Source organism: Pagrus pagrus (assembly GCF_965226575.1).
Source record: "Pagrus pagrus genome assembly, chromosome: 10".
In the NCBI taxonomy this organism is placed as follows: Eukaryota; Metazoa; Chordata; class Actinopteri; order Spariformes; family Sparidae; genus Pagrus; species Pagrus pagrus.
The window spans coordinates 34,339,397-34,399,792 of NC_140194.1; the positions used below are offsets into that span (position 1 = coordinate 34,339,397).

Below are 60,396 nucleotides of genomic sequence, written 5' to 3' on the forward strand. Positions count from 1 at the left end.
AGCTTTGTTCCTAGGGCTGTTCAACTCCTCAACTCCCAACCATCCCTGCCCTGCTGCCTCCCTGCCCTGGACCCTGGACCCCCCCATCCCCCCATCCCCCCTTCCCCATCCTGCTAACGGACAATAATCTACACACATCCCCACTTAATCTGTACATACTTATAGTATTTATACGGACATTCAATCTACCTCAGTACCAACTTGCACCTTATGTAGATACTGCTTATATTCCTTATTCTATTTATAACCTTTTATATTTTATACCTTTTTACATTTTATATATATTTTTTTATTTTTATTTTTTTCTCATTTTAACTAGCTTACTGTTCTGTGTTGTGCTGTAAATCTGTTAAATGTTGTTTTGTGTACAAATGCTCCACGTGCCTACCTTGAATTGCCCCCCGGGGACAAATAAAGTTTTTTGAATTGAATTGAAAATATATGATGACAAAATTAATTATACAAATGTTCTTTAGAAAAAAAAAGTGAGGATAAAACACGGATAGGTGCACATTAAGGAAGCCTTGTCGGGGGCTAAAGAGGAAAGACAAGAAGAGGAGAGGCAACGATGAGGCAGCAGGCAACAGTGACCACTGCCAGATTAAAATTAAGCCGAACATGAGCTGGAATACAAGGCTCCAAAATGCAAATATAAACAAAGACTGACTATCATGGGATAATATCACACTCATGTCCAACTGTATACTACACAGTCACTTTCGGCGACGCAGGGAAATATGCTGCAGTCTCCTGGCTTTTCCCCGAGCAGCCACATCTCATTGACCTTTGACCTGACTAGCAGGTAGGAGCTGGCACAGTAGCTAGGTCTCTTGTAGTAATGGATCAGAGGGCAATCAGGCTGAGGGTCTGCAAACACACCAAAATTTGTTAGCATGAAATCACATTCTATTCTTTAAACTTTGAGCTGTGTGTGTGTTTGTGTATGTGTGTCCCATCCGGTCGTTTTTTCACTGTGACAACTTCTTGCAACTTGTAAAAAAAAAAAATTGAAAATAGTGAATATAGTGCATATATAGAATAAAATAGGCACATCAGTGGCAAATCACATTTTGACTCTTCAAACTACATAAGATTTTTTTTTACATGTTCCTCCAGTTTATCGGTCCTGTTTAGTTATGGGTTTCCTGTATCTCTCACTGATCCTTGTGAATATCGTTCTATGAGGAAGCAACCTTGCAAGGGGCTTTGTAGCTGTAATTGCAGTGGTAGTGAGAAAAGCTCAGAATAAATAACTACCACATCAGCATTGTCATCAAAATATACATATATGTGAAATCTTAATTTGCGTAGTAACTAGAAACTATATCAACTAAATACATTTAGTGACTAAAAAGTACAAGCGACTCTGCAGTGTAGGTGAGCAGTAGAGGAGAGTAAAGTCACATAAATGAAAATGTTTAATTACTGTACCCTAAAATTCTCCTTAGTACATTACTTACGTAAATATATGTAATTTCATTAACACTAATTGTTCCCACAGCAGGTGTTCCCAAGTTGTAGGAGTGCATACCGTTTTGACATTGCCACTGCTGCATCCCTGGATGGCCGTCAGTGAAATTATTGTGTCCTCCCTCCTCTTCAGGCCGTTGGTCCTCCCACTCTCTCCTGTTCTCCTCCTCCTCTTGCCTGTCCACATCTGTTTTCATCTCCTGCCCTGTCTTGCGTCTGTCAACAGTTTTCTCTGGCTCTTTTTCTCTTCTGCCTCAGTTTCTTCCTTGCCACTGTCCTCTTCCTCCTTTTTGGCACTTTCGTTCTGGTCTACCAGCACAAAAAAACAAGAACATACACACACACTTTAATAGACACAAGTACTCTCTAAAATGTTGCTTCATTTGACATCTGGCTAGTTGATGTAGCACACATTCAATAAGCCAAACAGCTACAAGAAGCAGGGCTAACATAACTGGGATGTGCTGAGCCAGAAAGCCAATGTGATATGGTTGCTGCTTTGCCAAGAAATAATACATTGACTCATTTGCTTGTATGCTTGCTGCTGTATGCTGCGACATGGTGGATGAATTTGACACAGGTTCAATCCCACTCTATCTTAATTCTGTTGATTTTTTCTGATAGTGATTTGACTTGGTTGTTGGTAGTTTGGTTATCATTCAGCTGTAGTGAAAAGTTGACATTCACTTGTAAAGCACGTGTATATCGTGTGAAGTTCAACTTAATTTGTTAGCTTCCTGGCACGGAAGGATCATTGTTCTGTTGGAAAGCCCAAGACCCAATCTTCTGGCTGATGATTTTAGGTTCTCCTGAAGAATTTGGAGATAACCCTCCATTATTAGGGCCCGAGCAGGAAACCTGCGAGGTCCCGATTGTTTTTCGAATGATTATTAGGGCCTGAGCACTAACAGTGTGAGGCCCTATTGTATTTCCTCGAGCACGAATCACTGGCCTCATGCATTGCACGACAGCTCAGTAGCGCCCCCTAATGGCTTTTCCCATTTCGTACATACAGACAAACACCTACGCACACCAAATTTTGCACACCCATCACAAGTCACCCACATTGATAATTGATATGGGTCTGGGCCTTTTAAGTTAAAAAAAGGCTCCATAGTGCCCCCTGGAATATTTCAAACTTTAAGCCCCGCCTCCTACATGCACATACATTAACGAAACTCGATACGCTTATGTATCATGACCAGACGCACAAAAAACCCTCTTGGACCCATACCCTCAGTCTAACAGGAAGTTTGCTGTTTTGATTCAAAGTTGAGATTTCGCTCACATTTTCACCCATTTCTATGTTTCGTACATTATTTAACTTGGCCTACAGATTTCACGCCACAGACTTCCCAGTCACTAAGTATCATCCTCATGCCTTGATGATGAAAAGTTGTAAAAAGCTTCACCTACATTATTCCTGGTGGGCGTGGCATTGCGGTTAATTTCGAGACCCCCTTATGGCTTTTCCCATTCTGTACGGACCCAATGTCTATGCCTCATACTTTATTTAACTTGTCCTACAGATTTAAAACAGCAGACTTCCCAGTCACTAAGTCTCATCCTCATACCTTCATTATGAAAAGTTGTCTTTCGCCTATGTTACATCTGATGGGCATGGCAGGGGGTGGTCAATTTAGATCCCTCGCCATAAGCAGGAATTCCTTATAACTTCAACATACAAGTTCCCATCTACACCAAATTGCTCACACATCTAGAGGGGCTCACCCTGAATACGTCCCTGCATCAAAACTGTGTCATATCTATAGCGCCACCCACTGGACACAAGAAGTCACTGATATATAACACATATATTGGAGTCGGGAAAGATGGCGGCTGAGCACACAAAGGGAGGCAGGTACTGCGGCAAGTACTGCGTTTGTGCTAAAAACATCATCTCCGTCTCACAGTTGGATACCAAGTGTCGTTTTTGCAAAATGCCTGCTTCTACTATCAACACGGCAGCGACTAGCAACCGAAAACAACAAAGAAAACACTTTCTCTCCGGCACCTGGGAGTCAGCACCTGCTGTACTCGGTAATCCTACACGACGGACGAGCCAGGACATCCTCCACCCCCACAAAAAATGAGGCAACTACCCCAGCAAATGTAACACGAAGGCTGCTATTCCTGACAATCATGGCACTTCTAGCTGACGATGTGGAGGTAAATCCTGGCCCAAACGCTAGGCCCAATACAGCGCCCACAGGCTAACAATAGCCTGCTACACCCAGCCACCAGCAGCACGGCAGCTGCTTATCCAGCGGAGCTAACAATTAGCCGGGCTAGCGATCTGCTGGCTCTGTTTCGGTTACATGCTGCTATTTCGACATGCCGCTATTTAGACAGTGCCCTGTAATTGTCGGAATAGCGGCATTAAAGTTATTTTTCAAGCGTCCCACCATTTCGACATTGTTTTTTGTCATTGACGGAGACATGTCGCAATAGCGGCATGTCTAAATAGAGACATGTCTGAATAGCCGGGATGTCGGAATAGCGGGCGGACCCCCTCTGTGGGGGGTTGGCTGCTGCTGCTTCACCTACCTCCTCCGATACTTCGGTGGTGTCTCCCTGCTGTCACCGCCGCTGTCCGCCGAGCTGAGTTGGAACATGGTGGTGGGGGCTTGGGGACCAGCGACCAGACCCCGGCTATCATCATGGCGGCTTCCACCTGCACCGCTGGCCCGATGCACACGCTACCGCCGGCACCTCCCGGGGAGCGAACACCACCAACCGCGGACATCAGCAGAGCTGACGGAGGCGTCCACCATCCTGACACCATTGCCTCAGCAGCGGCTGACCCAGCGGGGCCGTGCCGAGGGCAAACGGCCCAGCAGCTGGGAGCGGGTATCATCATGGCGGCTTCCACCTGCACCGCGGAAGCGGACGGCGGCACTCACTATCCCGACACCATCACCTCAGCAGCGGCTGACCCAGCGGGGCCGTGCCGAGGGCAAACGGCCCAACAGCTAGGAACTGACGGCGGCATCCACCATCTCGACACCGTCACTCCAGCGGGGCCGCGCCGAGGGCAAACGGCTCAGCAGCTGGGAGTTGGCGGAGGCGTCCATCATCCTGACACCGTCACCTTAGCAGCGGCTCACCTGGTTCACCCGGGCACCATCAGCGCAGCGGCTCATCCAGCAGGGCCGTGCCAAGGACCACTAGCCCAGCAACTTAGCAAGGTAAAACCCAGAAATCCTATTTTCAAAAAGCATCGAACTACAAAACTCTTTCAGACACTCAACCAGGCAAAAACTGTATGGGATCTACGATGTAAAGTGAAAGGACTGTTCTGTGGCCATCTAAACATCCGCAGCATGATCAATAAGCGTGAACAGCTGGAAGACCTACTCCTGAATTCAAACATTGACTGTCTGGGTCTAACTGAAACTTGGCTTAAGCCACTATCCCCTGAAGCCCTAGTGAGCATGCCGGGCTATAATGTCCTCAGAAATAAAAGTAAAAGGGAAAGGTGGTGGGGCCCTGTTATATGTTAAGAACACGCTGGACTGTGAACAGATCAAATGGCCGAATGAAATTCAAGTTGAGTGTGTCGGAGTAAATATTACCCTGTCCACAGAGATGTCCTTCACTCTGCTTTGTTTATACCGCCAGCCCTCCGCTAAAGTAGAGTACTATGAGCAATTAAAAACAATTTTAAATACCTGCAATTTAAACAAAGAAGTAACCATTATGGGAGATCTGAATGTAAATTGGGATGTTAAAAAGGACAGGAAAAATCTCAAACAAATTACAGACTACTTTAATCTCTCACAATTAATAGAGCAACCCACGAGGGTCACCAGTCACTCCAGAACCAGAATAGATCTCTTGTTTTCCAACAGAGCAGAAAGGATTACTAAAACCTATAATTTTTTAACTGGAATGTCAGATCACAATATAATATTTTTTTCCAGAAAACTATCAAAAAAACGCTTAAACAGACCTCACTGGCCCCAACCTTCTGCCAGTTTCTGTCCAAAGAATCTTCAACAAAATTTTCTGGTAGCCCTAGAGCGTCTTGAGGGGACGAAATCCTTTTGTGTGATAACATTGATTCCGGCTGCTCTGTCTTCCTGTCTAAAATCAGCGAAGTGATGGAAGCTTTCACCAGAAGGGGGAACCATAGAAAAGGGCAAAGGGTAACCCTTTCATGGATAGACGAGCACTGTAGAATCTTAATGAAAAAAAGAGACCAACTTCTCAAACAAGCATTAAAGTCGGGTTTGACCACGGACAGGCAAAAATTCACCCATGCTAGAAACCTAGTAACCCAAACCCTAAGAAAGGCAAAAGCCACATTTTATATTAATATAATAGAGAGTCACAAAGGGAATGGAAAAAAGGTCTGGGACTGTATCAACAAACTCACAGGCAGACTAAATAACAAAACCAATAATACCTTCGAATTGAAAATATGATGCTCTGGTGAAAGATCCCCTCACTCTTGCCAAAACACTAAATGCATACTTCATAAGCTCTGTCACCCAAATTGTGAAACTGTTTAAACCTTCTATGTACACACCATGTCCCATCAAAAATGACCTCCCTATTTTTAGATTGGAGGAAATCACTGAAGCTGAAGTGGGAAAGATAATAAGATCTCTTAAATCCTCCAAAGCCAAAGATGCTTATGGGCTAGATAGTAACTTTCTAAAATCTAATGCAGACTACCTAGTGAAACCACTCACACATCTGGTTAACCTGTCAATCAGGCAATGCACCGTCCCATCACAGTGGAAGGTTGCTTTGGTTACACCTATTTTTAAATCTGGTACTAAAACTGAGATGGCAAACTCCAGGCCCATAAACATTCTCCTATCATTTCCAAGGTGGCTGAGAAGTGGATGGTCAGTCTAATCACCAAACATCTGGATAAAGGTCACACCCCTCAGATCATACCTATCAAACAGAAAACAATGTGTTTATATTAATAATGTTAAATCTCCCTATCTCAGTTGTTCTGTTGGGGTTCCGCAGGGCTCTATTCTTGGGCCTTTGTTGTTCTCCTTGTATATAAATGACCTACCAGATGTGTGTAACAATGTCCATTTCCAGATGTATGCAGATGACGCCGTTGTCCTCACTCACGGTAAAAACTATAGTGAGGTGTCTAAGACACTAACATCTGTCATGTCCAATGTTCAAGAATGGCTCACTGCCTCATGTCTGTATTTAAATACGCAAAAAACGGTTTGTATGGCTTTTTCTAAAAAACCTGTTGTTTAGCTGAAACAGGAAGTCGGCCATCTTGAACGGCGTGAGGAGATTTTCATTTTTCCAACGCTGTTTTCGGGACTTTAGGATGTTCGCAGACTCACCAAATTTGGCCCGTAGCTTCTTACCCATGAGTACGTTAATTCGACACCACAACTGCCCTCGTGGGTGGCACTACAGCTCAGTAGCGCCCCCTAATGCCCCCCTTATGGGTTTTCCCATTCATTTTTTATCATGTTTTCGCTTAATACTTTATGTAACTTGTCCTACATATTTAACGCCACAGACTTCACACTCACTACATATCATCTTCAGACCTTGATGATGACACCTTGTGCAAAGCTTTCGCCTCAGATATACCTGGTGGGCGTGGCAGTGCAATGACCCCTTATGGCTGTTCCCATTCTGTAGGAACCCATTTCTAAGCCTCGTACTTTTAACTAACTCGTCCTACAGATTTTACGCCACAGACTTCACATTCGCTCAGTAGCATCCCCATACCTTGATAATGAAAAGTTGTGCTAAGCTTTTGCCTACGTCATTCCTGGTGGGCGTGGTGATACGGTTTATTTCAATGACCCCCTTATGGCATTTCCGATTCTGTACGGACCCAAGTTCTATGGCTTAGTAGTTTAACTATCTTTTCCTACAGATTTAACACTACAGAGTTCACATTCACTCAGCAGCATCCTCATGCCTTCTACAGCCTGTGTTGTGCCTGGTGGGCGTGGCCGTGCGGTCAATTTCGATCCTTCGCCAACAAACAGGAAGTCCTTTAACTTCAACATACAAGTTCCCATTTACACCAAATTGCTAACATATGTAGAGGGGCTGGCCCTGAATACGTCTCTGCATCAGTACTGTGTCATATCTATAGCGCCACCCACTGGACACAGGAAGTCACTGAAGATGTCACTGTTGTGTTTTCAGTGACAAGGATCCCATTTAGTAAGAACCTTTCCACAGACAATGGACGAACACACATCTGGACACACAGGACTCCGACGGTGCCACAGCCCAATGTACGTGGGGGGGCGAGGGCCCGTTCATCACTGCTTGCGGTTTTAATTTTTTTTCTTTTTCTTTTTCCTTCCATTCGACTGCATACTTGGTGGCCTGAACATACCCCAAAACTCACCAAACTCGGAACATACGTCACATTGGTGTGCTGCTATTAGAATTCAAAATGATTGGGGGTGGGTGTGGCCAGGGGACTCCATAGCGCCACCCAACGTCGAGTCATGTGACCAAAAAAGTTCTTGGATCGTCATGAAATACTCGTACTTTAACTAACTCGTCCTACAGATTTAATGCAACAGACTTCACATTCACTCAGTAGCATCCTCAGACCTTCAACAGCCTGCGTTGTGCTTGGTAGGCGTGGCAGTGCCGTCAATTTCGATCCTTCGCCATCACGCAGGAAGTCCTTATAACTTCAGCATACAATGACCCATCTACACCAAATTAGTCACACATGTAGAGGGGTTGTCCCTGAATAGGTCTATGCATCAATACTGTGTTAAGTGAAAAGATGGCTCCATAGCACCCCCTGGAATATTTCAAGCTTGAAGCCTCACCTCCTACATGCACATACATGAAGGAAATTCAGTATACATATGTATCATTGCCAGACGCACAAAATACCCCTAGGCACCGAAACCCTCAGTCCAACAGGAAGTCGGCCATTTTGTCAAACTTGAAGCCCCACCTCCTACATGCACATACACTAACAAAATTCGGTACGCATAAGTTTAATGACCAGACGCACAACCATCTTGGACACATGATCTCAGTCCAACTGGAAGTCTGCCATTTTGGTTCAAAGTTAAGATTTCGCTGCCATTTTCACCCATTTCTATGCCTCTGTCTTTAACTTCTCCTACAGATTTAACACGACAGATTTCCCGTCACTAAGTCTCATCCTCATACCTTCATGATGAAATGTTGTCAGAAGCATTTGCCTACGTTATTCCTGGTGGGTGTGACGGTCCGATCTTTCAATGCTTGGCCATTGTAAGAGCCATGTCAATGTATGGTGTGTGTTGGACCCAAACTGTCCACTAGGTGGCTATGTTGTGTTTTGGGTCACATGCCTAACGCTAACCTCAGCCTTAAGCCAGCCTCATGAAACATTGTCCCTTTTCACTAAAATATTCACCAAAAATACAAATTCCACCGGAATCCAATGGGGACTTGCTGTGTCTAGTTCAGCCAGTATAGGACCACATTTGGGAGAAATTTCGAGTCAATCGGTCCAAAGACCTGGAAGCTATTGAAAAAAATCGGCCGAAAAAGGCCACTTTTCTTTAAAATATTCAACAAAAATGCAAATTCCACTGGAATCTAATAAACTGCTGTTCTTTCCTTCCGCCGGTATCAGCGACATTCGTGATGAATCTCGAGTCAACCGGTCAAAAGACAACCGTAAACCCGAAACTGCTCCTGGCGTGCACCCTGTGGGGGAGCCTCTGTCGCCAGAAGGGCCCTGCAATGAACTGGCGACTTGTCCAGGGATATACCCTAGCCTCCGCCCATAAAGTAACTGGGATTGGCTCCAGCAACCCCGCAACCCCCCGAAAGTTGGGGATAAAGCGGCAACATCTCCCGTGACCCTCACGGATAAGCGGCAAAAAGAAAATGAGATGAGATGAGAGATGAGAGCGTCGGACCAGCTGTGTCCCAGCTGTCATCTGAGTGGCACTAGACCGCGACACAAACGTGCCCGTAAACCGTAATCTCTTGTTTATGACAGATAATACACACATCGTAACGCGTATATGATAATCCATCATATTGATTTAGCAAAGGCTTCGTTGAAAACAAACGGAGAAGACCTGGAGGAGGGTTAGCAAAACAGTTGAGTAGTAACCGGGCGAGAGGTTGTTATGGAGAAATAAATCCGGACAAATAAAATTAAAATCCGGAAATAAATCCGAAACCCCTCCGCTTTGCGTTGGGGTTTCATTCATCCATTCAGTCATCTTACTTGCATTACTTGCTGCTTCATTTAGCTGCCAAAAGCAAATAAATAGGCTGATTTGGTGTAAACATGATAGCAATGTTAGCTTGTTGTTAGCTTACAATGTTAGCATAGAGGCTAACGTCTCCGTCGAACAAGTAAACAAGTGTTGACAATACTGCAGAGACAGACATTGTGTTGACACCGTCTAATAACACAGAAACAAACTAACGGCAGCTTTCACAATCATAATCCAGCATCGGCATGAAAGATATCTGTGTCACAACATCCATCATATAGACAAAAGATTACCTGCTCAACAGAAACTCTGCTGTATCAGCATCGGGTCCATATCTTCACGGACCTTTCGCCACCGTTCAAATGATGACCCGATGTTTATTCGGGTTTGAGCGCTCTTTGTTTCACATCTCCACTTTGTGTCTTTTCAGTGACAGACTTTCTTTCTTTTGACTCTCTGGCAAGCAGAGGCAGCTGAACTGCTCAGGGCAAAACAAACCTCTTGTCCGCTTGTAGTTTCAAATGTGGAAGTGGGTCGGGACCAGACGTGAGCAGGAGAGTGAGCGAGGGGATTGGATCGGAAAATTGATCCAATAGGAGCCATCCGGACCGGATGGCTCCTATTGGTCAATTTCTTTTTAGTTTTGCAGGCGCTAGAGAGAATGGATTTATTTGGTTCCTTTTACTCTTCACATTGTGTAGGTCGTACTATTGGGTCATAACCACCATCTAAATGATGTTAATAATAATGACAAATCTTTCAAATCGTAGACCATAGCTTTAACACATACAGCACACAGTTAATACAGCATTACTGACCTACAGCGACCCCTAGGCTGTAGAGTAGCAACTGAATACACAACATATTTCCCCCTTGTTTAACAAGCTTACTGGTAAATAGGAAATACTCAATACCTTAAATCAAATCACTGACTGTCACAAATAGTGCAAACTTCTCAACATTGTTTAACAGTAGCAAAAACAGTTTTCCCAGTAATCACATTCAATAATCATAACAACGGTACTCTGTAGTACTAAACTCTTCTACAGTAGCAACTTAACTTTTATTCTGTCACTTTGCTTTAACTTAAATATGAGTGAACAAACTCATTTCCCACTGGTATTTGTACAGGTTTCTAACAGATAATAAACCGAGGTAGCTTCAACACATAATTCACCTTATGTCAAACAGTCATTTCACATTGTTGTTTGTTTTCTCTTTTTTTTTCACATCATTTCCCCTTTAATTTTCCCTCCCCAGAGGCCATGAGAGACGATTAATATTCGTAATCGTCAAGCCAAGCAGGCTTCTTCCTGATCCTAGTGGATCTGTGCATGGTATCATCCGGTGGTTGTGCAAGCTCTGGCTCAGGGGCTGGAGCAGCAGTTGTGCCTGTGATGGTGTCCTTTTTTCTGTCTGGGACCAAAGAGAGGTGAGAAGCGTTCCATGTACGTCCATCCTCCAGCACAAAGGAACCTGCACCAGCTTTCTCATTCACCCTGGCAGGTGCATGGAACTTTGACAGTCCTTTTTTAACATGGAAGGGTTTCCTCACTCTGACCAGACCTCCCTCTTTGATCCTTGGCACCTGTGCACCTCTTTTAACATCTGTGTAGGCTTTTGAGGCAGTCTGTTTGGAGGTGACACGACTGCGCAGCTGCTTTTCTAGCAGCGGTGTGGGTTTGCTTGCTGGGCCAATGTTCACTTTTGTGCGCATCTTCCTGTTGAACATGAGCTCATGGGGTGACACCCCTGTGGTGCTGTGTGGAGTTGCACGGTATGTGAGCAGGAACTCCTGTATGAAGGGTTTCCATGATTTCCTCTCTAGCTCAGCGGTGAGGAGTGTTTCTTTAAGAACGCGGTTCCAGCGCTCTACGGCTCCATTTGCTTGAGGATTATACAGAGACACTTTTCTGTGCTTGATGTCTCTCACTGCTAAGAATTCTGCAAACTCACTTGAGGTAAATTGTGTCCCATTATCACTAATGAGGTCTGTAGGGTTGCCAAACCTTGAGAACACTGTAGACAGGAAAGTGGTGATCGCCGTGGTTGTGATGGAGGGAGTAAAGGCGACCTCTGGCCACTTGGTGTAGTAGTCGATCAGTGTCACTGCATAGCGGCAGTCCCAGGTTGCAGACTCAAATGGCCCAACGATGTCGATTCCCACCTTTTGCCACGGGCCATCAGGCAGCAGAACTGGCTGAAGTGGTGTAGCATGTGTTTTAGCACTTATCATTCATCTGGCACGTCACACACGTCCTGATGCTTTCCTGCACACACATGTCCATACTTGGCCACCAGTATAAGTTCTCTGCTTAGTGCGGACAACACACTGGTGGGTTTCATGTGCCAGATTAACAAGCTGTTTTCTTAGGGCCACAGGAACTAACCATCGCTGAGGGCCCCTGTAAACAACAACATCTTGGACAGAGAGTTCGTCTCTGACAGCGAAGTAAGGCTTCAGCACTGCAGGTAGGGACTTTGCTGTTTTAGGCCATCCCCCTTTCATCTTCCCTCTCAGAACAGTAAGTTCTGGACACACCTCACATGCTACAGTTAAGTCTTTCACTGAGAGAGCTTTCAGTTCCGCATCTAGCAAAGCCACCAGCTCAGGCTCCATCACTGGCTCTGCATCCTCTTCTGATGGGAGAGGCAACCTGGAAAAACAGTCAGCAGCAAAATTTTGTGCACCAGCACGATACACCACATCATATGTGAAACACAGAAGTCTGGCTGACCACCGTGCAATACGCATTCCTGCGCGTCCAAGTCCTTTTGTAGCTAGCAGTGTGGTCAGGGCCTGATGGTCTGTGCGCAGTGTGAATCTTGTCCCCCACAGAAAAGTCCTCCACTTTTCAGCAGCCCACACACAGGCCAATGCCTCCTTCTCCACAATGGAGTATTTCCGTTCTGCCGGTGTGAGTGAATGTGAAGCACATGCAACTGTACGCTCCGTCTCATCAGGATGCACTTGGGTCAGTATGGCCCCCAGACCATAATCTGAAGCATCAGTGGAAACAATGGTTGGGAGGCTGAGGTCAAAAACTGCCAGTGCTGGACTGTTTACGATGCAAGTCTTTACTTTGTCAAAGCTCACCTGTGCAGCTGCAGTCCACCTGAGACTAATAATTTATTGACTTTAGGTCCAGGTGCACTGTGGGGACGTCGTGAATGTCCCCGATAAGAGCAATATTTCTGCCCAAGGAGAATGTCTATTTCAGTTCTGTCTCATATGTCCCTTAATCATCTGCCTTCTGGGTGCAGTAGATTAAACTGTTTGGCTGGCCTGATTCACAATAGATTTCCCTCATAATGACCTTACTTGTTGCATTTACTTGCTTAAAGATAACAACAGCATTAAACAAAGACTCACAGAGACTCCAGAAGTTGACATCAACTATGAACTTACCTGTTGATAAGTGTCCTGTGGACAGGAAGTGTCAATTATCTACGTCTCTGTCACGACCGCATGGTGGGAGCCCGTGACAGGAGGAACATCCCTAGTGGTTGTGGTCATCTGCAATTATTTGACAGAAGAAATAATCAAAAATATGTTAAGCAATTGGTCAATTTGATGTAAACACTCTCTCATTGAATAATAATAAATTAGAGTAATACATTTCCTTAAGGACATAGCTCTAAAGATAAATATGTGCCTACACACCAGACTTCAGAGGAAAACAATCACCCAATTCTACTGAATTTTTTACTACAATTACTTCAGCTAAATCAAAAAGCTTAGTGGGGAAAATATTACAGAAATGAAAATAGTCTCCTACAGGTTCAATACCATTATTTGTTTTAATTTTGATACATTTCAAAATGTATTTCATTTACATTGCAGGATCGCATTAGCAGATGGCAAAATGGCAATCACTGATTGTGCAAGCCTGTATGTCAAATTTAACAATGTATATAACTATAAAGCATTAAAGTTAAGATTTAACTGAAAATCTTACCACCATGTTTTCTTCCACGATATATATATTCTCTGAATTTTATTTCCACTGGCATGATTTAGGTTACACATCCACTATGTTCTTAATTAATATTCCAAGCAAAACCTGGCTTGCTACACTGTTTAATAACTATAACCAACCAACATTATAATCGTTTAAAATGAACTGCGCCTTGTCTGGAAAGCATGGCTCTAAAAACTTCGCCCGCTTCAATCTGGTTGGATTATTGTCGCCCACATAAGCATGACTTCAGGTCAAATTGTGATTGAGTCAAGTGCATTGTGCTGCGAAACCAACCACCCAAACCCTCCACACCAGGCGTGATGGACGGCGAATATAGCCGCTATGTCAGACCTGGACTTGGAAGGAGGACTCAGGAGCAGCATAGGAGCAATTAGAGCAGGCTTTATTGTGACACTTGTATTCTATACTTACACACTTAAACAAACAAACAGGCTTTGAAACATCTTAATACTCTGAAGGCTATGAAATCAGTACTACAAAACGTGAGGCAAAAGACCTCAAAGAAACAAAGAAGGAAACTAAAGATCACTCAAGGGAGGCAAACAAAACACACTAATAACTTAACTACCCTGGCAATCGTGGCTATGAAAACTAAGTAACAAAAATTCACTCCAGAGGAGGCAAACAAAAGACACTAATAACTTAACTACTCTGGCAATCTGGCTATGAAAATAGGTAACAAAAAATCACTCCAGAGGAGGCAAACAAAAGACACTAATAACTTAACTACTCTGGCAATCTGGCTATGAAAATAAATAACAAAAAAATCACTCCAACGGAGGCAAACAACAGGGCTAATAAATTAGAATCTTGACTGGAAAAATTTACAAACGAAAAGTCACTCATTTAAGAGGTAAAATATAGACATACAAACTTGGGAAAACGAGGCTTGGATCAAGGCTGTGGATGAGGGCTGGGGTGCGTGACAAACACAAGACACTCTGGCACAGAACAAAGGGAGACGCAGACTATTAGACACATCAGGTGAGGGAGCACAGGTGGAAACAATTAGGAATCAGGGGAGACGTCAGACAGGTTGCACATGAGGAAGGGCAAGTGACCTGAAACGAGAGGAGAGTTACTCTTCAAAATAAAACAGGAAGTTCACGAGACAAAAAACCGAGGACAAGACACCCCTCACCGCGGTGTGACATGCTATATTCCTACCCTGGCACAGATAAAAAATAAATTAAAAAAACTGGCACCCGAACATACAAATTACATACAAATTATACTTAATTTTAACGAGCAAGTCCACCCTGGTACCCGAAAACTTTGATAACTGTCTTAATTAGCTGACTGTTAACTCTAGCAAGTGCTAATTTATGATACACCTGTGCTCGTCTAGCGACCTTTAAACAAGAAAGCCGACAGTTTTAGTAAATAAATATATGGCTACTAGGGGTGTGAATCTTTGGGTGTCTCACGATTCGATTCGATTCGATTCCGATTCTTAGGGTCACGATTCAAACGATTCGATTCAAAAATTGATACAGTGCATAGTGTGTTAAGGCAAATTATGGCATCAAAACAATACAGTTTGTATAAGATAATGTGATTTTTAAACAAACTGATTCCAATGATGTAATCACACAAAGGCAAACATTAAAAAAAGGTAACATTTATTCATGCTAAACAAATAAAAACTTACTTACTGTTCAAGAAATAACTTGCATAAATAAAATTGCCTAAATAAAAGCTTAGGCTAGCTGCCTTTTTCTCCCAGCTCTTGATTAAGTTCACCATACTTGCCATAAGAGCAGATATTGATATCTCATATTTCAATTAACATATATAAATATATATTTGTTTTCCGGCTGTAGCTCAGTGGGAAGAGCAGGTGACCAGCCACCAGAAGGTCGCTGGTTCGAACCCCGGCTCCCCTGGGCAGAACTGAGCTACATGCCGAAGCATCCTTGAGCAAGATGCTGAACCCCTAAACTGCTCCTGATGCGCAGTTGGCACCTTGCAAGGCAGCCTCTGCCATCAGAGGGCCCTGGAAGAACTGGCGTCTCATCCAGGGGTGCACCCTGGCCTTTGCCCTGTGAGAGCTGGATTTGGCCCCAGTAGCCCCGCAACCCCCCGAAAGGGGGGATAAAAGCGGCAACACCCCGCGACCACAATAGGGACATAGCGGACGAGAATGAGATTAGATGAGAAGATATTTTGTTTTCCCCTTTTCATTGCTTTTAGAAATGGAATCATGGACAATATAGAAAATACAAAACAAAAAAAATATACAAAAAAAACAACGCTTCAATGTCAAAGTGAAAACAGATTTCTACAAATTGATGTAAATTAATTGAATATATATAATGTAAAATTAGTGATTGCTTAAGTATTCGCCCCTTAAAGTCAGTATTTAGTAGATGCACCTTTGGCCTCAGTCACATCACTGAGTCTGTGTGTGTGTGGATAGATCTTAATCAGGCCTGCACATCTGGACACTGCAAATGTACTCCATTCAAAACTGCTCAAGCTCTGTCAGGTTGAACGGGGATCGGGTGTGAACAGCCCTTTTCAAGTCCAGCCACAAATTCTCTATTGGATTGAGGTCTGGGCTTTGACTGGGCCACTCCAGAACATTCACCTTGTTGTCTTTAAACCATTTCTGTGTAGCTTTGGCTGTTTGCTTCGGGTCATTGTCTTGCTGGAAAATAAATCTTCTCCCAAGTAGGAGTTGCAGATTGCATCAGGATATCCTCCAGGTTTTCCCTATATTTTGCTGCATTCATTAAACCCTCTACCTTTAATCAAATCAAATCAAATCAAATTTTATTTGTATAGCCCAAATTCACAAATCACAGTTTGCCTCAGAGGGCTTTACAATCTGTACAGAGACGACACCCTCTGTCCTTCGACCCTCGATTCGAGTGAGGAAAAACTTGCCCCAAAAAAAGGCCCTTTTAACAGGGAAAAAAAATGCGGAAGAAACCTCAGGGAGAGCCACAGAGGAGGGATCCCTCTCCCAGGACGGACAGACGTGCAATAGATGTCGCATGTACAGAGCAGATCAACGAGATCACAATGTATTCGATTATAAGCGATGGTTGACAGGAGTGAAAGTACATAAAGATGTATTACAGCAATAATGATGAAATGCACATGGAAATGTGATTACTAGTGATAACAGTAGTAGTGATTAATGGTAAGGATGGTATGTAGTAATGCAGTACGATAATAGTAGTGTAACGTATGTAACAGAGATGTGACTAATATTAGCGACAGTAGTGGTGGGTGTTAGGCAGGGTCATGGCAGTAGGCGCATCCACGATCAGGCAGGGTCATAGCAGTAGGCGCATCCACGATCAGGCAGGGCCATAGCAGTAGGCGCATCCACGATCAGGCAGGGCCATAGCAGTGGGCGCATCCACGATCAGGCAGAGCCATAGCAGTGGGCGCATCCACGATCCACGACCCGGGCGCGGCCAGGATCCAAGGGAGCCTGTAGGACTAGAAAGCACAAGGACTCCGGGGAAGAAGTAAGTCAGTGACATGCAGAGATGGGGCATGTATACAGGCATAATGTATACAGATGGAGAGGAGAGGAGAGGAGAGGGGAGGAGAGAGAAGCTCAGTGTGTCATTGTCCCCCGGACTAGGCCTATAGCAGCATAACTAAGAGCTGGTCCAGGACAGGCCTGGGCCTGTCCTGGACCAGCCCTAACTATAAGCTCTATCGAAGAGGAAGGTCTTAAGTCTACTCTTAAAGGTAGAGAGGGTGTCCGCCTCCCGGACCAAAACAGGAAGATGGTTCCACAGAAGAGGAGCTTGATAGCTGAAGGCTCTGGCTCCCATTCTACTTTTGGAGACTTTAGGAACTACAAGTAATCCTGCGTTCTGGGAGCGTAATGCTCTAGTTGGGTGATAGGGTAATATGAGCTCCTGGAGATATGATGGTGCCTGACCGTTAACAGCTTTGTAAGTGAGGAGAAGGATTTTAAACTCTATTCTTGATTTTACAGGGAGCCAGTGCAGAGAGGCCAATACAGGAGTAATATGATCTCTTTTCTTAGTTCCTGTCAGTACACGTGCTGCAGCATTCTGGACCAGCTGGAGACTCTTTAGAGACTTGTTAGGGCAGCCTGATAATAGAGAATTACAGTAGTCCAGTCTGGAAGTAACAAATGCATGGACTAGCTTTTCTGCGTCTTTTTGAGACAGGATGGGCCTGATTTTTGCAATGTTACGTAGATGAAAAAATGCAGACCTTGAAATTTGTTTTATGTGGGAGTTGAAGGACATATCTTGATCAAAGATAACTCCCAGATTCCTGACGGTGGTGCTGGAGGCCAAGTTAATGCCATCCAAACTCGCTATATCATTAGATAATGCATCTCTAAGGTGTTTAGGACCAAGTACTATAACTTCGGTTTTATCTGAGTTTAACAGCAGAAAATTGCAGGTCATCCAGGTCTTAATGTCCTTGAGACATGCATGGAGTTTAGTAAGCTGATTAGTTTCATTTGGCTTTATTGATAGGTATAACTGTGTATCATCTGCATAACAATGAAAGTTTATGGAGTGTTTCCGAATTATATTTCCTAGAGGGAGCATATATAAGGTGAATAGTATGGGTCCAAGCACGGAGCCTTGAGGAACACCATGACTAACCTTGGTATACAGGGATGACTCATCGTTAACATGTACAAACTGAAATCGATCCAAGAAATAGGACTCAAACCAGTTTAATGCGGGTCCTGTAATGCCAATTAAGTGTTCCAGTCTCTGTAGTAGAATGTGATGATCAATGGTATCAAATGCAGCACTAAGATCTAGTAAGACCAGGACAGAGACAAGTCCTTTGTCAGAAGCGATTAGGAGGTCATTTGTAACTTTCACCAGTGCCGTTTCTGTGCTATGATGTGCTCTAAAACCTGATTGAAAATCCTCATATAAACTATTTTTATGAAGGAAGTCACATAGCTGGTTGGCGACTGCTTTCTCAAGGATCTTGGAGAGGAAAGGGAGGTTGGATATAGGTCTATAGTTGGCTAAAGCTTCTGGATCAAGATTAGGCTTTTTAAGGAGCGGTCTAATTACAGCTAGTTTAAAGGATTGTGGTACGTATCCTGTTAATAGAGACAGGTTGATCATTTCTAGTAAAGATGTGCTAATTAAAGGTAAAGTTTCTTTCAGCAACCTAGTTGGGATGGGGTCTAGGAGACAAGTTGTTGGTCTAGATAAAGAAACCATCGAAGTTAGTTGGTGGAGGTCGATGGGAGAGAAGCAGTCTAAATATAAGTCAGAATTTACAACTGTTTCTGAGGTTCCTGTGTTTAAAGATACAATAGTACCAGTTGAGGGCAAGCGATGATGGATTTTGTCTCTAATAGTTAAAATTTTATCATTAAAGAAGCTCATGAAGTCATTACTACTGAGCGTTGTAGGAATACATGGTTCAGTAGAGCTGTGACTTTCTGTCAGCCTGGCTACAGTGCTGAAAAGAAACCTGGTGTTGTTTTTGTTTTCCTCTATTAATGACGAGTAATAGCTTGCTCTGGCAATGCGGAGGGCCTTCCTATATATTTTAAGGCTATCTTTCCAGGCTAAGCGGGATTCTTCCAAGTTGGTGGAACGCCATTTCCTTTCAAATTTCCGTGATGTTTGCTTCAATTTGCGGGTATCCGAGTTATACCAGGGTGCTAACCTCCTGTGCTTTATAGGTTTCCTTTTCAGGGGGGCAATAGAGTCCAGTGTTGTTCGCAATGAGCCTGCAGTGCTATCAACAAGATGATCGATTTGTGAGGAACTGAGGTTAGCGGAGGAGTCCTCTATTATATTAAGACATGGCATTGAGTTTAGTGCCAGCGGTATAATTTCCTTAAATTTAGCTACAGCACTATCAGATAGACATCTAGTGAAGGAGTTTTTGCCTAATGGTGTGTAGTCCAGTAATAGAACTTCAAAAGTTATTAAGTGATGGTCTGATAAAAGAGGATTCTGTGGAGAAACTGTTAGATTTTCAATCTCGATACCATAAGCTAGAACAAGGTCAAGGGTGTGGTCAAAACAGTGAGTTGGTTTATGTACACACTGAGAGAAGCCAATAGACTCTAATAATGAGATAAATGCAGTACTAAGGCTATCATTAACGACATCCACATGAATATTAAAATCACCTACAATAATTACTTTATCTGATTTGAGGACTAGACTTGATAAAAACTCAGAGAATTCAGATAAAAATTCTGAGTAAGGACCAGGTGCTCGATACACTACAACAAATAGAACTGGCTGTAAAGTTTTCCACGTTGGATGTGAAAGACTCAGAACAAGGCTTTCAAATGAGTTATAATTTAATTTAGGTTTAGGAATGATTGACAGACTTGAGTCATAAATAGCTGCAACACCACCTCCTCGGCCAGAGCCTCGAGGAATGTGAGTATTAATGTGACTGGGTGGAGTGGATTCATTCAGGCTGACATATTCTTCAGGATGCAGCCAAGTTTCAGTAAGACAGAATAAATCAATATTACAGTCTGAAATTAAGTCATTTACTAGTACAGCTTTCGATGACAGGGATCTGATATTTAGGAGTCCGCATTTAATTCTCTTGTCTTGTTTTGAGATTGCAGAGTTGCTGTTAATTTTTATTAGATTTTCATGCACAACTCCTCTTCTGTGGACTTTTGATTTGATTAATTTAATTAATTTAGGTGGTCGGGGGGCAGACACAGTCTCAATGAAGTTTTGGGTGTGCAACTGATCTAATGGAAGCTCAGAGAAGCGTGTAAGACTGCAGCTCTGCCTCCTGGTCTCAACTCTGGGTTGTCAGGCTGGTTGTTGGCTAATGAAATGGGTTAAATTTCTAGAGATGAGAGCCGCTCCGTCCAAAGTGGGATGGATGCCGTCTCTCCTAATGAGACCAGGTTTTCCCCAGAAAGTCCGCCAATTATCAACAAAGCCCACATCGTTTGCTGGACACCACCTCGACAGCCAGCGGTTGAATGATGACATGCGGCTGAACATGTCATCACTGGCTTTACAAATCTTGCAGGTCCTGCTGCTGAGAAGTATCCCCACAGCATGATGCTGCCACCACCATGCTTCACAGATGGGGATAGTATGGTTGTGGTGATGTTAAGTGTTTGGTATCTGCAAAACATAGCATCTAGTCTGATAGCTAAAAAGCTCCATTTTGGTCTCATCAGACCAAAGAAACTTCTTCCAGTTGACCTTGGAGTCCCGCACATGCATTTGGGGGAACAACTAGTTGAGATTTAATGAGCTTTCTTCAACAGTGGCTTTCTCTTTGCCACTCTACAATAAAGCTTTGACTGATGAAGAACCCGGGCAACAGTTGTTGTATACCGAATTTTCAGCTTTCCCCCATTTCTGAAAATGTTTTGTTTTGTATATTTTTGTATATAATAATTTACATACAGTACAAAAACAAATATATATATATATATATATACAGTATATATACATATTTATGTGCATAGGTGTGTGTTGACACAAACAAAACATCAAAAAATAAAATATAAAGGATTCATTTTACCACATTCTCTCAGACAGTAATCAATAACCGTTATGTTAAAGGAGCAGCAATTTACGTAATATTTGCTGTTTATTTTTGTAGTTCAAAGAAATCCCTTCACATGCATAGCAATCTGTAACAATGTGCTAACACTAGCTTTCTGGAAAAATTTAATAAATAAAAGTTAAACAAACTGTTGGGATCACTAACAAGAGTTGGCCGGGCCGCCGACAAAGGAGCAGGAGCCAGTGTTGACCGGGGAGCAGGAACAGGCGGGGGCAGGGCTGCCGACCGGGGAGCAGGAACAGGTGGCGGCAGGGCAACATGAAAAGTGAAGAAGGATAAGATGAAAACTCGGCTTGATGAATAAATATTCCCATTGTAAGTCATAATTATGAAAGAGAAAAAAGGTAGAAATTATGAGATAAATAGTGATAGTTATGAGATAAATATTCATAAAGAGATATAAAAAATATTAAAATTATGGGAGAAGAAACATAAATATGACATAAAAAACATAATTATGAGAGGAAAAAATTGAAATTAGATTAGCTTGAGATTAAAGTCATAAGTATGGGTTAAAAACATTGAGCTACAAAAGTCATAATTTTCACTTTCTAACTCAGAATTTTGACTTTCTCATCAATTATCTGTCTTTAACTGGGTCATTGTGCTGCTAAATATTTTCTTAATAACAATATTTTGTAATTCCTTTTCAATGCTGCTCCTTCTAGTATGCATGACCTCAGTATTTATGAAATCATGGTGACAACCATGCATGCAAGAAAATGATGCCGGTAGTCTTTGTGAATTCATTGTCAAAGAAAAGAAAGTAACCGTGTGCTTGCATACCAGTACCCATCACATGCGTGTGTACTTGCACATTAGATGCGCTCCAGTACTTAAACAAATAGCACCACAGCCCTGATAATGTAACTTGGGTAATTGCTCTCCTCTCTCTCTTTCTGCCCTTCTGATGCCAACAGACATGTAGAAACCTGCCAGCTTTTCAATCTGTGATGTCCTCTGTCCTAGGGCTGGGCGATATGGCCTCAAATCAATATCACGATATATTGAGCAACTCACCTCGATAACGATAAATGAACGATAAGTACAAAATCCCCCCCCCCCCCCCCGACGCCTAAAAAAAAAAGGTAGTGTCACTTGTAAACGAATAATAAATAATGTAATGAACAAAAATGTCAATAAAACACTGAAAAAACTATTGCAAATAACACTGCCATGTGACAGGTGACAACTTTAAACTCTTTTAAACAAATAAGAGCACTGATGATTAAGAATAAGAGGGGCTTGAACAGGGCACTTCAAAAAGGAGCAGCAGACTTGGTATCCTGACCTGTTTACTCAGACGAGTGTTGTAGATGTGAGTCTGACTCGTGGCTGCATGTGATCACTCTACTCTACACACCAGTGTTTACTCCAGGTTCTTGCTAAGAAACACTAGCATGTTTACCGTTTCAGGCTTCAGGCAGGATCTGAGGCATGTAACAATGTTTCCTCCAGAACTGAAAAAGCCACTTTTAAGATTCACCTTAGTTTCGTTTCCAGGTCAAACTCATTTACAATGGAGGTGCACGGGTCAACTTTTCTGTAGCATCAAAATTGCTATTTTTAAAACACTAAGAAGACTCGACACAACATGAAACTTTGCTCGTAGTATCACCAGGGTCCCTACACCTGAACACGAGCATTGAGAACATCGTTTGTGGACACGAAGTTTGCTAAAAAGAAGGTTTTTGAACAACTCACGTTAGCATTAGCAGTAGCAGTCCTGCCAGTCGCGATGCGTCGATCCCCGAGTGTGGCGTAACATGAAGGAGAAAGCTCCATGTTACATCTGGGATCGGGGATCGACGCATCTCGACTGGCAGGACGGCTAAGCTAACGCGAGTTGTTCAAAAACCTTCTTTTTAGCAAACTTTGTGTCCACAAACGATGTTCTCAATGCTCGTGTTCATGTGTAGAGACCCTGGTGATACTACGAGCAAAGTTTCATGTTGTGTCGAGTCTTCTTAGTGTTTTAAAAATAGCGATTTTGATGCTACAGAAAAGTTGACCCGTGCACCTCCATTGTAAATGAGTTTGACCTGGAAACGAAACTAAGGTGAATCTTAAAAGTGGCTTTTTCGTCGTAATTATGCTTTTACACAAAGGTTTGACTCGTGTTCATTCACAAAATGAGCCGAGGTTGCATTTTGGCAACAGTTACACACGTGAATAAACCGGTAGCCTACCTACACACACAGCCAAACAAGACAAAAACGTCTTTTTTTTTTTTTTTTACACACCGAATATACCGACATGGGCAAAATGACGTCGGTTATCGTCGTAAATTTCGGTATCGGTAAATTTTCGGTTTATCGCCCAGGCCTACTCTGTCCCCATCAATATCAAAACCAAACCTACATCCTGGCTTTAATAACAGGATTTTAGTTCAGCCTGTACACTGTCAAATGAGTTAGCTGAACTCAAACCATTTGAGGAAACCGATTGCCTCAAACCATTTAAGTTTATTAACTTAAACAACTATAAAAAATTATTTGATTTAGGTACAAGTAACTTAAAGCTGGAGTTTGTAGAATATGTGAAAAACGCATGAGACTGGGATGGAAACAACTGCGCTCCCCCCTCCCCTCCCTGTTTCAACTCCCTAGCTCCACACTTTCACTTTCCACTCTCGTGGACGCGCGCTAGCGCTAGGAATATTCACGTCGGAGCTTTTCTGTCATACACTTGCCGTGGCCGAATTACAGGTAAGAAAGTACTTTACCTTTCTCTCGTGAACAAATTGAACGCATGAACAAACAAACATTACTTTTACATCGTTTAGAGACCGACGACAATTACTTCTTGCTAACGTCTCAGCATGACATAGCCTACATGTTTGGCACTAATAACGCTATGATATTTGTCATACTGACGTGATACTTATGTAGCATAATCTAATCACAACAGCAACACTTGTATATCACGGGAAAGAGGTGTGAATGCTAAGAATAATAAAACATATAACGCTAAAGTTAACAATTACCCCCACATGCACAGACTATCGGAGACAACCACTTCAGGGGTCAACAATATAAATGGCCTGGTGGCCCGGACGTACTTTTTAAACCGTCAGGGCCACCAGAACGCTCCAAGCACTGGCCCGGTGGGGCCAGCATGGATTAAAGTTCTCCGTCGCTATGACGGATTTCCGTCATTCAAACTTAACAGAGGCGACTTGTGAGATCAATGTAGATCGGAGGAGAACTGTTGGCTGATGTTTATTGACAGATTGTCACACTCTACAGCCAATTGTATCGTTAACAGCGTGTGCTTGCCTGACCAATGACAGTGTAGTGACCCACACAGGGCGGGATCTCAACACGGAGCGGCGCTAAAGTTTAGCTGCTTAGCTAGCAAGGACTCGTCGCGCTGCTGAGTTTGGTCAGCACGTGAGAACTCGTCCGACACGGAGAGTGTGAAGTAACAACTATAGTCTGGACTTTGTCTGCAGTGTATCTGTGTAAACGGCTTCATTCAGCGTCTCTCCCTCCCCTCTGGCACCGTGAGTTACCATGGTTACAGGAACGCCCTGACACTTTAGAATGATGATCAATAATGTATTAATCAATAATGTGTTAATGTACCCACTTGCTGAACTATTTAATCTCTCACTATCCATCTGCTCAATTCCTTCCATTTGGAAATGCGCCAGAGTTACTCCACTTTTCAAAGCTGGTGATCCGACCGATATGAACAACTATCGTCCAATTTCTATCATCTGTTCTGTTGCAAATTTTTTTGAGAAACTCATCTTTACTCAGTTATCACAGTACTTAAATTTATTTAATATTCTTTCTCCATTTCAATCAGGTTTTAGACCTAAGCATTCCACAACTACAGCTCTCCTAAAATTTACTAACGATGTGTTCTCCTCCTTTGATAAAGGCCAACTCACCGGTGCAATATTTATTGATCTTTCCAAAGCTTTTGATATGCTTGACCATTACCTCCTCCTCGACAAGCTCTACTCTATTGGTCTTTCACAACATGCTCTTCTCTGTTTTAATTCATATCTTCACAATAGACGTCAATTAGCCGCTTTTCAGGGTTTTCAGTCCGACTACTTAATTGTTGAAAAGGATGTTCCGCAAGGTTCTACCTTAGGTCCACTTCTCTTTTCCATCTTTATTAATGATTTACCTAGTATATGTTTTCAATGCTCTGTTCATCTTTATGCTGATGATACTGTTATTTATTTATCTCACATCCAGAATTCTTTACAGTCTGATTTTCATTTGGTCCAAAAATGTTTTTTTAAAAACAAACTTGTGCTTAATATGAAGAAGTCTTGCAGCATGTTATTTCATACACATCACACTCATTATCATCCCCACAGTTTGCAAATTAATTTTGATGATGGTTCACCTCTTGAGACTGTCAGCTCATTCAAATATCTAGGACTCGACTCGACCCTGAACTCTCCTTTAAACTTCACATTGACTCTTGTTGTTAAGGAAACCTTTGGATGTCTTTTTCAATTGTATCCCTCTATTAACTGTTTTACTTTCGATGTCAGGAAAAGAATAATCACTCAACTCATTTTGCCTTTTATTGATTATGCTGATATTGTTTACCAGAACACATTTGACAGCTATCTCAAACCTCTCAATATTGTTTAGAATTCTCTATGCAGATTTATTTTGAGGTGTCCTTTCAAAACCCATCACTGTTTCATGTACAAATCACTTAATTGGTTACATCTTAACAATAGAAGACAATTTCTTTAATTGTATTGTATATTTGCCACTGGCACGGAGGGTCTCTGTATGTCGTGTATATATAACGCTACTGACAATACATTTGACGTTGACTTTGGCTCTGACTTCCTTGTAGCTGTCGTGAGCCTTTGGCTGTGGTTAGCTTAAAGCTAATCAACTCACAACATTACTCGTCAATTCACCGCAACCTGAAAATAAACAATAACTGTCACATCCATATCTACACGACACATGTCGGATTATGTTAAACATCCTACGAGTAATATTACAACAGACCAACGGTGTGCTTTAACAACTTTAATGAAATTAGATCACGTTATCATTAAGCCGGCAGATAAGGGTGGCCAAATTGTCCTCCAAGACAGAACTAGCTTCCTCATTGAGCCAAATAGACAGCCGGAGAATAAGAATTATTACATCCCACTCCTACAACCGATGCAACCTGAAACACATCAATTAATACAAACTATAATTAATAATTTATATATCAAAAACTATATTAATTTTAAACAACTAACTTACCTCTTTGGTCCGGAAAATCCACGCCCGTGTCTGTTTTACCTCTTTTTTTTTTTTTTTTTTTTACAATATATTTATTGTTATTAATTATTAGAGATAAAGCACAAAATCAATAGTGGTCCTGTTTATTTATAAGAGGCATGCCAGCTTCCACAGGCGCCGCCAATCAAATTTACTCTTTAATTTCAGTCTGATCACTTTCCAGGAACTGCATAAAAGTGTCCCATATCTCTGTGAACTTATTTAGTTTCCCTTTGGCAACATTAGTTAATTTCTCCAGTGAAGCATGACGCCATTCCCCGTAACCACATTCCAGGTGTAGGGCTGTCCATACTTTTCCACCTCAATGCAATCACTCTCCTAGCCTGAAGCAAGGATAGCTCAATCATGGGTGCAGTTTTGTAGCCCGGTGCAAAGTGATAGTTGGGTCATTTGGGTCATTTATTGCAGTTCCTTGACCGTGGAGAGCGAAGGTTCGTTTCTCACTGGATTTGTTATCTATAAAGGTTAAAAAAGAAAATTAGCCGGGGTGCCCCTCACAAAAATGTGGGGAAATTTTGTCAGAGCCCTATATCCAAAATGGCTATCGTCAGCCAAGCTGGAAATTATCTTTTTAATGGTTTGGCCCACAGTGCTGCATAATACATGGTTTCTGAGACTAATTGGGTCAAGAAATTCATAAATGATGTAGAATTATTGATTTGACCTATTTTTGACCTTTAAATTCAAGATGGCCGCCAATTTTTGGCTCTTTAAATGTCAATTTTTCAAAATCGTCATAGAGCCTTAATATTAGGCTCAAATGAAAGCTCTGCTCATACTGAGTTTAGTTAAGGACAGTAAATTTACAACTTAGACATAGATCATTAGATGTCTGGGGTGGAACAAATGAAAGCAGGAAGACAGAGAAGATTATTGACCAAGGTACGTTTTATCAGACTGTTTTCTGGGAATAATTGACACAAGCAGAAACCATAAACAAGCCGTTTTTTCGTTTTGGGCAAAAAAAACGAAAATCAAAAGTTCAGCTCGTTTTCTCGTTTTTTGGTTCTTACTTACAAAACGAATTTACCACTCAATATTTAGTTTCCATCGGTGGGCGGGTCCTGTGATTGGCTAGTGTGCTTCCTTGCCCTGTGCTCTTCAAAATAAAAGTTCTTCCGTTTGATAATGTCGACAAAAATATTTCTGTATTATAGACACTAGCAGACACAGAGGTCCCCAACACCCACAGTCGAGACTGACCCGGCTTCAAATAAAAAATATAGTATTCATAATCATTTGAAAATGAGAACTTATGAAGTTATGACGACTTCAGCGCAGTTGATGTTTAGCCACAAGGTGGCGCAGTTGTTACATGAAGAGTAGACCTCAGGGCTTTACTACGAAGGAGGCTCAACATCTCCAGGCTCTGTGTTCACAATCGGGCTCAACAAAACCTAAAGCCCCGGTCAGAGTTAATTGTATCACGACGGTGGTCATTGTCCGGCTCTGAGCTTTGTGCTCTGTGCACGTATCCTAATGTACTTCACTATAGTCAACTGTAGGCATTTGTATTGTACACTTCAGGTTTACACATCACACTTCTGAACATTAAATATTGGACCAGGACTGGCTTCTAAACTGTGGTGTCACAAATCATGCTCGAAGGCCCAACTCTTAATCAACTTTTTTAATAGCACATCAGGCAACAATTGTTTCTCAATGTACAGGTGGTGTGTCATCGTGAGTGGCACACCCAGAGACTATGTATGAAAATAACTAAGCTTCTCTAGCCATTATCTGGTACAAAAAATCCCTGCCAAATAAAATAAAAATGAAACAAATTTGCACACTGTGCAGTCAGTGAAGCTCAACTGAAAAACCCTTCACAATTATGACGTGTGCTCCTAGGATAAAAGTAACTCACTGTTTACACTTACACGACACATACTCGACCCCCTCTCCAAAATATATGCAGTGTTTCCTCTAGGATTTTCCCCTAACCCTTTTTTAGTCTGTACTTCCAGGGAAAGTATGCTCTACTTACTCACTAATTTCAGGAAAGCATTCTCTACTGGTAGAGTAAGGACACCTCCTGAAGAGTGATCCAACCAACATGTATGAAACCCTCACATTGTTGTACTTAGAGTAGCCTATGGATGAGAAAATAGCACCTGCCATGTGGTTTCTGTGTAATTAAATAATAAAAACATTTAATAACTCTCTGAATGATTCATTATTGTGCATTTAAAGATGTATATTACTACATTACTGCATTGTTTGTGTTTTGTCCTGGGAAATTAAAAACAAGCCTCATCTCTTTTCATATTTGGTTGTGATCACTCCTACTCCTCAGCTCTCACAGCTCTCAGCAGCCCGCGATCGCAGCTCCTTTGATGTGACAGACTGATAAAACGTACCTTGGCCACTGAAGCTTGACAATTGGTGCCAATAATTCTGCTTTGCAATGATTCTAAAATACTAGCTCTTGTTTACGCTAATCGATTAAAACAGGTTTTGGCTGAATTAGTGGATGAGTACCAGTCTGCTTCCATTAAAGGTAGGAATATTCATAACAACGTCAGACTAATATTAGATATGATAGACTATCAATCCCTCCTTGAAACAGAAGGCTTTATTCTGTTCATTGATTTTTTTCAAAGCACTTGACTCCATAGAACATACATTTCTGATCAAAACACTTTAAGGTTAAATTCTGTGCGATCATTAAAATGTTCTATAATGACATAAGAAGCTACATCTCTCTTAATCCAGGAATGATCCCTAAAATACAAATTCATCGAGGAATTAGACAAGTGTGTCCCATATCACCCATACTTTTCATTTTGTGTACTCAAATACTGGCATATTTGATTGTTAATCATTCGGAGATGAAAGGGATTACCTTTTTTGACTATGAATTTACTATCAGTCAGTTTGCTGATGATACAGTATTTTTTCCATGAGATGAATCTATATTTGAAGAAGCCTTAAACATAATCTCCATATTCTCCAGAGCATCTGGTTTCTCTCACTGTCCCCCTGCAATGAAGACCATATAATGTCCATTCCTGTGGAAAAAAAGAAGTAAAATACTTGGGTTTAAATATAATCAAAGATAACAAATGAAGGTAAAGTAATAATTTTCATGAAAAACAAGAGATTATGAAGGAAACTCTAAATCATTGGCTAACTAGAGATCTCTCCATTTTTGGAAGAAACATACTGTCCAAAGCTGAGGGCATTTCAAAACTGGTTTATCCATGCCAGTCTTTATTTGTTGCTCCTCAAAACATTAAGAAAGCCAATTCAATTATATATCATTTTACATGGAAAAACAAAACACATTATATAAAAAAGTCCCAATTAGTCAAAAATGTAAGCAAGGGAGGATTAAATACATTAGACTTTGAATCAATGAATAAATTGGATAAAAGCCTTTCTATCACAAACTGAATCCATATGGTTTCATATCCCCAAAAATATATTTAAAAAAGTGGGAGGTTTGGATTTTTTGTTAAAATGTGACTATGAAATTACAAAATTCTGAATTTCATAAGCACATATTTCACTACTGGAAAATTTATTTACACACAATTTTAGCCTGCATGGCTCCACCTTATGGAATAACAGAACAATCGCAATAAATAGAAAAACTCTATTTACACAAACTTGGTATGACAAGAAAATAGTATTTGTAGCTGGCCTGATGTATAATCAAGGGTCAATCATGAAACTTGATTCCTTCAGAGAAAAATTTTATATACAGTGCTCTTATAGAGAATACAGTTAAATATGTCGAGCAATACCAGCTCCCCGTTTAATCCCACCGGCAACAATTGTTGCCGCGTTTTTTTTTTTTACTTCTGGAAGCTCTAAAAGTGCTGTTTTGGTTTTGGCAGCTAATGCAATTTTTTAAATGAAAGAATATATTGTCTCCCCTAATTTGTACCAATGTCATGTAACAAGTGTGAATGGTCACATGACCAGGCCTCTTCACTTCCTGTTTGCACCGCTGGCGGGAAATGTCTGCCTCAAACTTGTACAAGAGGAAGTAATTAAAATACCTTAATTAACAGATATAAGTGAAATATTTTGTACATATATTATTTAGACTGCCGACGGAGGAGCCGGGTCAGGAGTCGGCCAGGCTGCCGACGGAGGAGCCGGGTCAGGAGTCGGCCAGGCTGCCGACGGAGGATCACAGGCTGCTGTCGGCCTGAGAGCCGACGGAGGAGCAGAGTCAGGTGCAAGAAGAAAGCCTCCCGTCATCGATGGTCGGAAACTACGTTTTTCACCGGACTACAGCGCCCATACAGTGAAGCGACGTTTGGCCTTCTCCACGACCATGGATCAAGCCAGGGCGAACGGCATCGAGTTTTTCCTGATCTACCCGGCCACCCTGAAGATCAAATCCAAAGCTGGCGTGGTGGAAGCCTTCCAATCCCCGAGTAAAGCCGAGGAATATATCAAGTCGCTGCTGAGAGGATCGCCCGGAGCGGACTGTGATGATACAGACATCTAGTTGGTAACTATATCCACAGCCAGCTTTTATGGCTACACCTCACTCTGTGAGTTTTCATTATGCCCTTATTCCACAATGCTACTTGTTTATTGACAAGTTGCTAGCCATGACTGGACTGCAGGCTAATCCTAGCTGCTAATGACATGTCCGATCCTTCACAGACATTAAGACCCACGTTAACCGGCTCATGGTTATTGATAAGCAGACACTCTTTTTGGTTTTGTTGCACACTTTCTGAGTTATTTGCTTCCCATGCAGACTCATAGCCCACTGCCGGGATTGCACTTTTTATTTTATTTTTCACTATGTGAAATTGGGATGCTGATTTTGTCTCCTACTGTGCTTGTTTATCCTCAACAAAGGGGCTGGGCTGGTATATTTGTTTTTGGTAAGGAGATTATTGCCGTTTTTTGTTTCCATTATATTTGCTCAACGGTTCACTGTGTTATTTAAGTATTGGGTTGGGTCCTGCTCCTTCGCGGCCCTTTGTTCATACCGATCGCGGATCAACATCAAAGTGTTTGTTTTCTTTATTGTTTTGTATGGTTTAATATTATGTTTTTAAGTGTATTTGTTTTGTCATTGGGGTTAAGGTGCCACCTTGGGGTTTACAGGAATATTGTGAGGGATGTGTCTTTTTTATATTTCGGGGAACATGTTCAGAAATGGATATTGGTTAATATGAGGAGATTATGTCTATACCGGCTGCTTACCACTCTGTCTAAATCTGTGAGCAGTATCTGGAGCATAATACAATTTAATGGGTGAATTATCAATTTTGGTGTGGAATTGTGATGGTTTGAATATCCCCCGCAAACGAACCAGTGTGTTAACTTTGCTGAAACAAAGGAGAATAGACATAGCCTTATTTCAAGAAACACACCTGTTAAAGAAGGACTCAACTCGCATGGCCAACAGATTTTATCACACTATAACATCTTCCTCAGCAGACTCGAAAAGTAGGGGAGTGGCCATTGTTTGTAAACGCAATTTGAATATTAAAGTTTTGGATACATGGTCAGACAATAAGGGGAGGATGACGATTGCTAAAATAGAAATGTATGGAAGAAAAATAGCTATTATCTCAGCCTATGCCCCCAACAAATTTGATAAGGAATTCTATAGTGCACTCACTCAGGAAATGTTACAACTGACCGAATACTCATTTATTGTTGGTGCTGATATGAATGCTGTCTGGCAGGTATCTGAAAGGTCTAGTGCGACTGCCAACAGGGACCAGGAGCTGGCGACTGCAGCCTTACAGGCCTGGGTGGAGAGTTTGGGATTGATCGATGTCTGGCGTACTTTTAACCCAACTTTGACAGATTACAGCTTCTTCTCGGCCAGGCACAAAACCTCCTCGAGGATAGATTTTCTTTTTTCTTCACCTCAGCTGTTTCAGAATATTAATGTCACTCTACTTCCAATGGCGCTTTCGGATCATAAAGGGGTCTAAGGCAATGTTTTAATTGGTGGTCTTTCAAAAAAAGCAGCTAGATGGCGTTTTAACTCTTCACTATTGGGGAATGAGGCTAATAAATCACAATTTAACGCTCAATTGCAGGATTTTTTAGACATTAATGTGGGCTCAGTTAAAGATCCCAGAGTTCTTTGGAACGCTGTTAAGGGATTCATTAGGAGTAACGCCACTCTATTCTCATCGAACATGCGCAAGGCTAGAGCTGTTACACTACAAAACTTAGAGGCAGACTTTGCTATATTAGATTCAATATTACAAACTAATTATTCCAGACGGATTGAAATACAACGTGACATTATTAAGAAGGAAATAAATAATATTCTAAAACAACAATCAGAATTTCTAATATATAGGACTAGACAACGATATTATTTCCATGGCTCAAGGCCCAGTCATCTTTTGGCTTCCAGAATTAGATCCAATGAATCCTTTGCAGATATTCCATCCATTAGGTCGTATACTGGTAATATCACAACTGACCCTAAACAAATAAATGAAACCTTCAGAACCTTTTTTTCTAACTTATATCAATCAGAAATTCAAGCAGATAATGATGGGTGTGCTAAATTTCTTGATAAGATAGACCTTCCGAGGCTCTCAGAAAATTATGCTGCAAATCTGGATGCACCAATTTCTTTGGAGGAACTGAAGGGGGCAGCATTAGACATGCAAAGAAATAAATCTCCAGGTTTTGATGGGATACCCCCCGAGTTTTATGTTACATTTTGGGATAAACTTGGCCCACTAATGTTGGATATGATGAGAACATCAATAGACGAAGGTTGTTTTTCACAAGATGTTAACCTTGCAATAATTTTGTTGTTGTTAAAGAAAGATAAGGATCCAGTTGATTGCGCCAGCTATAGACCTCTTAGTTTACTAAACGCTGATCTTAAGATTTATGCAAAAGTGCTTGCAAGACGCATACAAATTCACGTGCCTGCATTAGTTCATTGTGACCAGACAGGATTTATTAAGACCAGGATGGCTGCTGATAATGTTAGACGTCTCCTACATATAGTAGATGCCACAGCAGCTAAGAATACACCATCGGCAGTTCTTTCATTGGACGCGATGAAGGCCTTTGATAGGCTAGAATGGCGCTTTTTATGGGCTGTGCTAGAAAAAATGGGTTTTGGGGGGAATTTTGTACATATGGTCAAGGTTCTGTACTCTAAGCCTTCTGCTCTAGTTCTCACTGGACAACTGACATCTGCTTTGTTTCCTGTCTCCAGGTCCTCTCTGCAAGGTTGTCCTTTGAGCCCAGCACTGTTTGAGCTTTCTCTAGAACCCTTAGCCCAGATGATCCGCTCCCAGAACGCAGGATTACTTGTAGTTCCTAAAGTCTCCAAAAGTAGAATGGGAGCCAGAGCCTTCAGCTATCAAGCTCCTCTTCTGTGGAACCATCTTCATTGTTTTGGTCCGGGAGGCGGACACCCTCTCTACCTTTAAGAGTAGACTTAAGACCTTCCTTTTCGATAGAGCTTATAGTTAGAGCTGGTAGTTACGCTGCTATAGGCCTAGTCCGGGGGACAATGACACACTGAGCTTCTCTCTCCTCCCCTCTCCTCTCCTCTCCATCTGTATACATTATGCCTGTATACATGCCCCATCTCTGCATGTCACTGACTTACTTCTTCCCCGGAGTCCTTGTGCTTTCTAGTCCTACAGGCTCCCGTGGATCGTGGATGCGCCCACTGCTATGGCCCTGCCTGATCGTGGATGCGCCCACTGCTATGGCCCTGCCTGATCGTGGATGCGCCCACTGCTATGGCCCTGCCTGATCGTGGATGCGCCTACTGCTATGACCCTGCCGGATTGTGGATGCGCCTACTGCCATGACCCTGCCTGACACCCACCACTACTGTCGCTAATATTAGTCACATCTGTTACATACGTTACACTACTATTATTGTAATGCATTACTACATACTATCCTTACCATTAATCACTACTACTGTTATCACTAGTAATCACATTTCCATGTGCATTTCATCATTATTGCTGTAATACATCTTTGTGTACTTTCACTCCTGTCAACCATCGCTTATAATTGAATACATTGTGATCTCGTTGATCTGCTCTGTACATGCGACATCTATTGCACGTCTGTCCGTCCTGGGAGAGGGATCCCTCCTCTGTGGCTCTCCCTGAGGTTTCTTCCGCATTTTTTCCCTGTTAAAAGGGCCTTTTTTGGGGCAAGTTTTTCCTCACTCGAATCGAGGGTCGAAGGACAGAGGGTGTCGTCTCTGTACAGATTGTAAAGCCCTCTGAGGCAAACTGTGATTTGTGAATTTGGGCTATACAAATAAAATTTGATTTGATTTGATTTGATTTCACTCCTGTCAACCATCGCTTATAATTGAATACATAGTGATCTCGTTGATCTGCTCTGTACATGCGACATCTATTGCACGTCTGTCCGTCCTGGGAGAGGGATCCCTCCTCTGTGGCTCTCCCTGAGGATTCTTCCGCATTTTTTTCCCTGTTAAAAGGGCCTTTTTTGGGGCAAGTTTTTCCTCACTCGAATCGAGGGTCGAAGGACAGAGGGTGTCGTCTCTGTACAGATTGTAAAGCCCTCTGAGGCAAACTGTGATTTGTGAATTTGGGCTATACAAATAAAATTTGATTTGATTTGATTTGATTTGATGATCCGTCAATCCGTCACCATGCAACCTATTTCAGTAGGCCGTACCTCTCATCATCTGGCGTTATATGCTGATGACGTACTTGTATTTATGGAGAACCCGGTCCAATCCCTTCAAACTCTGCTCTCTATCTGTAATGAGTTCGGTGATCTATCTGGTTTCAAAATCAATTGGAATAAGTCTGCCTTGTTACCCCTTAATGACATGGCTAGAGCACTACAATTCCCACCTAATATCCCTGTTGTACAACAATTTAAATATCTGGGAGTACATATTTTCCCATCCCTGAATCGCATTGTTTCCCATACCTACAGTGAGTCCAATATGTATTTGATCCCTTGCTGATTTTGCCGGTTTGCCCACTAATAAAGACATGATCAGTCTATAAATTTATGATAATATGTATTCAAACATGGAGAGACAAAATATCAAAAAGAAATTCCAGAAAATAACTTTAAAGAATATATTTTAATTAATTTGTATATCATTGAGGGAAATAAGTATTTGATCCCTCTGGCCAAACACACTCAATACTTAGTGGCAAAGCCTTTGTTTGCAAGCACAGCAGTGAGACGTTTTTTGTAGTTAACCACAAGTTTAGCACACACACCAGGTGGAATTTTGGCCCACTCTTCTTTGCAGATCCTCTCTAAATCATGAAGGTTGGTGGGCTGTCGCCTGGCCACTCTGACCTTCAGCTCCCTCCATAGATTTTCGATCGGATTGAGGTCCGGTGACTGGCTGGGCCATTCCATGACCTTGATGTGATGTTTCTTGAGCCAATCCTTTGTTGCCTTTGCTGTGTGCTTCGGGTCATTATCATGTTGGAAGACCCAACCACGGCCAATTTTCAGCTTCCTGGCAGAGGGGAGGAGGTTGTCCTTCAGGATTGTACGGTACATGGCTCCATCCATCTTCCCAGTGATGCGGTGAAGTAGCCCTGTACCCTTGGCGGAGAAACACCCCCAAAACATTATGCTTCCACCTCCATGCTTGACGGTGGGCACAGTGTTCTTGGGGTCATAAGCAGCATTTTTTTTCCTCCACACATGACGGGTAGAATTGAGGCCAAAAAGCTCAATTTTGGTCTCGTCCGACCACATAACTTTCTCCCAATAACTTGGTTCATCTTTCAGGTGATCATTGGCGTACTTAAGGCGCGCGTCCACATGTGCCTTCTTGAGAAGGGGTACCTTTCGGGCACTGCGGGATGTTAACCCATTGCTGCGCAAAGTGTTGCCTATTGTTTCCTTGCAAACTGTGGTCCCAGCTGCCTTCAGGTCATTTGCCAACTCCTGCCGAGTGGTTGCAGGATGATTTTTGACCGTTCTCAGAATCATTGCTACCCCACGAGGTGGAATCTTCTTAGGAGCACCGGACCGAGGTCTGTTGATGATCATGTTATGCTTTTTAAATTTTCTTACAATTGCACCAATGGTTGTTACCTTCAAATCCAACACCTTGCTAATCTTTTTGTACCCCATTCCAGCTTTGTGGAGATCAACAATCCTGACTCTGAGGTCCTGAGACAGCTCTTTGGTCTTCCCCATGGTGAACAGTTTGGAATCTGTCTGATTGTCTGATTCTGTGAACAGGTGTTTTTCACACGGGTGATTAGTGAGAACAGGTGGCTTCAGTTCAGGTAACAAGTCGATTGGGAGTGTCTACCTGGTCTGTAAAAGCCAGAACTCCTAATGAATACTAAGGGATCAAATACTTATTTCCCTCAATGAAATACAAATCAATTAATATATATTCCTTAGGTTCATTTTCTGGATTTTTTTTTTGATATTCTGTCTCTCCATGTTTGAATACATATTATCATAAATTTATAGACTGATCATGTCTTTATTAGTGGGCAACCGGCAAAATCAGCAAGGGATCAAATACATATTGGACTCACTGTACTTGGAAATTTGGAATAAAGTTAAATCAGATCTAGATAAATGGACTGGCCTTTCCAATTCTCTTCAAGCCCGCATCTCCATTGTGAAAATGAATATTTTGCCCAGGATTAATTTTGTGTCCTCTATGATTCCCCTTGCACCACCGGCTAATTATTGGAAAAGAATTAATTCTAGTATTTCACAATTTATCTGGAATAAGGTGCGGCCTCGCTTGAAACTGGCAACCTTGCAGAGAGGTAGAGGAGACGGAGGACTGGCAGTTCCTGATTTTAAATTGTATTTTTACTCCTTTGTCCTTAGACCTCTTTTTGTGTGGGCTAATGCTGATTTGTCTGTTTCTTGGCGTGAATTGGAGGAAGACATTGTTCAACCACTGACGTTGCAAGGGGCACTTTTTTCCAACATGTCCGACTCACAATGTAAGCTTCGTTTTGGTCCAATAGTCTCCTTTCTTATCCAGACCTGGCACACAGTTGAATCCCTGTGTAAAATACCTTGCAAGTGGCACACGCTCTCTCCGACACTCCACAATAAGAGTCTTATGATTGGAGGCAGACCCATCACAGCATCTCCTTGGAGTAACAGTACTATCCGCTATCTAGGTGACATTTTTAATGAGTCAGGGTTGCGCTCCTTTCAAGATGTGAGAGACACCTATGCCTTACCGCCTTCCTCATTCTTTTTTTATTTACAACTAAGACATGCTCTTAATGCACACAGTATTCCCCTAAAGCAAGCTTTATCTATTCACCCTCTTTATAAATTGATCATAACACAAAGAGTTAATAGCGGCTTGGTTTCCAAATTGTACTTCTTTTTCCTGACATCTTCTTATTCTGACTTACCACTAGATAGGTTATGGAGAAGTGATCACCCTAGTCTGGATGCTGATTTTGACTGGGAGCAGGTGTGGACGAGTATCAGGGAGGCTTCCCGCAACCCGAATCACCAACAGATTCACTTTAATTATGTCCACAAAACCTATCTCACTCCACGTAGACTACATGCAATGAAACTGATAACTGATCCGTCTTGCAGCCTCTGCAATTTGAATTCTCCAGGTACTTTCATTCACATGATGTGGGAGTGTCCACCGGTGGAACAGTTCTGGGCTAAGATAGCCTCTCAACTATCAGACTTGACATCTGTAACTATCCCAGTGACAGTTCCTGTTCTGTTACTGAATGACTTATCTGGGATGGGTCTGTCGAGGGCTGCAGGGCGATTAGTACTTGCTTTTGTTTGTTTTGTCTGTTTTATTTTTTAGTTAATGTATTGGCTTAAGTTTTTGGTTAATGTGGCGGCTTTTATGATTTAAGCAATTTTGCAGTTTGCATTTGTTTTGTTATGTTTTGTTATGTAAAATATGTGTTGTATCCTGATAATCTCAGTTAATCAATAAAAAAAATTTGATCACAAAAAAAAATAAAAATGAGTTGAACAAATACTTCGATGCCTTGGGTTTACTGGCAGATGAATATGAAGGAATTCGTGGGCTGATAGAGGCTGCTGTGCGATGCAGAGTGTCGGGCATAGAGGAGTCTCAATTAGAGAGGGTGCCTTGATGTGTAATCTTGCATTTATTTGTTTCTGGTTGTATTTGTTTTAATCTTATTATTATTATTACTATAATTTTTAATAAAGCCTTGTAGATTTTATTTTTGGTAATAGAGAGACGATAAATGTTTTGTTGTAAAAAAAAAATGCAATTTCTGTTCCCTTTGAGAGAATTTCTAAGTATTTTTGAAAAGTTAAATAAAATTTTGGGGAAATTTTTTTTTAAAAAAGTTGCTCTCCACCGACTGCAAGACCTCAAGGCATGATGGGAAACACCTGGCTGTCGCCTGATCAAAGAGCTGATTGGCTCTTAGTTAGGACTACAAACACTACGGCTGTGTCCAAATTCAGGGGCTGCAGCCCACGAAGTGCGCATTTGAAGGCCAATTACGTCACAACGCTGCGCGAAGGCTGTCCAAATTGACTGAGCTCAGTCCCAAAACAGAAGAGGAAGCAAGAGAAAATGGCGACATCAAGTGGCGCAGACATGACATTCAAATTTAAGTTAGTAGTAGTAGTAGTAGTAGTAGTAGTAGTAGTAAGTAAGTAGTTTTTAGTCATTTGAACATCCAACGCCAGATATGTTAAACTTCAAGGGACTATAAAACTTCCAGATGTTAACTTTCAGTTAAAATACGTTACGCTGGTAATGCTATGGCAAATAAAGTTATTATTCACCAATGGGTTAATGTTTATTTTGTAATGTTAATGATTCAATTTTGATTTGACACATTTTGTCGTTAATTTTTGCACACACACAAATAAATGTACACGTTTGATAGATTTGAACCAAAACAGACTTTAATGCATCTCTTCATTCACAATCGTGATGTAAGGGTAAGGGGCGGGAACATCTGGTGAGGCAACCAGGAAATACTCCGAAGGCTAGACCGTCCCATTTAACAACGGTGGACGAGGCCTTCAAAGACCTGTCCGAAGGACCCGGCCCTCGTGGACCGCGAAGGCTAGGCCATTGAAGGCTGCAGTCCCTGAATTTGGACACAGCCAGTAACTTTTTCCACCTACCCTTTCCCCTGATTTTAGAATTGTTAACTAATAGGAAATAAAGTCTACATTTTTTACTTGCAAAAGCGACTCCTCCTGATATCCGCACCTCACACAGTACTATGCTTCCACCTAGTGGCTTCAATTGTCACTTACATTTCACGCAATGCGTGAATCTCGCTCCCCGCAAGTGAAACGTCCATTTCGAAGTAGTACCCACTGTACAAGCACAAGGAACTAACAACTTTCATTCAAAACCTAACCTAAGACTTTGAAACTCCTTATGAAACTTAGATTTATCTAAGTTTACCTAATGGTGTATGTTTGTATGTGTGTGTGTGTGTGTGTGTGTGTGTGTGTGTGTCACAACATGTGTCATGTGTAATAGTTACCGTAAATCCGAACTATTGAGCCGCTCCTCAAGGTTACTGATGATCAGCTAATGGCAGCAGCAGATTTGGTTTGACACCCATCTCCTCTTCAGTTATGGACTTCAATCCTCGGACAGTGAAATGATTGTCATTGGCAGAATATTTCACAGGTCAGGTAGGAGGGAAAAAAAAGGTTTTGTGGATAAGCAGTTAAACATCTGACCATATAAAAATTGTGTTATAGACAGTAGATTACAATTATAAATCAATAAAATGCTCACATGTTAAAATGTGTTTGTGGTATTCTTATTAGTGGCTGTGGCTCAGATGAAATGGTCCTTCTCTGGTGCAGATTAAGTGATGAAAGGCTTTTCTGGTGCAGCCGATGGGATGACTGGCCTCTCTGATGCAGGCTGGAGGACACACAGCTTCACCTCGGGTGTACACGTATGATGGACTCTGCAATCAGCATAATAAGCATTGGATTTATTTGGTTTTGTGTTGCAAAGATGCCCCTCCTTGGTTGGTAGTTTTCTGAATGGTATATGCTCTTGAGGAGGGGAATAAACAAAGTAAAAGAGGCTGGTGCATTAGACAGTCCTTCTAGTATGCAAGGAATAACTATACCAATTCAAATTAACAGTAGCTGGACCTTACCGCAAATTTCATTTTGTTAAGACAGCTTCCTATCCAAGATCATTCCCTTGAGAATATGGAGGAAATGGATAAAGAATCTTTGGACTGCAATTCTGCTGCTCTGGTGACATAGAAAAACAAATTCAGTTTCACCAAAATTTTACATACTGAGAATAGATGATCACTGAACTGCAATTGTAATTTCTTACTTCGTCCTTGGCTTAGCCTTTGGCAACACATGTTCAGCCTCATCTTCATTTTCATCAGAGAAGAGGATGTTCTTTGATCTGCTTTTTGATCTGAGCTTTATGTTTATGTTAAATAAATCATTGTAGCCAGCCTCAAATAAACTACCTTTATCCAGTGGTAACCAACCTAGGGGTGGGCGATATGACGATACTAGATCGTGGAGGATTAGAACGTGTTGACGATCTGCCAAAGCAGAAAGATTGCCTGTAGGGCACATTGTATTCATTGTAGTTCTATGCTGCCGCACAGATGTGTCTGTTCTCGCCCCCAAAACTGGCCAACCAATCACAGCGAACTATGAGCAGTACCGGTGAATTCATCACTAGCCGCTTAGCCTCCACGTAGCCATGGCTGAAGGTGCAAATGAAACGGAGCTGGTCCCCCAAAAAAATCCACCTCAGTAATATGGAGTTGGTTTGGCTTTTCCCCAACGGACAAGGCGCAAACAACGGTGATTTGCAAAGTTTGCACAAAAGAGGTTCGCACGTCGGACAGAAACACACCGTAGCCAGAGACAGCTAGCGTCAAACCAAAACAAACAACGTCAACACAGGCGTTTGACAAGGGAACTCCATATGACAAGACTAGCAAGCGGTGGAAAGAGGTAACTGAAGCAGTTACTTTTTTATCACAAAAGATAAGTTTTAAGTCTGTTTACATTGTTGTTAAATGTTCATTGCACTTTGCACATGTTGGAAATGTTGCAAAAAACCGGATTAAAATCTGTTCAGAAATGTTCTTTGGTTTAAATGGTCTGTTATTTTTCTTTTCTTTTAGGGCTGTGTCTTTACAATGGTAAACAGCTTGGTTGGACTGTTTGGAAAGACTGTTCTTTTAATTGAAGGTTTAGGTAAGTTCATATTTTTCAAATGCGATCATCAATATTTCTATGATGTCATGTTACATTACTATCAGTTGGCTATTTGAGGGGGGATGGCAGGTTAACAAGAGGGATGGCATCCATCCCCTAAGGTCCAAAGTGGGACAACCTGGGCTGTCTTTTTCTTTCAACGCTTCAATAGGTAGATCTTGCCTTTCGCCGAGGTGGAGGTAGGGATCTTGGGCTTAAAACGGTTGGTTACCACTGCCTTAAAGGTTGGGTCTGGAGTTTTGTGCCCAAAAATAAACATTAGACTTATACAAATGAAATCCGTCTTAATCATCATGGGCTTCTAGTCCTGTGTGGTGGTGGCTGTGTCTGCAGCGCCCCCTCCCCCTGCCTGTGTTTTGGTCTTTTGCTTTGTTTTGTTATGCACGGGGACGTTTCTGGGTGGAGAGCAAGAGAGTCGCGAGAGAGTGTTTTCTCTCCAGCCTATGACGGAGCTCAGGTGAAGCTACGTGCAGCAGAGTAGGAGGGCCCAGAGCTGCTAGCCGCACTAGCTGTCTCTGATGCTGCTGAATGCTAGCACGTCTCTCTCTCTCAGCAGCAGCAGTCAGGACCGCAAAGAAAAATAAATACAGTCTGAGTGACTAGCGGTTAGCATCCGCCGCTAACACCCGCTTACAAGCTCACCACAACGGCATAACAACACAGAGGCTCCCGCTGTTGGTGACAGTCAGCTATCGGCCCACGACTCCAGCATTTGTCTCGGACTGTATTTCCTTTCCTTTGCGGTCTTGACAACTGCTGCTGTCAGGGTTCGGAGGCTACACAGTTGAGCCCGGGAGGAGGGGCCCAGTTGGAATGTTTTGTTTACAAACTGCAACGGACAAAACTCCAGAATCTAACCATGCCTATGCCGCATCTGGCCCGGATTAAAAATGCCTCAACAACAGTGGTACAATTAAATATCTATCTTTTTATTTTAAGACCAGTATAAACCCCTCCCCTCCCCTCCCACCACAAATGGATACCATTCCTGTGGTACATCAGACCTGACAAGAGGGTTAGGGTTAGGGTCTAGAAGATGAACAACAGACTTGACATGGGTCTAGAAGATGAACAACAGACTTGACAAGAGTCTAGAAGATGAACAACAGACTTGACATTATGCATTATACACCAGAGCTTGGATCACTTTCCTTTCTTTTCATTCGGTCACTTCTCCCGCCGTTCCTATCAGGTGCATTTGGAAGCCATTTAGTGATCCGGGCCTCGACTTCCTGGTCGGTGGCATCAGAAGTTAGACGATTACGTCGCACAGTTGCTAATACACACACACACTGGGTGACTGACAGGGTCAGGCAGGGAAGGAGGAGGAAGAAGAAAAAGACAACACGGTAAAACAATAGGTGTCTTGCAGGCTTACCTGCCTGGCCCCTAATGAATATCAAAACTACAGTACAGTTCAGAAGTTACTGTGTGTTCACACCAAAAGCGTCGGGAGCGTTGCGGCAGCCAGAATTCATTCATTTTCAATGGAGACTGGCGTCGACGAGCGTCGGAGCGTCGAGAATAGGGGTGGAGCCGAACCCGAATACGGTATTCGGAAAGGCACAAATAACGTGTTTTTTACAAATACTTATTTCGAACAAATACTTTAAAAAATATTTGTATTAGGGAACAAGAAAAACATCATATCAAAAAGCTACGTTTCCTCATGAGACCGCAGTACATGTCTGGTTGAGTGAGTGAGTGATGTTCAGGAGTCGGGGGTGGGGGCGTCAAAACACCGCTGTTCCGCCCCCGCAGCTGTCCATGGTGCTGCTGAACCAGGTGACGTTGTTTACACTCTGTGTTGTGGCTTGTCTGTGAAACACGCGCTGCTCAGGGACTGGGCAGATCTGTCCCACTTGCTTTGTCCCTCACTCCATTGGGAGATCTTCCACAGAGTAAAAGAAATACACATTGTTTCTCTCCCCCGCTCCGCTCGAGCGCAGCTGAACGCGGCTTGAGCCCACTTCACGGGCGCGAGGCTGCTGCAGCCGGCGACCCTGCTGACAGCAGACCGGGGGAGAAAAAAAAAGTCTTTGCTCGGTGCTTTGGTTGGGTTTTAGGCAATGAAGAAAGGAGTTGGTTAAGTTTAGTAAAAAGACCAGGTAGAGGCCAGAAGCATAATGACCGTTAGCCATAGGCTGTCATATTATTTACAGATCAAGTTTAGTTCTTGGAATTCTGTGCATTAGAAAGAACAGTTCTTTTAAGTATTATTTGTTTTTATTCTGTCTGTTCAACGTCCTCCAACACGGACGGGTGTTGGTGGGGTTCATAATGTTCACAATGATATTTTATTAGTTGTTGGTTTAACCATGGATGAGGTAATGGCTGTTATCTCATTTTCTTTTCAATGACATTCCTTGTTACATGTTCATTGCTGGATTTATGGAAAAACATCAACCAATATTGCATATCCATAATTATTATAATGGATAATTAAAGAATACTTACACTATAACGAAAATTAGAAGTGTAACTCAAAAAAATATATATTTTTACGCCTATTTTGAATTTTACTCGAATACAAATACAAATACAAATACTTTTCCCCCCTCAACAAATACAAATACAGATACAAATATCAGCTGCTCTGCACACCCCTAGTCGAGAAGTGTCGAGAGCGTCAAATTAAAAGTTGAGAGAAGTTCAACTTCATGTAAATGAGGAGCGTCGCTGCCGCGGCGGCATCCAGTTGCAGACCGGGAGTCTCGCAGCGAGAGAAATTGAGAGTGCCGGAATGGACACATCTTCCGTGCTGCTTGAAAGTCCCGCCCCTTTGGCCACCAGCTGGCAGGCAGTGAACGACCGGATAACGTTACATGACATACACAATGTTACGGCGTGTGTGTTTGTCTAGTCTTAACCGTCATAAACAAAAGATTACAGGTTACGTAGCGCGTCTGTGTGCGGTGTGCAGAGACGAGAGCTGGGACACTGGGGCGGAGAAGAAAGTAGCCTACAGTAGTTATGTACATCACATTGTGTCTTGCGTGCAATGTCATACGCCCGGCAGCATAGCAGCTTCTCTGGCAGAGATCTGAGGTAGCGGCAGCAGCAGGTGTTATGAAAAATGAAGGAGGAAGAATTAATTCCAAAGAAAAATAATACAGGATCCATCACCTGGCGGTAGTTTGGGTACCGGAGAGAGGATGTTGACTAAACAACTGTCAGTTGGTTTTAGTTGCGGGCGGGGTTTTCTCACTCTTTCTCGTCTCTCTGCACAGAGAGATAAAACAAGCGCACCTAGTTACGTACATCACATTCTGTCTTGCGTGCAACGTCATACACCTGGCAGCATGTAGCAGCTTCTCTGCTACCTGCACAGGTTCTACTAGCCCGCCTGTTATTTTTACTTGCCCCGGGCAATCGGGCAACCATTAATGTCGAACCCTGCACATGCTTGAGCTTTACACTACTCTTTTGTATACACAGACATGTCTTGCGATTTTCAGCCTACAGTGAGAGTGATGGTTGTGAGCACGCATGACACGCATCTGTTGCCCGCAATATTTTTTTCTTTTTTCGACAGCACTGTAGTTTACTTGCTACAAACCTCAACATCCCATAATATGCTCGCACACTCACATTATTACTAGGCAGCGAAGCAGGTTAACTTGCGTTGCAGAACAGCGCTGCACAGAGCCTCCTAAACAGAAATGATTATTGATTTCTGAATGAATCAATATGTCGCTTATTTTTGCCATAATCATTTTTTATTTTTTTTGGCCTGGCGGGGGCTCTCGTTGGCCTGGCAGCCCGCCAGGCCTGTACAATTGTAGGGGAAACACTGGTATTGTATTGTCTTAAAAAAACGGGTGGTGTGTGGTGCAGTGGGTAAAGCGGCTACCCCATGTAGAGGCTACAGTCGTCACTGCAGGCGGCCCCAGTTCAAATCCCGCGTCGGGCAGCCCTTTCCTGCATGTCGTTCCCCCTCTCTCTGCCTCCCCCTTTCCTTTCTACCTCTACTGTCTACTATCAAATAAAAGGCAAAAAGCCAAAAAATATACTTAAAAAAAAACAAAAACGGCACTTCTCCTTAAATACAAGAAAACATATGGAGATAAGGTTTCTGCCTGGCAGCGAAAGTATGAAGCTTCATCTAAACTGTAAACAATGAACTGCTATTCACAATAAATGGACAAAACTGTACATTCTTAATTCTTCATACATATACTGCATAGTTATAGTGAACACAAAGCAACAAACAAGCACAGTGTCTTTTATCTGGAGGTTCTGGAAGCCAATCTCCCCATTTATGCCTCGCATGTTTAAATGTGATAAAGTCGCACCCATGATCCTCTTCACACACTCTTTTATGTCTCCTCCCCCTTTAAGAGCCAGCGCATTTCTCTGTAAATTGATATTTCTTTGTTAGTTGATAGTTGTATCATTGCACTACTGTTCATACAGCACACCAAAAATCATTGCTTACGATATTGACTGCCCACAATCTTGAAAACTTGATAATCTAAATGAAAAAAATATTATAGTGCCGCATGCAATTTTGTCTTGTGTTATAAATGAAGCACAAACATTTATTTAACATGCACAATACATACTACACTGCCACAAACAACTGGGAAAATGTAATGTATATACAGGGTTTTTTCTGCATTATAAATTTTGAGGCGGCCGCCTCGCTGAAATTGAAAATTAGTTCTATGGAAGCTCAGTGGCGCTGTTTTCAACTCAGTTCAACTCGACCGCAGCAGAAGGGGTGTGTTTGATATCAGCTCCGGGCCGCAAAATGACGCTGACGCGCTGCTTGTGTGCCCGCGGGTCTCATAGGGGCTCTGGTCCGTTAAAACGTTGTGCTGAGTGTGAACACACCCCACCGGCGCAGAGCTTGAAGAGAGAGAGAGAGAGAAGGAGATGCGAGGGGTGTAGGCTACTGTAAGGGAAATTCTCCTTGTTGAAGTAGAGATGTCATCATCCATTCCTGTCAGAGTTAACCTGTTTTGAGGAAGCGGGCTATTAATCATTCTCATAGGATGGCCAATGAGTATTTCATAAGGAGACAATTGAGTTGTCTTATGTGGGCAGTCTCTCATAAACATTAATGCAAGAGGTAAAACCTCAACTCTTAATAAATTTGTTTCTGCCATTAATTTTGTTAGTTTTGTTTTCAGGGTCTGGTTAGCCTGTTCCACTGCACCCCCACTAGCTGGATGGTAGGCACAATGTTTTTTTTTTTTTTTTTTTTTTTTTAAGCTTTGAATTACATTATTCATAAAATGAGACCCATTATTGCAAGTTAATCGAAGGCTCTCAACATGGGATTACTTCTCAACAATGCTTTTGCTACTGAGAGCAAACTGGAGCAACTGTAGCATGTTTACATGGGAAGCGCTCAGTCCATTTTGGAAGCATGTCAACAATACTAAGGTAATATTTATACCCCCTACATGGAGAAGTCCATCATTAAATGCTCAAAAAGGACTTTAGGATGGGCTGACAGGGGCATTGCTACACCTCTGCCAACATTGTTAGTTGCACAATCACACATTTCTTACATAACATTTAAGCAAAAAGTTGAAAACCCTGGTGCATACCACAATCTATTTACAATATCCAACATCCCCCCAAACATCCCCCCCAAAAATTTGCCAAAAAGGAATTATAGCTTTTTGCAGTACTGTGCCTTCATGCAGCCTTCATGATGCTAGATGAGGTTTTTTTAAAAAAAACAAACAAACATCAGCTCCTGTTTGAAACAAAGAGACATCATTAAGGGTGTTGGACAGACAAAGGCATCTGTAGAGTGGAGGCAGGTGACAGAGCAGCTGCCTTTGACACTGGGACAACAGAACCTGTATGAGGTTGACATTTGCATACCACTACAGAGACAGGTAGAAGTAATGCAAGAGGTTACTGATGAGACTTCTATGTGCTATAAGTTCGCTGTAGAAGTAAGGAAACGTAAGTTATGACACACATTAACTGCATATTTAAAGTCAGTGTAAACTGTGACGTCCTGTCCTGTTCCTAGAATGAAAAATTGCAAAATATTCAGCTGCCTGAGCAGACAGGAAGTTTAGCATGTTCAACTATGGTATTCCCAGTACATATTGCAAGGGGAATCATCGGTTGGATTTCTCATAGAAGAACCCTCTACAACAAAGACAAAGTTAGGATTAATAAGGGGTGTGTCAAATAATGCATCCTGTGGTTTTGACACAGACATGGATGTGGTCCTCCATCTTGAGCTGTATGGAGCAAAGTTGATAGGTTAAAGACACTACATTGTTTTAGGGTGACATGAGACATTGTTAGTAGCACATTTGTTAGTGCAAAACTCATGCTTTGATTAGGTGAGTAGTTTTACTCAGTGTTAAAAGAGCAGACAGCATGCAGAACATTAACAGTTAGAGGACAGATAGTGATATCAGCTGTGGCCATAACTTCTTTGGTATCAACTACTATAGCTCTTACACAATCTTACCATAGCTCTCTCTGTGGTGGAAAGTTATTCTGATTAATGACCTATTAGGCCCTATTTGCCACCATGGGCTAAGTTTGACATAAACCACCACATTCAGAAAGAGTAGTAGTTTTTTCTTTTTTCAATTTTGTAATCTTACGCAAATTGTAGGGTTTGGTAGGCCTAAACAAAAACAAAAAATTGCATCAAGCTTGATTTAAGTCAGTAGAGGCTGTCTCTGCCTCAAAAGCCAGTCAAGTCAGTCTTGGTCAAATGTTGTCACCCATGTCATACAAGGGTTGGGAGATCTCCACAAAATTAAGAATCCATGGACAACAATAGCCTGCTAAATCCAATGAGGCAATCATTTGTTTTTCTCGTTCGCAGTTTTGAAACATCCAAGATTGTCTGGATGTGGTCAGGACCCAATTTTCGACCCTCCGGAGTATAATAGCGCATTAAATTTTGTGAAATAAGTTGCAACTTCGTCCTTCTAAACTTCAGGACTGTTTTCTGCCAGAAAACAAAGTGGAGACACTGTTCCAGTTCTTGACAATATCCCTGTATCGTAAAACACATATACAAATTATCAATATACTAAACAAGAGCGCTACCACACAATGGCTGCTAATGCAACAAGTTTTCAGCTCCATACCAAACAGAGTTATACTGGAGAAGAAACCCTATGGCATCTTCATCCAAGAATAAAGCTTACCATTGAAAGAGAAAGCAACCCAGAACTGTGAGTCAGGATGAACAGGAATGCTAAAATCTGCATTTGCTAAATCAATAACTGAACCCCCACAGTCTGATCGAAATGTTGACATTAGTGTTACAACATCTGCTGGATGCTCAACAACTTCACACCTAACATGTTTTACTAGTCTCCACCCCCCATTTGGTTTCTTTACAGGCAAGATGGGGGAGTTACATGGTGAAATTAGGGATTCAACAATGGCACCTTGAATTATGATAGACTAAATAACAAGAGCAATGACTTTATAAGCTTTAGGGCAGGTGGATATTGTCTTTTATCTAGTCTAAAAGTTGATTTCGACTGGACAATAATTATCATAATAATAATTAGCATCTTTTACATTCCCAAAAATCAAACTTGCTTAGAGCCCTCAAGCTACCAGAAACTGTTAGAAGCAATGCTTAGTCTTTAGCAGTCAATCAGTGTTTCTCTTTGTCTCTCTATATGTGTGTGTGTGTGTGTGTGTGTGTGTCATCATTATTTGTGTCTAAATGTTCTTCTCTATGTTTTGCTCAATGCTCTGACCTTCCTCCACTGTCTCCTTTGGCTGTGTCATGGGGAATCCTGGAGAATGAACAGATACCTTTAGGTGGTGCATGTGGCCAGGATTCTTCTGGATCTCGTCCATCTTGCTGATTAAGCTCAGGGGTAACACAATCATATGATGTATGCCCATAGCCTTCTAATCTGCAGCATCGGCCATTTTGTCAGTTCTGTTGCACTCTCCTTGACGCGTTGGATGTGAACCCAGTCTCCTTCTCCTCTTGCTGTTCTGTTGAGACTGCCATCTTTGTCCAGGACTCTGTAGCCCACCCATCTCCAGTCTTTTGGGTGCCAGGTAGTTCCTGCAACCTCCTTGAATTTGTTCGGCTGACATAGGGAACATCATCCCCTCTATGATCTTGACTCCGCAACCAGTAGTCAACAGAAGCTGCTATTGGAGAAAATTTTTTTTTTTTTTTTTTTGAGAAGAAGGGTTAATTTGTGTCTTTAGGAGATAGGGAGGGGGCTGACAGGCCAGGCTGTATTGGTGCCCCTCCCCCCTCCCTTGCAGAGTCTTCCTGGGGTTCTTGACCTCATGTGGAGAGGTGTCGTTGAAGGAAGTGCTGTAGGTGTGGAGAGTATATGGAGGAGGCCCATTCCTAATTCTGGCCCTACATTCTTGTTTCTCCTTCTTCTTCTTACTCAAACTTTCTTTTCCCATTATTTCAATCCTGCTACTGATTTTGCTCAAAAAATCATCAGTCTATCTTTTCCTACATTCCTTTTACCTTTTCTTCTAACATACTCTACACCATCTTAACATTCTGTAATTTGCCTTCACTGAAAACACCCCATGGGTGACATAGTGCCAAAGTTGAACATCCTCAACCACATTATTTCCCCATTTGTCGGCCCCTATTTCAGCAGGGCCTGTAAGACAGTCAGCTAGAGTTTTTAATTTCCCAGTTTTGTTCCTCCTGTTTTCAATTGACTCACTGGGACAGATGTGCTTAAACTTCCAATGGGCTTATCATTCACACAAACTTCACAATCACACTGATCTTTCCATACAAGGTATGGTTGGATCTCATCAAACAGACACTACCTTTGTGTAACTTATTCAGCCAGGTGGTTTGTATGACACATTCGTTCCGAGCAACGCACCCTTGTAGCATACAAGCTGTACACACAGAGAAATAGGGTGATCATTTTTGTACCTAACAGGTACATTTATCCGAAAAGTACCCTGTAAGGTACAGAAACGGTCCTTGAGGTAGTAACTCTTGACCTTAGTTTAATTTTTAAGGTACAAATTCATGGCTGATAGCAAAAGGTACATAAGTGTACTTTTAACAAACTTGAGGTACAAGCAAATGGCTATAGGGCTTGGCAACGTGACGTCACCGCGTTCGAGCGCACGAGCGATAAATTCATTCATGTCCTTGATGGCAATAATAGTGTAGTCTATAGCATATCATGAATGAATGAATGAATATATATAAATAAATAAATACTTGTGTGCTTTCGCTTCGGCCGAAGCGAAAGCACACAAGTTTGTTTCAGGCGTGATTGACATAAACTGGTTTGTGACTGGATCGGGATGGCTACACAGGTAGTAAATGAAGACGATGATACGGATTTTGATGATTGGTCGCTGGTTGTTAGAGGAAGAGGGCGAGGAGGTAAAACAATTGCGAGCCAAGGTATGGACGCAAGAGCATCTGCCAGTCAGAATAATAAAAGAAGTCTAGAGGGAAATACTTCAGAGGAGGATAGCCGGATGGTTCGCAGGAAGGTGGAAAGGGAGGAATTTAAAATAATAATTAAGTTCAGGAAGGAAGATGAGCAGATTAATCTAAGTCCAATAGCGTTGACTAAGGAGCTGAAAAAGAAGTTAGGAGAAGTAGAAATGGCTAAGATTCTTCGAGATGGGAACTTGTTGGTAAAATGCAGAAGTGAAGAACAGAGAAATAAAGCCTTGCATATTGAAAATATATGCAAAAAGGTAGTGACTGAAAGAAGAGTTCTGGGTGAGAACAAAGTTTCTCGAGGAGTGATAACTAGCATTCCCATTGGTGAGGATTTGGAAAAAATCAAAAGAAGTATTCAGGGAGGCGAGGTGAGGAGACTAAAGAGATTTGTCGGTGTTACAAATGCCAGAGGTATGGGCATATAGCCATGACTTGCAAAGGAAAGCAAATGTGGAGGGGATCATAGATTTGAGGACTGTGGAGAAAATATGCAGGTTAAGTGTTGTAATTGTGGTGGCCAGCATACTGTGACATATGGGGGATGTGAAGTCAGGAAAAGAGCAGTGGAAATTCAACAAGTGAAAACAGTTAACAACATAAGTTATGCTGAAGCAGTAAAGACAGTGCAAGGACAAAAGGGAATGGAAAAAACAGACAAAATCAATCAAAGTTCAAGATCAGGAGGAGGTCAAAGAGAGAAAGCTAATAGGACTACAGAACTGGAGGTGGATAAGTTGATTTTGTTTGTGGCCTATGTAATCAACTGTGCAGATCAAGTTAAACACAAAACAGAGAAAATTAAGATAATTGTGAAAGGAGCTGAAAAATTCTTGGATATGAAAGATTTATCCTGGGAACAAATCAACAGAAGACTTGACTTGTCTAGACCTGCAGGTGTTTGGGAGGTGTTTTCTCATTCATCCTTATGGGGAATTTTTCAAATTTCATTTTACTACTACTTCAGCATACGTTCAGCTATAGAAACCGTTCAACTATCAAAATGTTCAGCTTTTTAAGCTCTTTCAGCCTTGTACAGTTCAGCTTTCAAATATTAAGCTTTTTCAAAAATAATAGTAATATGGACATGTGAAAATCCTCAAATCCTCTTCAAAACTCATCCACTTTCAACCTCTTGTGTTAAAATATTTTCATTCAAAATTGGAAATATGGACTTGTATGGTTATTCGTCTCAAGGCCTCAATTATTCACAAGTATGCAGTGTCATAAATATATCTCTGTACAGGGTGGGGATTTCAACATGCAGCATTTCTTGATGTATAGCCTATTTGTAATGGGAAATATTGTAGTCTACCTATTTTAGAACATTATTCTATTTTTTAGAACATAGCATCATTATTCATAAATATGCAGTGTCATAACTACATCTTTGACGTTTATAACAAACCAAACCGTTTGAAAATCGGTTGAAAATTGAGCAAGTTATGGTTATTTAAAAAGTACATGTTTCATTACCAACACAGTGTTATGGGTGAGCGAGCTACCTGTACCAAGATGGCCGACCTGTGCGGACGTTCGACTCCATTGGCCAGCAACGCGGACGTGACATCTAGCCTTTATGTATATATATCTATGCCTCCGCCAGCTGCACATACGTCATGGAGAGGGCAGATTCAAGATGGCGACAGGACCAGACGTGTTTTAACCATGGATCTATAATATAACCTGGATATGACCATGGATGTATTAATTAGTGGTTACCGGATTGGAAAATGGCCGCCGTTGATTTCAATGGAGTTGCTCGCCTTTTTTTTAATTTATTTTTTAAATTTATTTATTTATTTTTCAACAGCTTTATTTAAAAGAAGTTGACAAGTACAAATAGTATACAGGGAACAGTATACAATGAAAATACAAAGAACATGTGCCAGGGGTGATGTTCATTATACAACAAGGTTATACATATTACAAAGGTCTATGGTTTTAATAGCCTTTTCATTTGCTGATTTGGTGATTAGCTTAAAATAAAGTTCCATTTCTTTTTGAAAAACATAAAAGCAAGGGGTTTTCTTAGAAAATTTACTTTTATGAATATGAAATTTTGCAAAAAATAAAAACAAATTTACTAAAAAGTAACATTTTCCTTCTTTCTTAGGATAATTATGGAAACCAAAAACAACATTTTCCCAAAGTAAAATAAAATCTATTGTAAAAGAGTCAATAATAAATTTGCTAAGGTCTGCCCATAGTTTTTTCGTGTGAGAGCAAAGCCAGAACAAATGAACAACTGTTTCTGGATGTAAATTACAGAAAGAGCAGTTAATGTTAATGTCCTTTTTAAATTTTTGCATATAATGATTAGCTGGATAATATTTATGTATGATTCTATAATTCGGAAACACTCCATAAACTTTCATTGTTACGCAGATGATACCCAGTTATACCTATCAATAAAGCCAAATGAAACTAATCAGCTTACTAAACTCCATGCATGTCTCAAGGACATTAAGACCTGGATGACCTGCAATTTTCTGCTGTTAAACTCAGATAAAACCGAAGTTATAGTACTTGGTCCTAAACACCTTAGAGATGCATTATCTAATGATATAGCGAGTTTGGATGGCATTAACTTGGCCTCCAGCACCACCGTCAGGAATCTGGGAGTTATCTTTGATCAAGATATGTCCTTCAACTCCCACATAAAACAAATTTCAAGGTCTGCATTTTTTCACCTACGTAACATTGCAAAAATCAGGCCCATCCTGTCTCATAAAGATGCAGAAAAGCTAGTCCATGCATTTGTTACTTCCAGGCTGGACTATTGTAATTCTCTATTATCAGGCTGCCCTAACAAGTCTCTAAAGAGTCTCCAGCTGGTCCAGAATGCTGCAGCACGTGTACTGACAGGAACTAAGAAAAGAGATCATATTACTCCTGTATTGGCCTCTCTGCACTGGCTCCCTGTAAAATCAAGAATAGAGTTTAAAATCCTTCTCCTCACTTACAAAGCTGTTAATGGTCAGGCACCATCATATCTCCAGGAGCTCATACTACCCTATCACCCAACTAGAGCATTACGCTCCCAGAACGCAGGATTACTTGTAGTTCCTAAAGTCTCCAAAAGTAGAATGGGAGCCAGAGCCTTCAGTTATCAAGCTCCTCTTCTGTGGAACCATCTTCCTGTTTTGGTCCGGGAGGCGGACACCCTCTCTACCTTTAAGAGTAGACTTAAGACCTTCCTCTTCGATAGAGCTTATAGTTAGGGCTGGGCCAGGACAGGCCCAGGCCTTTTCCATGTGCATTTCATTATTATTGCTGTAATACCTCTTTATGTACTTTCTTTCCTGTCAACCATCCATTATAATTGTATACATTGTGATCTCGTTGATCTGCTCTGTACATGTGACATCTATTGCACGTCTGTCCATCCTGGGAGAGGGATCCCTCCTCTGTGGCTCTTCCTGAGGTTTCTTCCGCATTTTTTATCCCTGTTAAAAGGGCTTTTTTTGGGGCAAGTTTTTCCTCACTCGAATCGAGGGTCGAAGGACAGAGGGTGTCGTCTCTGTACAGATTTTAAAGCCCTCTGAGGCAAACTGTGATTTGTGAATTTGGGCTATACAAATAAAATTTGATTTGATTTGATTTGATAAGAAACCTCTTTAACCCATTTCATTAGCCATTAGCCAACCCATTTCATAAGAAACCTCTTTAACCCATTTCATTAGCCAACAACCAGCCTGACAACCCAGAGTTGAGACCAGGAGGCAGAGCTGCAGTCTTACACGCTTCTCTGAGCTTCCATTAGATCAGTTGCACACCCAAAACTTCATTGAGACTGTGTCTGCCCCCCGACCACCTAAATTAATTAAATTAATCAAATCAAAAGTCCACAGGAGAGGAGTTGTGCATGAAAATCTAATAAAAATTAACAGCAACTCTGCAATTTCAAAACAAGACAAGAGAATTAAATGCGGACTCCTAAATATCAGATCCCTGTCATCGAAAGCTGTATTAGTAAATGACTTAATTTCAGATTGCAATATTGATTTATTCTGTCTTACTGAAACCTGGCTGCATCCTGAAGAATATGTCAGCCTGAATGAATCCACTCCCCCTAGTCATATTAATACTCACATTCCTCGAGGCTCCGGCCGAGGAGGTGGTGTTGCAGCTATTTATGACTTAAGTCTGTCAATCAATCCTAAACCTAAATTAAATTATAACTCATTTGAAAGCCTTGTTCTTAGTCTTTCACATTCAACGTGGAAAACTTTACAGGCAGTTCTATTTGTTGTGGTGTATCGAGCACCTGGTCCTTACTCAGAATTTTTATCTGAATTCTCTGAGTTTTTATCAAGTCTAGTCCTCAAATCAGATAAAGTAATTATTGTAGGTGATTTTAATATTCATGTGGATGTCGTTAATGATAGCCTTAATAGTGCATTTATCACATTATTAGACTCTATTTGTCATGTTCTATGTGAGCTTTGCCTGTATTTGTATTGAGAGTAGCTCATTACCTTGTGTTTAATTCAAGCTTTTATTTTGAAAGGTAGATTTAGTCACATGACAGCATGCAGAGTCTGATCAGGAAAAGCATAGCTTCTACATGCCATGCGGTCTGCTTGCAGCTCCAGCTATCATCTCTTTTCCTCCCGCTGTTTGTGCCTAGGAAATTATCGTTTGTGAGTTGTGTTCACATTTTCAGTTAATTCTGTTCTTACACAGATTCCTGTAGTGCATTTTGAAATATTGCATAAATGTTTACTTTCTTTACGTGTGAATCGTGCTAATGCTAAATTAACAGTAGACTACAACTACAGCTATTTGCATTCTCATTTCTGTGAATATATTATGTTATTTTATCGACAATACAGTAATTGGTAATTATTTCTTTGTATCATTTCAGTTTTACAAAAAAGTGTTTCATGAGAACGAAGACCTCAGTAAAGGCCATTCAACTTTATTCCTGCCTCTGAGTTTCTCTTGGAGCTTGTTCGCTATCTGTCAATTTGTGTAAAGACACACACTGAGGACAGAATAGTAAAAAAACGTCATCACAGCAGGCACTACAGCTTCAAGGAAAGCAAGGTACTGTGCAAGCTCAACGCCTCACTCTCAAAGGTCTCCATATCCACCTCTTCTCATACATCCTTGGAGAAGCTCAATCCATGATGTCACATGCTAGTGAAGCTAGACAGGATCAATCACCCAACAAAGATCATGATGTTGCAGAAAAGAACGCTGCAGCCAAAGCAAAATCGCAGTGTTCTGCCTCCTCCACCTCATCTTATTCTTCCTCAGCTAGCAGGGCAGCAGCCAGAGCCCGTGCTAAAGTCGAAGCTGCACATGCAAGGGCTCCTTTCATTCAGCGAGAAGCTGAATTAAAATTAGCAGAGGCCCGTCTGGCTGCTGAGTCGAAGGTGGAAGAGGCCCGTCTAGCTGCAGATGTGAAAGTCAAAGAGGCACGCATAATCGCTGAATTGTCAACTTTAAAACATGAGAAAGAGGTAGCTGTAGCCTTGGCAGAGGCTGAAGTCCTCGAAGCAGCAGCAGAGACAGGAGATAGAGAGGGCAGTGCGAGTCGCCACGATTCAGTTCATGTCGCTATGCAGCGCACCCGCGACTATGTCGAACAGCACTCCAAGCTACATCTTAGTGATGCAGAGCCTCCAGAACTTAAACCATATACACCATCCCTGTTGTTACCTGTCAAACCCGACGTTCAAACAGATAGAAAAGAGCGCACTCCTGGAGAGGACAGCGGCGCTTCTCTCACGCCTTACCTAGAAGTGATGTTCCTGCAGCAAAGCAGCCTGAGAGGGCAACGCTGGTGGTTCGCCAACGCACCACGACGGACAACGACAACCACAAGGCACAGCAACCCAAAAGGCAGACGCCAGCAGTTCATCACCAGCCCCCTGCTATCCCTCCCTTTGCAGAGCCAGACACTTTTTCTCTCAACAGGGTTTCATTACAGCCGCATACGGATGATAGGACTGGTATGAGTGATATCACAAGGTACTTAGTGCGTCGCGAGCTTGTGAACTCTGGTCTCATCAAGTTCAGTGATCGTCCAGAAAGTTGCTGGGCGTGGAAGTCCTCGTTTCACAATGCCATAGAAGGTCTTAACTTAAGCGCAAGTGAAGAACTTGATCTCTTAACAAAGTGGTTAGGAAACCAGTCTTCAGAGCATGTCAGAAGGATCCGTTCTGTGCACGTGGCTAACCCTGCTATGGGCTTAAGGATGGCCTGGGATCGCTTAGAGGAGTGTTATGGCTCCCCGGAAGTAATCGAGAGAGCTCTTTTTGAGAGGATAGAGAACTTCCCTAGAATCGGTCCCAGGGACACTTTAAAACTCAGGGAACGGGGAGACCTGTTAAGGGAGTTAGAGTCCGCCAAGTCTGAAGGCTACCTACCTGGTCTCTCATACCTGGATACCGCCAGGGGAGTCAACCCCATCGTGGGAAAGTTGCCATACAGTTTGCAAGAGAGGTGGTTGGCTCATGGTTCTCAGTACAAGGAGCAGTACAATGTATCTTTTCCTCCATTTGCTTTCTTCACAGACTTCATATGTAATGAAGCACGCAGAAGAAACGACCCTAGCTTCACACTCTCGGCTCTCCCTACAGTTTCATCGAACAGATTCTCCACAGATCCACCAAAGCCTGAACGGGTGGAAAGGAGGTCAGGATACATCGAAGATCATATGTCCGCTCACAAAACTGAAGTGGCATTGCAACACTCAGCGTCTCAGTCAGACAGTTTGAGCAGTAAGCCGAGTGACATCAATAGGCAATGCCCCATCCATAAAAAACCCCATTCTTTAAGAAAGTGTAGAGGTTTTCGAAGCAAACCGCTCGAAGAGCGCAAGGCTTTTCTTAAAGAGAACGGCATCTGCTTTAGGTGTTGCTCTTCTACTGTTCACTTCGCAAAGAACTGTGAAGAGGCCTTGAAGTGCAAAGAATGTGAGAGCGACAGCCACATCGCTGCACTACACCCTGGACCTGCTCCATGGGACATTAGAGACCCCTCCTTAGAGCATGGCGGGGAGGGCGAAGGAGAGGCACCTCAGTCAGCGGTCACATCCAGGTGCACAGAAGTTTGTGACAGAGGTAAGGAACCTAGATCTTGTTCTAAGATCTGCCTAGTGAGAGTCTACCCCAATGCACACCAAGACAAAGCCATTAAGGTTTATGCTATTTTGGACGATCAAAGTAACAAGTCATTGTCTAGGTCCGAATTCTTTAATCTCTTCCAAATCAAAGGGTTAGAGTCGCCATATACACTGCGTACATGTGCGGGTACTATTGAAACATCGGGGAGAAGAGCTACAGGGTTCATGGTGGAGTCATTGGATGGAACGACAGGAGTGATGCTTCCCACACTCATCGAGTGTAATCACATGCCAGATGATCGGTCGGAGATCCCGACACCTGCAGCTGCACAGCACCATGCTCACCTGAAGTCCATAGCCTATAAGATTCCACATCTAGATTCAGAGGCTCAGATACTACTTCTTCTGGGACGCGACATCCTCCAGGTTCATAAGGTCAGAGAGCATCGCAATGGTCCTCCCAACGCCCCCTACGCTCAGAGACTAGACCTTGGCTGGGTTGTCGTTGGCAATGTCTGCTTGGGCTCAGCCCACAAGCCAGAGGCCGTCACTTCCTTTCGGACCAACGTACTTGAAAATGGGCGTCCTTCCCTCCTTTCTCCATGCCCTAAGCACCTGAAAGTGAAGGAAAAGTTCAGCACCACAGTCCTTGAAGACTGCAGCCTCGGCACCTCGATCTTTGAAAGAACCAAGGATGATGATAAAGTGGGTCTCTCCATCGAAGACAAGTTTTTCCTGGAGCTCATGGATAGAGAGATGGTCATGGACAACACCAATAGTTGGGTGGCACCTCTTCCATTTCGATCCCCTCGACAACGGCTCCCAAATAACCGAGAGCAGGCTCTCAGTCGCCTACTTTCTCTTCGACGCACCCTAGAAAGAAAGCCTGAGATGAAAACTCACTTTCTGAGCTTCATGCAAAAGATTTTTGATCACGACCAGGCAGAGTTAGCTCCACCACTGTCAGAGGGAGTCGAGCGATGGTATCTACCCATCTTTGGTGTATACCACCCTCGTAAGCCAACTCAAATCAGAGTTGTCTTTGATTCCAGTGCCCGGTACAGTGGCGTCTCGTTGAATGACGTGCTACTTACTGGCCCGGATTTGAACAATAGCTTATTCGGAGTCTTGCTGCGTTTCCGAAGAGAGCCAGTGGCTGTGATAGCAGACATTGAGCAAATGTTTCACAGCTTTATCATCAGAGAAGACCATCAAGACTTTCTTCGGTTCTTTTGGTTCAAGGACAACAACCCCAGCAATGAAATTGTCGAGTACAGGATGAAAGTCCATGTATTCGGCAACAGCCCGTCACCGGCGGTAGCCATCTATGGTCTTCGTCATGCGGCACAACATGGAGCAAGTGAATACGGCACGGATGCCAAACACTTTGTAGAGCGAGACTTCTATGTCGATGACGGCCTCAAATCCCTTTCATCAGCGGCCAAGGCCATCGACCTGCTCAAAAGAACACAAGAGATGCTTTCTGCCTCGAACTTGCGGCTCCATAAGATAGCGTCAAATGACCCTGAAGTCTTGGATGCCTTCCTTCCAGAAGACCATGCAAAGGGTCTTCAGAATCTGGATTTCGATGACAGCTCAGACCTCATCCAACGTAGCTTAGGGCTTAGCTGGGATCTCAAACATGACCTCTTTACTTTCAGAGTGGTTGCCACAGAGAAACCTTTCACCCGTAGAGGTGTTCTAGCCTCTGTGAACAGTCTTTTTGACCCTCTTGGACTTGTTGCACCGGTCGTCATTCAGGGGAAGTTCATACTGCGTGAACTTAACAGCGGCGAGATCCTTGACTGGGACAGTCCTCTTCCAGACGAAAAGGAAGCTGAATGGAGAATGTGGAAAAACTCCTTGCAAAGTCTGAGTGACTTCAGGATTCCGAGAGCTTACACTTCTACTACCCTTACCACAGCCCGCAGGAAGGAACTCCCCATCTTCTCTGAAGCCTCGGTGAAAGCTATCGCTGCTGTGGCTTACCTGAAGGTGGTCGACAGTGATGGAAAGTGTCACATAGGCTTTGTCCTAGGGAAAGCAAAACTAGCTCCCACAGCTGCCCACACTGTCCCGAGGCTGGAGCTGGGTGCAGCTGTATTAGCGGTAGAAATGGCGAAGTTAGTGGAGAGTGAGTTAGACATCAGTGTGGATTCCTTGCAATTCCACACAGACAGCAAGGTTGTCTTAGGGTACATATATAACCAGACTAGACGTTTTTATGTGT

The 60,396-nt window shown here is 42.3% G+C and overlaps 1 protein-coding gene across 1 annotated transcript; it reads left to right on the plus strand.

Annotated features, from left to right (window-relative positions):
* Positions 1 to 4,020: 4,020 nt before the first annotated feature.
* LOC311263617 (uncharacterized protein) lies at positions 4,021 to 30,949 on the plus strand (the record flags this gene model as incomplete). The annotated part of the gene is made up of 2 exons (XM_084363807.1): positions 4,021 to 4,658; positions 30,539 to 30,949. The coding sequence occupies exons 1-2, from the start codon at positions 4,131 to 4,133 to the stop codon at positions 30,947 to 30,949; spliced, it is 939 nt and encodes a 312-aa protein (XP_084219933.1). The 5' UTR covers positions 4,021 to 4,130.
* Positions 30,950 to 60,396: the final 29,447 nt, after the last annotated feature.